This window comes from Raphanus sativus, chromosome 3 (genome assembly GCF_000801105.2).
Source record: "Raphanus sativus cultivar WK10039 chromosome 3, ASM80110v3, whole genome shotgun sequence".
NCBI classification, from domain to species: domain Eukaryota; kingdom Viridiplantae; phylum Streptophyta; class Magnoliopsida; order Brassicales; family Brassicaceae; genus Raphanus; species Raphanus sativus.
In genome coordinates, this window is record NC_079513.1 from 6,063,095 (window position 1) to 6,130,902 (window position 67,808).

Below are 67,808 nucleotides of genomic sequence, written 5' to 3' on the forward strand. Positions count from 1 at the left end.
CGCATATCTCACTAGTTCCAGTGGAATCTCTATCTATTCCCCTGAAGAGTTTGTCGTTTCGAGCCTTCCATATGTACCAGATTATCCAGGGATAAGGATCCTTGTCTTGGTCTGGTCCATCTATGTTGTTCTTGTCGCCAGAATAGATAAATCCATATTAGTATATAGATGCTTTGTGCTGAAAAATGTCTGGACTTGTTGGAACAGATGATAATGAACCAAACTTGTAGGGCAGGGGACACTCGAAAATAGCATGGGGTTACTGATTCTTCTGGTTCCCCACCTTGGACAGTAGTTATCGCATCTCATGTACGCCTAACTAGATTCCTCGTTACTGCCACGTGACCCGTTATCAATTGCCATATAAGATGGCAAATTTTCGTTGGCGCCCTTATCTTCCAAGCAAAGGCTTAAGCGTGGTAATTACTGGGTTCTGAGACGTCATTTTCTTGGTCATCCTTTAAGAGATTTTGGAGCACCCAGTAACCAGATTTATCGTATATGGCCACTCTTTGTGTAGTTCCAGCAATAGGTGTCTCTTCGATGAGTTGTACTTATGGCTTAAACTCCTTATGAGAGATATATCCTCCGGATTGACATATTGCTCCAGCAAGCCAATATCCCATTCCATTGACTCTTGATAATGAGATCGCTGACGCCTCATATTTGGATGCATCACTGGTGCTACCGATGTCGCCGGTCTAGCAGGTGTCGTTGGTATCCATGGATCCTCCCACGCCTTACTTCATATCCAGAATGAATCTTTGTGTCTTATCCCCAATATATAGAAGTTTCCTTGCAGCAGAGATACTGCTCCATACATAAGACGGACTGCTTCAGCATTTACTCGTAAAGGCGAGCTCAATCTGTAGTATCGTGTTTTTGTCATTTATTTAAAATCATTATTTATATTTATATATTATAAAGCAATGGGGAAGAGTCTTTTGTGTCTTTAATAAAAAAACAGTATTGGTGAAAATATCTCTTTAACGAAGATAAACAAGAATAGTGACACAAAAATTGAGGTAAAAGTGAAATTTCACCTACAATATTTGCAATAGCAATACAAAATTAAATGAAGATTTGATATACTATAGCTTATCATTATCTAAACAAATATATAACAAGTTACTGATAGGGTAACTTAATGGCACAAGAATTTTATGAATTACAAAATTACAAGATAGTAATATATTTAATAATATTCTAATACATAAACTCTTGTCATTTATTATTCATCCATGATATATCAATTATATCAAGATATGAAAAAATATATATTTATATTAAGAGATAAAAATATATATTTGTATTAAAATATAATTAAAATTAATTGTAGAATAAATCTAACAATTTATAATTTATTGTTTCACTAAAGGACAACAACAATATAAACTATTTTAACTTTCAAAGTAATAATTCGAATGTGAAATTGTTTTTTGGCAAATAAGAGTTATAATATAAAAAATTAAAATAAATAATAGAAATACCTTCATATAATATTAAAACTAATATCTGTTAATTACAAAATAACACATAAATTACAAAATAACACATAAAATTACAAAATAGTAATATTAAAAGGTAAAATGACAAAGATACCTATATTTATAACTGTCTGATTAATTAAATAAAAACTAGTTTTAGAATAAATGTAAATAATAGATTATATATTGAATATATATTATATCTGAGTTTAGAGTTCAGTTACTATAGTTTAGAATTTAGTATTCAATGTAATTTGATTACAATTTAAATATTTTTTCTTGTTTAAAAATATGGTATTTCAAGGAAATTTTTGTTTTAAATTTTCTTTTTTCTAGTATTAACTATGTAATGACCCAAACTGAAATGGTAGCCTAACGGGACCCGTCAAAGCCCAAAATCATTTCTAGAAGCCCAAAGTATATTGTTATAAATACCTACCTCTCCACTTTGTTTTCTTCACTATAACATTAAGAAAAGTTTTTAGAGAGAGAGAGAGTGAGCCGAGGAAGTGTGTTCATTTTGCAGAGACTGTGTCGCCGGAGCAACCGAACGCCATGATCACGTCCAGCTCGTCACGACCGATCTAGGTAATCACCGGAACTGCATGTGTTTTCAAGTTTAGTTTCGACCTTTTTGGTAAATCGACTATAACTTCCCAACCATTGAGAATCACTTGCATGCAAGGCCACCATCGTGTTCCTCTCGTCAAGACAAAGTCGTAGCCACCGACCACGCCGCAATCGGATCTCAGGCGAAGCCACACGCGCCTCCTGAGGTTTTGTGGCCACTGCAAGTGCATAACACGCGCTGCCGCCCTCCGCCACTGCCGCGCCACCATCCTCCGCCACTGCCGCGCCACCATCCTCCGTCACTGCTGTGCCACCGTCCGCCGCCGGTAAGCCGTCTTCCTCCTCTGTTGTCGCCGGTGACTCAGTCAACATGGCCGAGTCAAATCGGTGAATCAACTCAGTGACTCGGTCAACCGGATTGGTTTGACCAGTAATCAATTGGATTTCGGTTAGGGTAAACTGGTTGGTTAAAATAAATTGATTTTGGGTAGGATAAACCGGTCGGTTAGGTCAAATTGATTTCTGGTCAAAGGTTGACCAAGTTGACATTTGACCAGTGGGTTAACCTTTTCGTAGACTTCAACCAGATCCGTTTTAAACTGTTCGAATGGCGTTCTGACTCGATATTTCGTCTTGGTTTAAGTTTTGGAGCCTATTTGAGCAGCTGGGGTTCATCGATACCACTTATAATCATTGCTAAGTTGAGGGCTACTCCGTTAAATCATGATCTAGTTTAGTACTACCATTATGGAAAGTTTAGTTTCAAAACATGTTTCGTCTCTGTGGATCGAGTCTGTTTGAGAGTCTTGCTTGATTGTTATTATTAGTGACTTTTAAACCGGAAATATGATAATAGAGGATTCAAAGATTGATTGAAATGATTGATGATGAGGACTGTTATATATGTATATACATAGTTATGAGTATGGATTATGTGAGAGGGAGTGAGTTCAAAGATGTTTGGGCTTCAACGCTACGGTGTGTTATGGGTGTGAGCTCAGAGACGTTTGAGCTTCGACGTTGCTGTTTAGGGCGTGGTGCAGAGACGTTTGTATTTGATGCTATGTTGGACGGGGTACAGAAACAGACTGTATTAGCGACGCTTCGAATATATGTATATATCTTTATGAGAAAATTTGTAGTGTAGAGAATAGCTATGTGCTATTAGCGCATTGATTGTTGTTCCATATAGTGTAATAGACACTATGTATGTGTTATGCTAGAGTTAGACTATATTTTTTAATGCTATAAAGTTACTGGTTTGCGGTTTAGCATCTCATACCTCACTGAGATACCCTCATATTTTCACCCTTCCTTATTTTTCCGTTCAGAAGAGACCGACGAGTAGGAGTGATTATATCAAACTGATGCTTTTGGGCTTTTATCACTACTGACTTTTGGACATTTGGCTTTTTTATCGTTTATGTTATTTCTTATTTTAAATTTAGATTTTATGTTGTTTTCTTTATTCCAGATGTTATCGATATTTGTGGATTTGACCTTATAATATTTATATTATGACGTTATTTGTTTTATGACCGGAGTCTATTATTATTATTATTATTATTATTATTATTATTATTATTATTATTATTATTATTATATATTATTATTATTATTATTATTATTATTATTATTTCTGTTATATTATTATTTTATTTTCCGTTTTTATTTATATATTATATTTTGGAAGTGATGGTTGTCAACATGTCATAAACTATTTGTGTAATAAATGAAGATAAATATATATGAATAAATCATTGAATCAAAGATACTGTAAGTACTTTAGTCTACCGTTCGATCAAATGATTTATATAGTAATCCTAGAATGATGACATAATGAAAAGGTAAACAAAACTAGTGTTTCTTCTGGGTGACACACTCCAGAAACGAATCGCATTTTGTGAGATAGAAAGGGAGAGAGAGAGATAACCATTCACTCATCCACCTGGATTTACATCAGTTTCTTTTGGAATCGTACTTAAGACTGAAATGAAATGTACCAACCAAGAAATGTAGAGGATCGTCCAATTCGACAGAAAGTAGCGAAGAGTGTCTGATCCGATCGCTGATTCTCATGGCGGGACGGGTCTACGAAACCTGGAAGGGAAGCAATGTAAGGTTTTGATATTTATATAGTCTCCATTTTCCCTTTTCTGGAATTTGCATTATTCGAATTATCTGCCTTTCTCAAGAAATATGAATTTAGGGTTTGACACTTTTTATTGCCTTTAATTTCCTAATAATTTCCAGTTTTATAAATATGCTTTTAACTTCTTATCATCATTTGCTTTCTGTTTCACTCTCCAAACTCCAAAGCCTGGACATGCATTTTAAATGAAACCATATTATCAATTTTTTCTCAATGGTCAATCATCATCTCCTGTTAATATAGTATCATCATCATCATCTCCTCTTTCATTGCAGAAGTTTTTATTTGGCGGGAGATTGATATTTGGGCCAGATGCTTGGTCTCTTCCGTTTACCTTGTTGCTCATCATAACTCCAGTTACTTTGTTCTCTGTTTTTGTTGCAACACATCTCCGCCACGAGTTCTTCTCAAACACTGCAGGAGATGCTATCTTAGTAGTAGCGATTCTGTTTACTCTTTTTGTAAGTCGCTCATTTTATTTTCCATATATGTTTTCTGGTTTACATGTGTTTCCTGTTAGTATAAACACTAGTCATCTCTTTTGAATGTTGCTTATACAAATGCTTTATAGTATGATTCACTTGAAACAATACCACATTAATTAGTTACAAAAAATAAAAAAATAATACCACATTAATTTAAGAATCTAACAAAACAAATGTAATTACTCACACCGCAACAACATGTATCTTCTGATTTGTTATCTTTTTTTTTTTTCTAACTTAGAGGTGAAGTTAAAGGTATTATGTTTAACAAGCTAGACGGTGAAAGTTCTCACTTCCTTTTTTTGGGTGGCTTTCTAATGGGTGGGTTTAATGTTCTTCCTTCAATCGTCATTCGTCTTGATAGGTACTGATTCTCCTCTTCCTCACTTCTGCGCGAGATCCTGGAATCGTTCCAAGAAACTTGCATCCGCCAGAGGAAGAACTATGCTATGAGACAACGGCGTCAACTGATGGAAGACAAGCACCCACTGTTCAAATCCCGAGGACGAAAGAAGTCATGGTTTATGGTGTTCCCGTTAGAGTTAAATATTGTGATACATGCATGCTTTATCGACCTCCTCGTTGCTCACATTGCTCCATTTGCAACAACTGTGTTGAGCGTTTTGATCACCACTGCCCTTGGGTAGGCCAATGCATTGGAGTGGTAAGCTGATTAAAAACATATTAAACTTGTGAGATATTAAGTTCATAACTTGCTATGTGTGTTGACCAAACTGTTTCTTGACATTTTGTTTTTTTTTGTATGTCTTGTGGGCAGAGAAACTATAGGTTCTTCTTTATGTTTGTTTCATCTGCAACTCTTCTCTGCATCTACGTGTTCTCCATGTCGGCTTTATACATAAAGTTTCTGATGGATAACAATAAAGGTACTGTGTGGAGAGCAATGCGAGAATCGCCTTGGTCTGTTGTGCTGATGATATATTCCTTTATATCCCTGTGGTTTGTTGGAGGGCTTACTGGTTTCCACTTATACCTCATTAGCACAAACCAGGTTAGTTTTTATTTTATTTATTGGAGCTTTTTTGTTAATGTCTCATCTGATAGCTGACATTGTGATTCTGTTCAGACAACCTATGAGAATTTCCGTTACAGATCAGACAATAGAATCAACGTTTATGACCGCGGGTGTTCTAACAACTTCCGTGAGACATTTTGCTCGAAAGTTAAGCCCTCAAGGAACGACTTCAGAGCGTTCACCAGAGAAGAACCTCCGAGGAATACCACATTGGCTACCACGTGGGAAAGACCAGGAGAAGAAGAGGAAGGAAGTTTGGAGTTGGAGGAACGGCGTCAGAAAGTGGAAGACGATCTTGACATCGACGAAGATGTTCTGAAACTACAGCAGCGTTCTAATGCAGAAGAAGGCAGCGATCCAGCGCATCAGAGGGTTGAGATTGACCAAATGAGAGTTGGGTCTAGTGAAAGAGCACCAACGATTCGATCTGAAGTGAGGCACGGTAACTTGGGAGCAAGAACTAGCCCACAAGAAGATGTAACTAGTGGTTCTTTAGTCAGGGAGAGTAGAAGCTATGCAGCTGCAGAGGAAGGCCGGTGATGGGTTAACAATTGAAGTAAAAGAGGTTTTCTTTTTCTTAATGAATTTTATTGTTTTAGTTTATCACTATATTACGGGTTTAGACCCTCGTGGTTTGGTTTGGGAGTTGTGAACACTATAGTGGTTTGGGTTGGACATAAGATCCACATGAGTGGTATCATAGATGATAATTTTTGGCAAGTGATGAATCATGAAAAGCTCCAAGATGGGGAATTTCTACATTGTTTAGCAGTTCCCACTGGTATTATTCGCCACCATTAGCTGACCAGCGTCAGCGTGCGACACTACCTGTAAATTATGTGGGATCTTGTGAAACAGAAAACATCGGTCAACACTACACAAAAGTTTGATCGACATCCGCCTGCCCTTATGACACATTGTGTACAATTTCCAAGCATCGATCGACACCAGCAAATTTTGAAGCATCTCAATAGAAATTGGTCATCCAATCGGAAATTATTGAAGATTCGGATCAACGGATATCAACTGGCAGTAATGAAGATTATGATGTAATATGTGTGCTTTCTCTAAAGGTGCCCCATGTTTTTTCTATGCTATTTTAGGTTACATACGTGTGTGTTTTATGTTTGATGTGCCAATCAATAGATTTAATACATTGATGGACCTTAATGGATCTTTAGATCTGTTTGTGTAACGCTTATTTGCTCTATGGGTTTCCACTTGCCAGTAGTAATATGAACGATCCATCTATACGTTGATGGGTCTTAATGGGTCTTAGATTTGTGTACCACTTCTTTGCTCTATAAGTTTCAAGTAATATGAACAACCTATTATAAACAACTAGATATGAGCCCGTTGCGTTGCAACGGGTTTTGTTTGATGTTTTAATTTAATAAAAACATAATAAAAATCATTTTATTATAGTTTTATGATTTTTCTGCATATCTTGTGTGAAATTTATTTTATAATTAAAAACATTTTTTCACACATAAGTTCAAGTTAATATTTGTATTTTATAATCATTGTTCATAGATCAATGTTGTAAATTTTGCAATTAGGATTAAAGAATATACTATACCTAAACGTTTAAACTCAACACAACCCAAAATAAGAAATTGAATGAAAGGTAAAAAGAAATTAAAGTCAAATACACCAATCGAGTCAAGAACAATATTACACATGTTCTTATGTACTAACTTAATGCTTTATTAAAAAAGTTTTAAAAAGTTTATTTTTGCTAGGATTTTAAAAAAGGAAAAAAAAAATATTTTATAAATCTCCTATTTAACTACAATTAATAAATTAAATAAAAAAAAAATAATACTCTTTTACATTTTTTAGATTTTAGAAAAGGAAAATTTGTCATATAACCTATTACAATTATATTCTCTTTAGAATTTCAGAAAGAATTGCTATCAAATAATTATTTCTAGTTATTAATAAATAATCTTAAAATTGCTTTTATTAACAATTTGTATCAATACCACTTCTACACTTCTTTCGTTAATTAAAGAATTTTTAATATTATGTTCATCATCACATACTCTCTTGAAATATTATAAATTTTTTTTTTTACAATTCTCTTTGGTTAGGACTTAGAAATATGATACAAATTTCTTTTGTTTAGGATTTATTTTAGAAAAAAGGAAAAAAAACTATCAAATATTCTTTTACAGCTTTAGGATTTTAGAAAAGGAAATTAATATTACTTAATATTTTACAATTATATTTCATCTAGGATTTATAAAAACAAAATTTCTATCAAATAATTATTTCCAGTTAATATTAATTATTTTAAAAGATGGCATTTTCAAAATTCGTTTTTTCAATATCACTAGTGTTTTTTTTTTTCAATTTTTATTTTTAATTAAATAATTGTTAGTATCATGTTTATCATTAAAATTTTTAAATTAAAAATTACTATTATTATTTTACAATTCTCTCCGGTTAGGATTTAAAAGAAAAGGAAAAAAATCTTAATTGGTTAAGATTAGAAAAGAAATTTTTACTTTAGAAATTTCTTTTGTTTAAGATTTTATGAAAAAAATTATTTTCACATAATGTCAGTTTTGATTGGCACATTCAAATCATATCAGGTGAAATGTTTTAAGTTATTTTTTCTTTATATTTTTTTTAAACACAAAAGTATTAAAAATAAATTTAGTTAATTATAAGAAAAATAAGATTACTTTACCTTTACATTTTTATTTATACTTTTTAAAAAAAAAGGAAAACTAATTATTTTATTAGTTTTTCCTTATGATTTTTATGCAACTATTTTTATTTTAATAGAAAAATATCTGTTTAATATATGATGTAAACAACAACATCAAAATTGAAAGTTATGTTATAATAAAATGTAATAGTGATAATAAAATGTTGAGTTGTATCAAGAAATTAAAAGAAAATACTCAGGTAATACTTTTCATGTAAATACTATTGTGTTTTGTAAAAATAATATGTGGAAGCTTAAACCTAAATATAGATGTGAAATGTTTGTAGCTATTTTTTGGTCATAATTTTTAACATACAATTATCTATTAGAAAGGAAAGTTAGTTACTTATAACTAAAAAATAAGAGTATTTTTACAATTTTTTTTAAATTAGGCTTTTAAAAAGGAATAGTATATTATTATAAAGTTAGTTTTCTCTCATGTTTTTTATTAAATAATTGAAATTGTAGGATTTTACAATTCGTTTGTTTAACATTTTTTTAAAAAGTTGAATTTATCTTTTATAATTCTCTATTTTTATTGAGTTTAAGAATAAACATTATAATTTTTTTAAAAAAAGAATTAACTTTCTAACCCACGTTTAAAAAGATATAATTAAATAATAATTTATATGGAAATATTTGCTAAGAATAAACATTATAATTTGTTTTAAACCCACGTCTAAAAAGATACTATTAAATAATAGTTTATATGGAAATATTTGTTTCTTTACATTTTTTATTTAAGACTTTTGAAAAGAAAAAAAGAAAACTAACTTTTAAAATTCTTTTGGTTTATTTTATTTTTAAAAAATTTACTATCAAATATTTTATAATATAGAATTTTAAAAGACTATGTAATAGTAATTTTCCTTTTCTAAAATATATAATGATTCAAAATATATATACTAAAAATAATATTGAAGAAATAATTCTAAATTTTATTTAATAGTGAAAAGTAATTATAAAAATTATTTAATAGTAATTGTTTAGTAACTTTCCTTTTAAAAAGATTTTTCCTTTTTTAAATCTCTATTAAATAATAAACAAAAAAAAATATATCATATTTTGACATATGTCACCATCTTAAAAATTTATTGACACGTGTCGTGATCATGTTAATTAGTAACTTTGAAAAACCAAGTTTTATATAATAAGATCAGTTTAATGATTTAAATATTAGTAATATATAAATAAGAATAATTAATTTTAGTAGACATCCACTTGACGTAACATAAACTCATGACTGTTAGAATATGTCTCAATTTTATATATTGTTACAAAATCAATATTAAAACTAATAAATTTATTTAATAAACAATGCTATAAACTTGTTATGCTTCTCAACATATTATAACTTCATTTTAAAAAGTCTTTTATTCAAAGCTGAGTATAAATTTCATTTTACTTCCCAGTATATTATTTTCGTTACAAAATAATTTTTAGATATTTTACAAAATTGTTTTTGATTAATTCAAACTTGGAAAACAAACAATATTTTTAGTACACTGTTTGTTAATAGAGTTAATCTACCAAAATCTCTAATAAAAGCAGATTAAACTATTTATATGGTACAATATAGGGAAAATAGTTAGACACTACAAATATTTTGCGAGCTTTAAGTTAATTCCTTAGCTATTAATTTGGGCAATAATCTCAATTTCATTTGAGACAAGATCGAAAAGTAGAAAAATCTCTAATATATATATATCATCAAACGAATCAAAAAACTCTTATTTTGACTCGTAAGCCCAAGCCGGTAACTCTGAGTCTATGTGAACGACAAAAGACGGTTGCATCCTGGCACTGCGTGCTAGTCGATCCGCCTGCAAATTCTGTGTTCGTGATACATGAATAATCTCTGAGTTGATGAGGACGTTTTTTAGGGTCTTTATGTCTTCTAGATAACTTGTAAAAGCTGGCCATTTCTCTGGTTCTGAAACTATCTTTACCAATTGAGAACAATCCGTTGCAAACGTAACTCTGAACTGATGTAAATTTCTCATACATTCCATAGCCCATATTAGCGCCTCCACCTCTGAGTAAAGTGGTGATTGACTCGCTCTAACATTCCGTGCCCCCATCAGGCTATCAAATCCTTCCAAAGAACTATACCAACTTTGTCCGGAAAAATTATCTTTATCCTTCCATGAACCATCTATAAAACACCATCTTCCTTCTCGTGTTCCAGGGTTATTTCCGGCGACCTGTCGTACCTGAACCTGTGGAAGTACAATCTGTGCATCATTCCATAATACGGATTCTGTCTCAGCCAACTTCAACGTATCCCTCGGGTCAACATCAAGATTACTAAACACCTTAAGATTCCTGCCTTTCCAAATGTACCATAGTATCCAAGCAAACTGATAGATTTCCAGTTTATGCTCAATTCTCCAAAATAAATAATCCATATTTGCAAATAGAGATTGATAGGGGAAGATAGTTGAATTGGATGGAATCTGTGAAAGTGCCCATACCTGACGCGCTGGTGGACACTCAAAAAACACGTGATTTATAGTTTCCTCAGGAACGCCACATCTATCACACCAAATATCTCCTTTTAGTCCTCTTGTTTGCAGATTCTTCTTTACCGCTATGCAACCTGATACCAATTGCCACAAGAAATGCTTCATTTTTGGGGGACATTTTACTTTCCAACGGTATGCTTTCATAATATCAACTATAGGGCCAACCAGTATTAATGGTTTCTCCTTATCAAGATAAACTCTTTCTATTTGATATCCTGATTTTACCGTATATTTTTCATTGTTGGTAAAATCCCAGCCATCCCTATCTTTCAACTGAGCTTTAAATAATCTCACCAAATTTTTCATCATTAGAATACGATTGAATAAATTAACAAATTTCGGGTTAATAAATAGACCTTTCAGTTTCGTATGAACTAAAAAAGAGTTATAAAAACAAATTCCGTATGTCTAAAGCATGAATCAAATCTAGTTTATATTAAAAGTTTTTTCTAGCAATGTGCTTAAATTATATTAATTTGAAATAAATAAACTAAAGATTTTATAAAGAAAAAAGAGAGAGAATTGACTTTAAAAACTTTAGAGGGCTAATGTTAAAAAAAGCCTGATTGGAAAGAAAAAAACTGTTAAGACCGTCGAACCTTCTAAATTCTTATTAACCTAATTGTAACTCTAATATGCGTTCAAGGAAGTATATAAATCCCAACCACAATTGACAAACGACAATACCAAAATCTGAACTCTAACGAGCAGTGGATAATGGCTTCTTCGTCTTCCTTTCTTGTTGCTGTTTTCGTGGCAGTTTTTTTACAGTTTCTCTTTGTCTCTGCTTCAACAAAACCTATCGACGCCATATGCCAACAAGTCACTGACAAACGCTTCTGCATCAAAACTTTGACTGCTTATCCTCCGGCGGCTTCGGCCACCACCACGGTACTATTCTAATTTTTTGAGCCATTAGGTAGATATATATATCATTTGTTACTCAGAGACGGTTGTAGTTGACACTATTTTCTTAATTATCGATTGAAGTTTTTAAGTTATGTTTTAAATTTAAATTAAAATTAAATTAGTTTAGAAGAAAAAGAGACGTTTTAAATTTTTTTTTTTTTTTTTTTTGACAACAATAAACTACTCTATCGTGATTCCACCGGTTCAGAAAGCCAAACCGGAGGGATCGAGTCGACATATAACATAGCTGATGGTGAAATCTTTGCCCCATGAGCAAGCTTGTCCGCCATTATGTTTTGCGCCCTTGGGATATGTCGGATCTTGAAATTAGGGAAGAAAGTCTTACTTCTGCGAAATTCCTCCATATGCGTAGTAAATGCTGGCCATTCTTCGGGTGAGGACACCATCTTCACCAATTGAGAACAATCCGTCGCAAAAACCACATCTGAGAACTGCAGGGTCTTCATGCACTCCATTGCCCAAATCAGCGCTTCACATTCTGCGTGTAAAGGAGATAGGCTACGTCGGAGATTCATTGCCCCCATCATCTTGTCCTCTGAGTCTGTCGTTCGGCAATACCACCCCTGTCCCGTAAATACATCTTGTTCCTTCCAAGATCCATCGATATAACATACCCTGGTTGATCCCAAAGTTTGCCAATCGGTAGGTGACTGAACATTTCCATGAGTGTCCTGTATCAATAATTGTGCCTCTGTCCATAGTGTTTCCTCGAGATCCGCTATCCGCAGAATCTCCTGGGGGTTCCCATTCCTATTTGTGTAGATTTTACTATTCCTATTTTTCCAAATATACCACATAATCCAAGGGAAATAGTTTGAGTCCACTTCTTTCGGTAGCCGCCAAAATAAGTAATCTAAACTTGTAAAAACTGATGTTGAGGGAAAAACTCCCGGTGGAGACGGGATCCTTGATAAGGCCCATGTTTGTAGAGCTGGTGGACATTCGAAAAGAACATGATGCACCGTTTCTTCCTCAGCTCCACAAATATTACAAAAAATCCAAAAAAAAAAGTTTATTGAAAATCCAAAAAATTCAGGATGATAAATGCAGTTACGGATTTTGTGATTGGTAATTTGTTCATGTCTCATTCTGAATCATGGATATATTAATTATTACTATTATTATTTCAATATGTAGCTCCAAGCGGTGGGGGCGGCTATCAACATTGCCAAGTCCTATGCCGAGAAGTGTAGAAAATTCACCGAGAAAACTGCAAAAGAGAACCCTAAACTGAAGGACCAATTCATGGATTGTCAAGATGCCTTCCTTGATATTATATCGTCTCTCAAGAGTGCTGCCGGGGAGCTTAAAGTATCGCCGGACACTGCAAACTATGATGTCATGGTTTGTACAGACCAAACTACCATAGTGAAGAATTCGATCGGAAAAAATAGAGATGTGGCTTCAAATACTATCATGAAGATGACACTTATGATGAATAAGCTTATTGCTATTGCTGCTGGAGCCACTGATGCTCTTTCCCCATAGGGACCACACCGGTTTGTAGGCCTAACTAGCAACTACAAATTGATTGAACTGGCTAAATTTAGTCGATCGTATAAGCATAACAGTATGTGGAATAACTAAAAAAAAGTTGGTTTACGTCATATACCAATCATGTGTATACGGTATGCCGGTTTAAATCATCAATTGTCTAACCGAGTCTATACTATTATTTGCGAAGTGATTTTTCGCGACGGAGCTCGTTAAAAGTTAGAGCGATTAACTATCGATACTACCTTTAATGAATAAAATATATAATTAATTTAAAAATAAAAAACGAAAATTAATTCATTTAATTAGATAATTGATTAAAATTAACAATATATAGTAAGATTTATACAAAATCTAAAAATATTTTAAAATATAAATATAATTCATATGTGTATGTTGTGTTGTTATCTGAATTTGTTTTTAAAATATAAAGTTGAAAACATAAATTATATAACTAAATATTAATCAAATAATTTTTTAAATTTTATATAATTGAAAAGAGAATATTAAGCTAAAAATAAAAACGAAAAATTAATTTATTTAATTAGATAATTGATTAAAATTAATAATAGTAAGATTTATCCAAAATCTAAAAATATTTTAAAATATAAATATAATTTCTATATGTATGTTGTGTTGTTATCTGATTTTTTTTATAAAATATAAAGTTGAAAACAGAAGTATATAACTAAATATTAATCGAATAAATTTTTTAATTTTATATATTTGAAAAGAGAATATTAAGTGACTTTTAAGATTTATTTCTATATAATAAATATGTGTACAAAGAAATTTTCAAAAATTTATAATTGCAGTATAAGAATTTTCAAATGAAATAAAATAATAATTTATTATCATAGTTTTTAGTTAGTAATGCATATACATGTCTTTTCGCAATCGAGTTCTCACGTTAAAAGTTTTTTTTTTTGTCATCAAACGAATAGACTCATATAGATTCTGCACACCAAACTGGGAACTCTACATCCATGTGAACGACGAAAGACGATTGCTGCCTGGCACTGCGTGCTAAACGATCCGCCTTTGAATTCTCCGTCCGTGATACATGAATAAACTGTGAGCTCTGGAAACTGCCTTGTAGACTCTTGATATCTTTCAGATAACTTACGAACGCTGGCCACTCCTCTGGTTCTGAAACCATCTTCACCAACTGAGAACAATCCGTTGCAAACGTAACCTGAAACTGTCTTAAATTTTTCATACATTCCATTGCCCAAATTAAAAGCTCTACCTCCGAATGAAGAGGTGACATACTTGCCCGAACATTTCCCTTTAAAAGTTAAAAGTTAAAAGTTAGGTGGTTAATATCGATATTACCCTTAATGAATAATTATTTTTAATATATATACATGTTTTTCTCCAACAAAAGATTTATACTTAATTTTCAAATCTTTTAATATATTATTAGTTTCCTTTGTATTGGACGTGTTTAGCAATCAGATGGAAAAAAATTACCTATAGAACTTAGTTCGTGGGATATTTCTCAATGCAAGTATAATTATTCACTTAGTAAATTAGACAACAAATATAGTATGACAACCAAATAAGACCTATAGAATATCACCATGAAATTGTCGAATCTATCTATGCCTATAGAATATCATAAAATAAAGTTAAGAGTGATTAAAGTTGTTGATAATTTTAATGAATTATATATAATTTATTAAATAATTAGAAGTGAATTTATGTTAATAATATTAGATTTCTAAAATATATTTGATAATTTATTATATATTGTGTTATTATCTGAAAATAATATTTTCTATTATAAAGTTAAAAAATTAAGATATAAAAAATTTTATAATTGAAAAAAATTCCAACAATATATTTTCTAAGTTATTCCTAATATGTTAGTGTTTTTTAAATTCCAACAAAATAATTCACTAGTCTATATTTAAGAAGTGATTTGCCACATGTCTTCTCTACAATCGTTTTCACACAAAAAATTGTGACGTGGCTATTAAGATTGATGACATGTCATATGGTTAAATATGACATGAACAATTACATTTAATGCTAATATATATTTTTGAAAATCTTTTTAGAATATGGCAATAACTCATATATTACATTTAATATTGATTTATATTTTTGGTAAACTTTGTAGAATATGGTAATAACTCATAAATCATCACTAAAATAAATATATTCAAATATGATATTTTGAATTTCAAAATATTATATAGTTTTAGTTTTATAATAATAAAATTTTTATTATCTAAAATTTTCTAAATTTTCTGAATTAAAAAAATAAAATAAATTGTAATATCATTAGTTTCTTTTAGATATCTACAAATTATATAAATATTATTTAGTTTTAAATTTTGATAACTATACAATTTTATATGATTTTTAGTAATTTTGTACAAGTTGATTTAATAATTTAACCAAATGAAATAAATAATTTTTTATCTAAGATTTTAACTTTATATATATACATATATATTCTTAAATATAATTTAAAATAAAAAATATTTTCTCTCAATTTTATGCTTGATTAATGATATTTATATTAATTATTAGTCAAAATAATAAAATATATAATATTAATAAATTACATTTTAAAATAAAAATTAACTTCTAAAAAATTCATCACTACACATGGTTGAAAACACCTAGATTAATAATTGTGACATAGCTACTAAAATGATGACATGTCTATAGATTAATATGACATGGACAATTATATTTAATGTTAATTATATTTTTGATAAAAAAATTAAAATATGGTAATAACTCATATATTATATTTATTATCGATTTATATTTTGGACTTTTTAAAAATATAGCAATAACGCATAAATCATCATTAAAATAAATATATTCAATTATGGCATTTCAAATTTTGAAATATCATTTAAATTAAAAATATTTCAAAATATATACATATTTTTAGAAAATTATAAAATTAAATCATAAAATCAAATTAAATCGTAAAATCATTAGTTTATTATATATATTTACAGATTTTATAAATATTGTTTAATTTTAATTTTTGACAATTCTGAAATTTTACATATTTATTTAATATATTTAATTAAAATAAATAGATAGAAAAATCTACCTAAGATTATAATTTTAAATATATACATGAATATTCTTAAATATAATTCAAAATAAACAAAATTGGTTTTATCTTAATTTTAATGTTCAGTTAAATCAAATTTGTATTAAAATATTGATAAGAAAGTGATTTGCCATATGTCTTCTCTACAATCGTTTTCACACAAAAAATTGTGACGTGGCTATTAAGATTGATGACATGTCATATGGTTAAATATGACATGGACAATTACATTTAATGCTAATATATATTTTTGGAAATCTTTTAAAATATGGCAATAACTCATATATTACATTTAATATTGATTTATATTTTGGTAAACTTTGTAGAATATGGTAATAACTCATAAATCATCACTAAAATAAATATATTCAAATATGATATTTTGAATTTCAAAATATTATATAATTTTACTTTTATAATAATAAAATTTTTATTATCTAAAATTTTCTAAATTTTCTGAACTAAAAAAATAAAATAAATTGTAATATCATTAGTTTCTTTTAGATATCTACAAATTATATAAATATTATTTAGTTTTAAATTTTGATAACTATATAATTTTATATGATTTTTAGTAATTTTGTACAAGTTGATTTAATAATTTAACCAAATGAAATAAATATCTTTTTATTTAAGATTTTAACTTTATATATATACATATATATTCTTAAATATAATTTAAAATAAAAAAATATTTTATCTTAATTTATGCTTGATTAATGATATTTATATAATTATTAGTCAAAATAATAAAATATATAATATTAATAAATTACATTTTAAAATATAAATTTAACTTCTAAAAAATTCATCACTACACATGGTGTATGAAAACACCTAGATTAATAATTGTGACATAGCTACTAAAATTGATGACATGTCTTATAGATTAATATGACATGGACAATTATATTTAATGTTAATTTATATTTTTGATAAAAAAATTAAAATATGGTAATAACTCATATATTATACTCCCTCTGTTTTTTAAAGATGTATGTTTTAGGAATTTTTTTTGTTTCAAAAAGATGTATTTTTTATATTTTCAATGTAATTTTTGTCAACTAATTATGAATAATTGTGAATCTCAAAAACATTAATTGCATTTCTTGAAATTTTATTGGTTTAGAAATATAGGAAATATAAAATAACAAAAAAACTATGCACTAATAAGTAAATTTTAATATGTTTTATTAAAAAGTGTGAAAATCTCAAAACATGTATTATTTAAAAACAGGGGGAGTGTTTATTATCGATTTATATTTTTGGACTTTTTAAAAATATAGCAATAACGCATAAATCATCATTAAAATAAATATATTCAATTATGGCATTTCAAATTTTGAAATATCATTTAAATTAAAAATATTTCAAAAATATATACATATTTTTAGAAAATTATAAAATTAAATCATAAAATCAAATTAAATCGTAAAATCATTAGTTTATTATATATATTTACAGATTTTATAAATATTGTTTAATTTTAATTTTTGACAATTCTGAAATTTTACATATTTATTCAATATATTTAATTAAAATAAATAGATAGAAAAATCTACCTAAGAATATAATTTAAATATATACATGAACATTCTTAAATATAATTCAAAATAAACAAAATTGGTTTTATCTTAATTTTAATGTTCAGTTAAATCAAATTTGTATTAAAATATGATAAGAAAGTGATTTGCCACATGTCTTCTCTACAATCGTTTTCACACAAAAAATTGTGACGTGGCTATTAAGATTGATGATATGTCATATGGTTAAATATGACATGGATAATTACATTTAATGCTAATATATATTTTGGAAATCTTTTTAAAATATGGCAATAACTCATATATTACATTTAATATTGATTTATATCTATCTTATTAAAACAGAAACATTCTGTTGGACCTAACATTTATTTTGTAAGTTTTTAAATTAAATACACCTTTATACTTTATAGTTAAACCTACATTAAATCACTAATGTTCCTTTCTTTATATTACTATTCATGTTCCCAAACAATATACTTATTTCTTTATACTACTATCAATGTTTCCAAACAATATATTTTATATACTACTATCAATGTTTCCAAACAATACAATAATTAATCTTAGTTATTTTATATCCATCATTTTCTCTTTAAAATTTGTAGAAACGTCATAATTTCAGAAATTACAAAATAATGAACTTAAAATTAGATTATAAGATTAAAAATTATGAAATTATTACAATTTCAATCAAATTAGATTACATATCGGTCATCCATCAGTTCAATCGGTTAGTCTCGGGTTTTAGTGACTTTTTAATATGAATATTTTAAAAAACTAAATGAATTGTTAGATCTCCGGATTAACCGGTATAATCACAATCGGGTTGAATTAAAAACACTGATTAAAATACAAAAATATTTTAAATACACACTCTTTAAAAGTTAACAAAATATTTGTTAAGTTATTAGTGAAATTTTTCATCGTAAAATATTCTGCGCTTCCAAAGCGCGGGTCAAAATCTAGTTTTTGGTAAACTTTGTAGAATATGGTAATAACTCATAAATCATCACTAAAATAAATATATCAAATATGATATTTTGAATTTCAAAATATTATATAATTTTACTTTTATAATAATAAAATTTTTATTATCTAAAATTTCTAAATTTTCTGAATTAAAAAAATAAAAAAATTGTAATATCATTAGTTTCTTTTAGATATCTACAAATTATATAAATATTATTTAGTTTTAAATTTGATAAATATACAATTTTATATGATTTTTAGTAATTTGTACAAGTTGATTTAATAATTTAACCAAATGAAATAAATATCTTTTTTATCTAAGATTTTAACTTTATATATATACATATATATTCTTAAATATAATTTAAAATAAAAAATATTTCTCTTAATTTTATGCTTGATTAATGATATTTATATTAATTATTAGTCAAAATAATAAAATATATAATATTAATAAATTACATTTTAAAATATAAAATTTAACTTCTAAAAAATTCATTACTACACATGGTGCATGAAAACACCTAGATTAATAATTGTGACATAGCTACTAAAATGATGACATGTCTTATAGATTAATATGACATGGACAATTATATTTAATGTTAATTTATATTTTTAATAAAAAAATTAATATATGGTAATAGCTCATATATTATATTTATTATCGATTTATATTTTCGGACTTTTTAAAAATATAGCAATAACGCATAAATCATCATTAAAATAAATATATTCAATTATGGTATTTCAAATTTGAAATATCATTTAAATTAAAAATATTTCAGAAATATATACATATTTTAGAAAATTATAAAATTAAATCATAAAATCAAATTAAATCGTAAAATCATTAGTTTATTATATATATTTACAGATTTGATAAATATTTTTAATTTTAATTTTTGACAATTCTGAAATTTTACATATTTATTTAATATATTTAATTAAAATAAATAGATAGAAAAATCTACCTAAGATTATAATTTTAAATATATACATGAACATTCTTAAATATAATTCAAAATAAACAAAATTAGTTTTATCTTAATTTTAATGTTCAGTTAAATCAAATTTATATTAAAATATTGATAAGAAAAAAGAAAATTTATAATATTTATAAAAAATAAAAATAATTTATATTTATCTTTTAAAAAAATATTTTAAATTCTTTTACTGCACATGGTGCAGGAAAACACCTAGTAATCATATATATATTTATGCAAAACTTGTTCATTATAAAAATAATTTTATGTTTAATTTAAATTTTTGAGAACATAGATAATAATTTATAATGTTGATATTTATTTTAATAGTCATAAACTAATAAATACTTTTAAGAAGATTAAGTCCGCATTTGCGGGTAAAACATCTAGTTGTTCAATTAAAAACAAAGAAGAGAGGAAGAGACAATATCAGTTGAAAGTACACAAACACATTCACCCATGTCTCAAATCTTCCTTCTAACAAAAGGAAATCAAGTACACAAAGTTTTGGTCAATTTCTCCAACTTAAGCGGTAAGATCCTAATTGGAAATCAATGATGTAGTTGTACCATCCGTGACCTCCATAATAGATGCTGGCTCATTTTTACTCATACACCCATGTCTCAAATCTTCCTACTAACAAAAGGACCTAAGAAAAACAAAACATAAAGAAATCGATGCATAAACATGATTTCGACTTGAGCAAGTGTCGGATTCAAGATACACATCCATGGTGAAGAGGTCTTGATCCATGAAAAAAGCCAAATCCAAACTTAAAACCAAAAGAACGAAATCGCGAAAGAACTAAGAACATAAGAAGAAATTACTTGCTTGATATTTGGAAGGATCTACAAATCTTCAAGATTCAAGGTTCAAATCGATAATGATGATTAACATTTTACCTAAAAAAATCGATAATGATATCGACCCTACATTCTTAGGAATCCGTAACTGAGAACCATCCTCTGCGACTAATCGCAAGCTCATTTATAATAAGCCCACTTTAGTTGTTCGTGATTTATAGGTTCAATTTAAAAGGCCCATTTGCAAAAAGAGTTCGTTAATAAAACTCTAGGGCTCTATATCAAATCATCTTTGTACTATTTAAATCTCGAGTTGGTTCTAACAGCAGAGCTTTTCCTAGCCCGGTGAGGTATTGTTTCTTTCCTCTCGCCAAAACCCTAACGTAGTCCTTGCGTTGCCGATTCAATTCATCTTTATTTTCTTCCTTTCGGTCTCTTTTTATTGCATATTAATGTCAGGACTAATGCCTTTATTTGCTTTTATCAATTAGTGTAATAAGATTCCGAACCGATTACAAAGTCTACAAAGAAACATCATAAGAATAGTCTCAGGATATTTACCTCCTACAGTAGCAATATTCATTGTTTTCAGTTTTCAAAATTTATTCCCGCAGGGGACGTACTAGATAGTTTCTGACGTTAATATTTTCTTTCCTTCTGGTTGCAGATATGTCCGGAGCTACGCAGATACCACCTCCATATGTCAGGCTTATTATCGTGAAAACGGCTAAGTTTGTTTGCAAACACGGGTTAGAGATTGAAAACAGGATTATAGCTTCCAACGTCAAGAATGCTAGATTCAAGTTTTTGAGCAGCTCAGATCCTTATCATGCGTTTTACAAAGACACACTTTATGAATATCAAGCTCAGAACAACCATGGAGTTGAAGCTAATGACGATGCTGCTACAGGTGCACAACCCGACCCTTTGGCTCAACTTACGATTCCCCCTGAAGAGGATTATACAGTCATACTTCCTGAAGGGATCACAGACGAGGAGCTTAATAATGCTAACTTCACAGTACGTGTTGTAGCGCGGCAGGGAAGATCGTTCTTAGTGGAATTGATGAGAGGAGAGATTAATAATAATCCTCAGTCTTATTCTAAGAATCTAATCCACAGTATGTTTGATTGTTTCGATGCACTGGTTGATACATCCACAGCTTTAATAGTTAAGATAGGATGTTTTATTTTATTTTATTTTTTGTTATTGTTTTTATCAGTTACTTTAGGAGTTATCCTTCTTTTCAAAATGTAGTTCGTTTAGCAATCTTAATACATAGAAATGTTAGGGCATCTTTGTCCCTATAACCCCATATGGGTTTCTTAACGATTATTTAATTAATTGATTGTACTTAAGAAATTTTGTTAAGAAACTATTAGAATATGATCGGTGGCTTCACACAACGTGATCCGTATGATTGCACCCATCCGTTTGCTGTGAAATGCAAAACCTGACAACTGCTCTCCAAAGTACTCAACCATGTCGTTTCTCTACAATGCTGTTAAAAACAGAGTAAGAGACAGAACATGTCACAACGATTAGTTGATTAAGCATTAGACGACTCACCTCAGGCTCTCCATGGACAAGAACATCGATGTCAAGATCCTCTTGGATGTCAACAACTTTCTTGATCTCTTCCTTGATGGCCTTGACATAATCCTCGTCAGAGATTCTAGTACAAGAGAGCCAAACTACTTAAATGAACAATGCTCAACGGGTTTAGTTTAAGAGACTAACTTCTTGGCCTTGTACTCACGGCAAACCCTGCTGAGTTCCACGGTCTGTGGGAAGGAACCAATGGTTGTGGTTGGGAGGATTGGAAGGTTAAGCTTCTTCTGCTCATTATCTAGTCTTGCGGTAACTTCAGTAGCACGGCGATGGTCTGATCCCTTCAAATCAGCAGCCTGAGATTACAAGAATCACAAATCATCAATACCAATACAAACATCATCGTTCAAAAGACACTGAGTGTGACGGAACTTAGAGCCTTCTGGACAGACTGGTTGGTGACTCTAGGGGAAGACCTCCTTGAAGACAAAGCCTCTGCGTTGGCAGAGAATAAGCTCCGAAAGAGTGTGAAGTGTTAGAGAGTTGTAGAGTGTAGGGTTTCACTAGAGAAACAAGTTTATTTTGTTGCAATACCTGATTAGTCTAACCAGCCAAAGCCTTGGCCAACGCATCAACTTCAACAACCTTCTTAGCAGCGAATGCTAGCCAAGACTTGATTTCAGCATCCAGCTTAGTCTCGTTAACAAGGACAACAGCAGTGTGAAGAAGAGAGGAGAACAACAAGTTGAGACAACAAGCTTGTCTGCACCAATATACAAAGAATATAACCAACTAGTTTAAAAAAAAAACACTTCTAAGTGACTAGAGACCATACCTTTACCAACAACACCCTCAAGTGACTGTAAGGTAATGAGAGAGGCAGCAAGGTCATTGGAGAAGATGATGATGATGATGAAGTGTTTGAGTATGGTGATGAAACAGTTGTGGAGAGAGCTGTATTGAAAGATTGAGAAGCTATATGTTTCGACAAACTCAGCCTCAGATCATCCAAAACGGAACCGATTGAACAAACAATTGCATGCCCCGACGAAGAGAAGACGAAGAGAAGAAGAAGAACAAACCGGAGGCGGAGAAAACAAAGACGAAGAGAAGAGAAAGAGAAGAGAAGAGAAATTATTGAGGTTTGCCCATATGCTGACACGTGGCCTCTTTCTTTGGCTAAAAGGATCGGTGTCGAAAAGCACAGAATAAGGATCGGTTATTAAAGTTAATTTTAGGGGGTGTTATTGAATAGAATAATTTAATAGAATTGAATGTAATTTAATTCCAGACTTAAAACCAGTGTTATTGGATTGTGTATTTGGTGGATAGAATTTAAATCCATTAAAAGTCCCTGTTATTCAATATTTTTTAGATATTTCTGGAATTCAGTTATGGTGGATTTTTAATAGAATTCATTATGTATTTTTAACTAAAACAAGTCCTACTATTTTGTCAAGATTTCAAAAGAAACGGGACATGATATCTTTTTCCATCAAAGTACTTGCAGACTTAAATTCCCATACTTAATTGAAATTCCAGTTTCAATAACACCTCCTTAGTTTTGATTTAATTTAATACGGTTATTTCTTTAAAACCCCATTAAAAAACCTACGATAAGGATGGTCATCGGTGTCGAAAAGCAGAGAATAAAAATCGGTTATTAGAGTTAATTTTAGTTTTGATTTAATCTAATGCTGTTATTTCTTTAAAACCCCATTAAAAACCTGAGATAAGGATGGTCTTACGATTTCTCAGAGTGTTGTTGTCTCCAATAAAACAAAAGTAAAGCACTTCCATTTATCTTAGGGTTGACATTGATTGGTCCCCCGTACTACATAAACCCACAATTTTTTTTCCCCAGACTTCTTACCTCATCAATTGTCTCCCTAAACAAATAAATCAATCAATTTTCCACAATTTTAAACAGATTAGCTAAATCACGTTTAGTGACTCAAATTCGCGATTAGAAACACCTGATTGTCCAATAACAAACCCGATTAAAGCTTAACCCACCTCTAAAACCACGATTAAAGCTTGACCTGACTCTAATACTCAGATATATCAAAGACACGATATCTCTTTTCTTTCTGCGTCAAAAATAAAATTGAGGGTTAGGGTTTATTGGAGGATAAGGACTAACTAAGTGGATATACATGAGGAAGTTTAGGAGATAATGATGTAATTAGGAGATATACACAAAAGTCCTAAGTCGGTTTATATTGTGATGTATATATACTCATGTAAACGTAATCAATAACACAAGTTTTCCAGTCATATTTACATACAGATTTATATGGTATCAGAGCAACGATTTGCTTAAGCGAGCGTTCAAGATCACGTGTTGAAGATGGGCGACGCTGATGATTCAAAACAAGTAATACCGAAACAGGGTGAGATGATGGCAAACTCGCCATATGCTCTGTTTTCTTCAGATAATCCAGGTGCTTTGATCACTTCGGTCAAGTTGAAAGGAGATAATTACAACGAGTGGGCTATGGAGATGGTGAATGCACTTAGGGCCAAGAAGAAGTTTGGATTTGTCGATGGAACCTTGGCAAAACCAACGGAAGACAGTCCAGATTTGGAGGCTTGGTTGAGTGTGAATTCGATGATAGTGGGATGGATCAGATCTTCAATAGAATCGAGGGTCAGATCTACTGTGACCTTCATCACTGAAGCTCACAAGCTCTGGGAGAATTTGAAGAAGAGATTTGAAGTTGGTAACAAAGTCCGCATTCATCAACTGATGGAGCAACTTGCTTCATGTCGACAAAACGGACAAGCAGTAATAGATTACTATGGAAGGCTTGCGATGATGTGGGAGGAGTTGCAGACGTACAAACCGGCGCCTGCGTGTACCTGTTCAGCTGCTGCAGTTTATGAGAAAGAACGTGAGGATGAAAGAGTCCATCAGTTCATTATGGGGTTAGACGAGTCAAGGTTTGGGAACGTAGTCACTGCAATCATTGAAGCTGACGAGTTACCAGACTTGGGGAAGGCTTATGGTAAAGTGATCAGAGAAGAAGCGCGACTGAATACAGCCAAGGCTCGTGAAGTAGCTCCACAGGATGCAATCGGGTTTGTGTCTAGAAAAGAAGGGTCAACAGAGATGCATGATCAACAAGCAACTGGACATACAAACAAAACAGAGAATTCTGACTCTGGTTTCGGAAACAGAGCAAGGGACCGTGTGTGTTCAAATTGTGGGAAGACTGGACACGAGAAAAACAATTGCTGGCAGATCATAGGATATCCTGAATGGATGAATGAAAGACGAGGAGGACGAGGATCAGGAAGAGGTCATGGAGGTACTGGAAGAGGTGGAGGTCGCGGTGCTGCAAACACGGCTCATGCGACAAGTTCTTACAGTTCTGGAAGTTCTGATCTCACTCCTGATCAGTGGAGAGCCATCACAGCTATCATAAACGACAGCAAAGGTGGTGGTCAGCATGAAAAACTGTTGGGTAAGAGTCTTGGAGATGTGATAATAGACTCAGGGGCTTCACATCACATGACTGGTGATATGAGCCTACTGGTCAATGTGAGAGAAACCTCACCGTGTGTTGTAGGTTTCGCTGATGGTGGGACTTCTACATCGTATCAGACCGGTGATATGATACTTACGGACAAGATCTCACTCAGAGATGTGTTGTTTGTTCCTAAATTGGACTGCACACTGATTTCGGTTTCAAAGCTTTTGAAACACACAAATTGCTTTGCCTTATTCACCGATACTATTGTTGTTTTGCAGGACCGTTCCTCGAAGACTCTGATTGGAGCCGGTGAGGAGCGTGATGGGGTGTATTTCTTCAGAGATGTGAGAGTCGGACGTGCTAACAGAGCTGAGAGAAGTGATGATCAACTGCTGTGGCATAGAAGACTTGGGCATCCATCTTTTTCGGTTTTTTCTTCGTTATCTGAGATTTTCGGTGTTAAAAATAAAGCTTGCTCTAGTCCGTGTGACATGTGTTTTAGAGCAAAGCAAACAAGAGATGTTTTTGGTGATAGTATTAATAAAACAAGCAAGTGTTTTGAACTTATACATGTGGATGTTTGGGGACCATACCGTGTGCCTGCTTCATGTGGAGCAGTGTACTTCCTTACTATTATGGATGATTTTTCAAGAGCAGTTTGGACTTACTTGTTACTTGCGAAGTCAGAGGTTCGGAAGGTGTTGCAACGGTTTTGTGCATATGCAGAAACACAGTTTCAGAGTTCTGTTAAAACTGTGAGAAGTGACAATGGGACATAATTCATGTGCCTTGGACAGTACTTTCAGGACAAATGCATAATACATCAGACTAGCTGTGTTGATACACCGCAGCAAAACGGCAGAGTGGAGAGGAAGCACATGCATATCTTGAATGTAGCAAGAGCACTGCTGATTCAATCAAAAATGCCAGTGAAATTTTGGGGTGAAGCAATCTCAGCAGCCGCACATGTCATCAATATGACACCCACGAAGGTGCTACAAGGATGCTCACCGTTTGAGAAGCTATTTGGGTTGAAGCCATCTTATGGTACTTTGCGAGTTTTCGGCTCACTTTTCTATGTGCACCGGAGGGACAGAAGTAAAGATAAGCTAGGGGAAAGAAGTAGACGATGTGTCTTTGTTGGATATCCTTTTGGTAAGAAAGGTTGGAGAGTATATGACCTAGACAACAATGAGTTTCTTGTGTCAAGAGATGTGAGTTTTTCGGAGGAGGTGTTTCCATATAGTGATAATGACACCAACTCATTGATTCAAAATCAACCTACTGGAGGGCCAGATGATGATTGGATAGTAAACTCTCCTACGGAGGAGAGGGGGAGTGAGTCTCAGAACTCACACAATACACGAACAGAGGAAGTGTCTGGTGAGAATGTTGACACTGATGGTGGAGTTGCAGAACAGTCAAGTGAACAAATGACAACTAGTGGAGATGAACAGAATGCAGTTGCAGTCTCGGAAGGTAGTATGGAAGAGACTGTTGCAAAATCATCAGAGGAACAGACTGTTGCAGAGCCTAAAATGGGACGAGGTTGCAGGGAAAAAGTGCCTTCTGTAAAGCTGAGAGATTATGTCAGCTACAATGCTCGACATTTGAAACAGAAATCACCCCCTCACGATCAAACACTCACGGCTCCATCTCTCATTTCAGAGTCTTCGACGACAGTCCAAGGTAAAACACCATATCCCCTTCAAAATTATATCTCTGATGAACGATTCTCACCTGCACACAAAGCTTTCCTAGCTGCCATTACACAGGATAGAGAACCGAGAAGCTACAATGAGGCGGTTCAACATAAAATATGGTGTGACTCAATGCAGAAGGAGATAGTAGCTTTTGAGGAGAATGGGACTTTCAGTGTGGTGGACTTGCCTCCCGGTAAGAAAGCTATTGGGAACATGTGGATTTATAAGTATAAGTACAATGCGGATGGAACAATGGAGAGACCAAAGTCACGTCTAGTTGCATTGGGGAATAGACAAGTGAAAAACAAAGACTTTAAGGAGACTTTTGCTCCTGTGGCGAAGATGACTACGGTGCGTAGTTTGCTGAGAGTGGTGGCTGGTAAAGGTTGGGTTGTGCATCAGATGGATTGCACAACGCTTTCCTCCATGGAGATCTTAAGGAGGAAGTCTATATGAAGTTGCCTCAGGGTTTTAAGGCATCTGGTCCCAATAAGGTTTGCTTGTTACACAAAGCAGTTTATGGTCTTCGTCAGGCTCCGAGGTGTTGGTTCTCTAAGCTTACTTATGCTCTTAAGAAGTATGGTTTCAAGCATTCATATGCTGACTATTCATTGTTTACTTTCTCACGGAGGGGAGTTGAGTTGAGAGTTTTGATTTATGTGGATGATCTACTTGTGTGTGGCAACGACTTGAAGTTTGTGAACGAGTTTAAGGAGTATTTGAGCAGATGCTTTCACATGAAGGATCTAGGGAAGTTGAAATACTTTCTTGGTATTGAAGTAGGCAGAAGTGACAAAGATTTTATGTTAACACAAAGGAAGTATGCATTGGATTTGATCTCTGACGTGGGTCTACTTGGTTGCAAGCCTGTTGCCACGCCTATGGAACAGCATCACAAGCTGGCTTTAGATAAAAGTCATTTTATGAGTGATGCAGAACAGTACAAGAGACTAGTGGGGCGTCTGATTTATTTGTCTATTACACGACCCGACATATCATACTCTGTTCATATTCTGTCACAGTTTATGAAAGCTCCTAGAGAAGTGCAGTGGGAAGCAGCCTTGCGAGTTGTCAGGTACCTCAAAGGCACGGCTGGAAAAGGGATTATGCTGAGTTCGAAGTCTGATCTGAGTTTGTCGGTATACTGCGATGCAGATTGGTCAGCATGTCCAGTCACGAGAAGGTCCTTGAGTGCTTATGTCACACAGGTTGGAGGTTCACCGGTGTCGTGAAAGACTAAGAAGCAAGGGGTTGTGTCTCATTCGTCGGCTGAAGCAGAATATAGGTCTATGGCTCAAGCAACGCGAGAAGTGAAGTGGCTCAGGCGTTTGTTATGTGACTTGGGAGCCAAACAACTCAGTCCTTCCAAGATGTATTGTGATAGTAAGTCTGCAATATACATTGCGGCTAATCCGGTGTTCCATGAAAGAACTAAACATATAGAGTCAGACTGCCATCAAGTTCGTGACGCGATACAAGACAAGACGTTGGAAACAGTTCATGTACGGACTACAGAGCAGATTGCAGACGTCTTGGCTAAGGCGCTTGGAAGAGTTCAGTTTGAAACATTGTTGTTCAAGTTGGGAGTTAGAAATTTTCACATTCCCAACTTGAGTGGGAATATTGGAGGATAAGGACTAACTAAGTGGATATACATGAGGAAGTTTAGGAGATAATGATGTAATTAGGAGATATACACAAAAGTCCTAAGTCGGTTTATATTGGGATGTATATATACTCATGTAAACGTAATCAATAACACAAGTTTTCCAGTCATATTTACATACAGATTTATAGGGTTCATCGAGAAAACTGAAACAGCAACCATGGAAGAGAGAGAGAATGAATTTGAGCAAGTGATTTCTGGGTAAGTCGTGTTGGATTGTGATTCACGTAAAGAAGCTGAGAATCAGATGAAGGAAAGAAGAAAGAGTTTGGTCATGTGTCAAACACTCTATTCCAGCAAGAAGGTTTCAAGAGGAGAAGCTTTAGTGAATATCACGTGATATACACGTGAGGTATTATTTACTTATCTCTTTCAGAGTACGACTCTGATTATCAAGCTTCATAGCTTCTTCTTCTGCGTGAGACGAGAGAGAGATTGCGTGAGACGAGAGAGAAAACAGATTGTATCAAAGAGGTTGATACTTCCAGATTAGGGTTTGGGTTTTCTCGGGGTTCCTCTGTTACTCTTTCATCTTCTTCTTCCTCCTTGGTGTTCATGACGAGTTAGCTTTTGTTGCAGAGAATTGGGGAAAATCATCTCTTCAAGTGGGTTGATGAAACTTGGAATGAGGAGATTCTTATGGTGGAAGCAAGACAGAGAACATTTGAAGAAGAGTTTGAAGGTCTAAAGATGAATGTTACTGATAATCTTGAGGAAGATGAAGCTTTGATAGATGAAGTTTCGAAAGACAATAGTTGTCTTGGAGTTATTACACTGCTTTGTAGTAAATTTTGGTAATTGTGTTTGCTGGTAAAACAGAATGTATTGTCCTTTTATGTGTTGTCTAGGAACAATGACGAGATTCATATATATGTAAAATTAGTACCTAATGTATTGTCTCATTTGAGAATGTATTGTCCTATTGTTTTAGTACCTAATGTGTTTGCTGGTAAAAGAGAATGTATTGTCCTCTTGTTTTAGTACAAATATAAGACACAGAAACGAGACAAGATGATGCATAAAAAAACAGAGACGAGACGAGATGATACATAAAACAGAGACGAGACGAGATGATGCATAAAAAACAGAGACAAGAAAAACACAACAAATATAACGACACATCAAAGACAATATTCATAACATAGCACATAAACGACACAGTAAAGACAAGTAGGCAAAAGATAAGTTAAAGTTCTAAAACATGAAAACAGAACACATAACATAGCACTTAACAACACAAGTAGGAGATTGCTGTCAAACGGCTGCAGAAGAGCTTCCAGCTTCTGGTCCAGAAGAGCTTCCAGCTACGGGTTCAGTCTTGATCTTCTTCTTTGGGTGGATTTTGCATGTAGCTGCATTGTGGTCAGCTTCCCCGCATTTGGAGCAGTGCATTGTGCGGCCTTGCCTTCCAAGCCTTTCTTCTTGCTTCTTCCTCTTCTTCTTCGGTGATTCATATTTTCCTTTGATTCTCGGATAGCTCTTTTTCTTACTCTTTTTTTTCCTGCCAGGAAGTGAAGGCTCTGGTGGTTCCACCACTAACTTGTATTTTCCCTTCTTCATCCAAAATCTTGGTCCTCTAACCGTGTTGATAGAATCACTGTAAGTCATTTGCCACAAATCAGTGGAGAAGAAATCAGAAACATAATCTTCAACATCTAAGCCAGCATCTATCATCGCTCCATAGGCATGTTCACATGGTATTCCTGTTGCCACTTCCCGCAGCTACACATCCTCCTAGTTGTGTTAACATCATAGGTGTTACTTCCCAAACGTACATCAAATACCCCATGAGTGCAAGGAGTTGTTATACACTTGTCAGCATCTTCCTTCTCGGACTCAAGCATATCGACAACATATTTGGTAAACTTCTTATGTCGCCTCTGTGATTTCTTGTTTCTCTTCGCTATTCGGAGCATGGCTTGCCTTCTAATAGTCTCCAACATAGGCACAAATGACTTAGCTCGAGCTCCAGTAATAGTTGCGTTAAACGATTCAGTAGCATTATTGTCGACATCCTCACAGAAGCTACCGAGCCTATAGTATGCTAGAGACCACTTCTTTGGTTCCTTTTTCATCACATCTTCGTACAAAGACATACTGTAGTCCTTCAACTTACGGAGTTCTTCCTTGAACTGTGTCGGATTATAGCTCCAAGCGAGATTCCACACCCTTGTTTTCAAAAAATCTTTATTCTTGTGCTTCTTCTTCAGATTCTCAACTATATGCTTCACACATCTTCTATGCTCCGCCTGTGGTAACTCTTCTTCAATAGCACTTATAAGTCCCTGAAATTTTTTTAAAAAAAATTAAACAAGAAATCAGTCAATTTTTTACAAGAAATCACTCAATTTTTAACAAGCAATCACTCAAACTTTAACAAGTAATCACTCGAAAAAATCAGTAAGCCTAAAACAATAAGCTTTAAACAAGAAATCAGTAAGCTTAAAAATTTTTTTTTTACCTTTGAACTATCTGATAGAAGAACAAATTTCCTACCATCTCCAAGATTGAGATAATGCTTCAGTCGCTTGATAAACCAAAGCCATGTATCTGAATTCTCCCCTTGTACCACCGCCCAAGCAATCGGATAAATCTGATTATTACCGTCATGTCCTACAGCAGTGAGTATTATCCCTTTTGTAGCAACCTTTAAAAACGTTCCATCAAGCCCTATGATTGGCCTACAAGTACCACTCCACGAGCTTCTAAGCTTCTCGAAGCAGACGTAGAACCGATCAAACACATCTTCTTTAGCAGCATTAGGAATGGTTTCAAGTACTACAGTTGTACCTTGGTTGGTCTTTTCAATCTCTCTCACATAAACTCGGAGATGAGCAAATTGGTCGGCATACTCCTTGTCAAGCCACTGCAAAGCCACTGTTCTTCCTCGTTGGCATTGATTTCTTGAAGCTATAAGTTTCCACTTCTCCTTTATCTGCTCCTGAATCTTTGCCGGCATTAATTTATTATCCTCTCGCAGTTTATCAAGAAACAGCCTAGCTATCACCGGACTCCTTAGAAGCTTACACGTCCCATTAGGCGTACAACTATGATATCTGTACCTAGTCTTTACCAACCACTTCTGCTTCGGCTGATCATAACCACAATAGACCTTTCATTTGCACTTGCCTCCATTTGCACACTTGAAGCTAAGCTTTGTTTTGTCCCACCTGCTTTGCTCAATGTTTCGACCTTTGCTCAATGCGTAGTGCAAGACTGCTTCTTTGAACTCATAACCAGACAAGAAAGCTGTTCCAACTTCTAGTTTATCGTTCGATTTTTTGCTTTGTCGATACCTAACATCTAACTCATCTTCTTCTTCATCCGAGCTTTCTGGAATTGTTTTCCTGCCAATGAACTCCTCATCCTGAAAATCAGCCACTGAAGCCTCAATTTCAAACTCATAACGATCTTCAAGATCTTCTTCTTCTTCTTCACTGTTTCTGATTTCAGGAAGCCCATCTTCTTCGTTTTCTTTCTCACGCTTTCTTGGCTTCTGGCCAATTTCATACTCCCAATTCTCCTCATCGTCGTCGCTTGCTTCTTCCATCCTTGAAGCTTCAGTAACAGGAGTTACAGGAGTAACATGAATGCTCCACTCTCTATTTGCCTCATCTGTAGTTTCCGAAGTTACTAGGACAGGAAACCAAGTTTCTTCTTCGACCTCCATTGTTGCAGTTTCAACGCGAGCCGAACCTTCTCCATGTTCTTCATCGTCCTCCATAAGTCCTTCGAGAACCCTAGATTTTCGATTACAATTGCTTAAATCGATTTCAATGAACCTGAGATATTGGATTCAACTCTGCCGATGTCGATAAACTCTAACCCCAATTTTTTTTACGCAGAAAAAGAAAAGAGATCGGATCTCGGGTTCATAAGTCAATCGTGGTTTTAGAGGTGGGTCAAGCTTTAATCGGGTTTGTTATTGGGCAATCAGGTGTTTTTAATCGCAAATTTGAGTCACTAAACGTGATTTAGCTAATCTGTTTAAAATTGTGGAAAATTGATTGATTTATTTGTTTAGGGAGACAATTGATGAGGTAAGAAGTCTTGGGGGGGGGGGAATTGTGGGTTTATGTAGTATAGGGGGCCAATCGATGTCAACCCTTTATCTTATTTTTTTTGATAACAATTAAAACCAAAATGATAAGATTTTGGGGTCCTTTTTTTTTCTTTTTAGACTAGGGTTTGCAAGCGTTTATTATCCATCTTTAATTTAGCGTTTAATAATTCTTTCAATATTCGAATTCATATGATTTATTTTTATTTTATGTCGGAAAATTGTTCTCAAATTGTCTTGTTTCAATTATTATAATTTGTTAATACTGTATTTAGTTGATTAGCGTCTTGTGTAGTTTACCAATTTTGACAACATGAAGTTGACATAGGCCTTCGCTCTTGTAGCTAGATTGGTCTGCGATGGCACTTATATCATGCAACGTGTGACGTTTTCGATGCTCGAGCAAGGCACAGGAAGAAAGCAGCACTTCCACGCAACAATAGAAGGATCGAGAAAGCAGCCCGTAATACAGACACAACCAAGGAAAGGGAAGCGGACAAAGGACGCATTCCCACAACTATTAATCAAGATTTCACATGTAGGAGATCGAGACACAGCCCAAGGGCTATGGAGAAAGATGTAGATCGATCGCCTTTAGATAGACAACTACATAGAGGGTCTACTACCTGATGATAGGGAGTGCTCTGTCGCCTTCCATTCGTTTTGATTTCATTTCAATATAGGGCAAGTCTTTTTTCCGACATAAGGAGTGGTCGTTTTGGGTGATAGAATAAGATTCCCCGGATCTTCCATAGACTAGCCAATTCTTTATTATACGAAAAGTTTTTGATTGATGAGTTCTCACCTTCTCTCATGGAGTAGGTAGATGAGATAGAAGGGGCGTAGGGGTCACTCCGCTACGCCCCTTTAGTTGAACTGGTTGCCTAGCGCCCCCGCCATGCTCCCACGGCCCACTTACCGAGGAATAGAAAGGGAGGACCGGGGGGGGGGGGGGGGTCCAGAGCAAGTAGGGTTGGGGTATAGAGCCGTAAGCGCGGTGGGGTGTGAGAGAGGACGTGCTCGTACGGTTCATAGAAGGGTATGATCAACGTAATGACGCGAAGAAAGCACATTCTTTCTAGCATGCGATGTCTTTGGTATTGGCATTTTTCCCCGAATTTGGATTCATCGAATTCAGAAAAATATGCTGAAGAAAAGCGGTTAAATCTTTTCCTCTAAGGTAAGTAATGGCTCCCTCTAGATCAAGGATTGTGCTCTTTCAGCATAGATGCGATGCCCTAGTAGCTCTTCCAAAGGCGGGTTCCTTCCGAGAAGGGTATGGCGCTCTGGCTCTCTTCTTTCTTCTGGTTGACCTCTTCGATCGTGTTCATTTTTTCTGGCAGCCCCCCTTGATCCATCGTACTGGAGCGATCTGATAAGAACGATTAGGGTCATATTCTATACACGGCCGGAGCTAAACTCCGCTTAGCCCGGACAGGGACAACCAAAGCAGGAACTTACTTGGTAAAAGGACTCCGACTTATTTTCAGAATTAGAGTTCGACCACGGAAAAATGTATTGCGGAAAATTCTCCACTGACTTGATTTCCTTTCATTTTCTTCCAAGTGGTTTCGTTTAGTACGAGACGCAGAGTTTTAGCCATTGGATTACATCGCACTATCCTACCTAAACCCTTTTCTTGTTTGTTCGGATTCTTTTCTTTTTCGAATGAGCCTGGGCGAAGATGGGGATAAGGAATAAGGATTGAAGCCCTTTAGCTCTGCCAGGCGGCACATTGAGGAGAAAGAAAGGAAAGGAAGTTGACATACGAGTAATGTATAATGTGTTTAAATATTTTCTTTGCATGTGGTTTATAATGTGTTTGTTTTAATATATTTTAGTACTACATGAATTTTTTTAATTATGTCGTATCTCTCTATTTTTTTAATACAAAAAGTTAGATATGTTTGCATATTTCATTAGATACAATAATTCTAGATTTGCTATTTATATCATTCACTTCGACTGCAGGTTTTAGAGGTTTCTTGTTATTCACAAAATCTTATTTTATTTATTTATTACGTTTTAACTATTTTTAAAAATATTAGTTTTATGTGTGCATCAATTCTTGGTCATGGTTTTCTAATAATTTCTTGTTAGTTTCCCTTACCTTGAGTTTCTACCAAAAAGAGAAAATCCATAAGATACATTACTTTAAAAAATGATCACTTTGGTTTTGATGTAACATAATAAGCAATATATATCTGGTTATTTAACTATTTAATTAAAATTCTTTTGATTATGTATTTAGCATTGGTTGTGGTTTTATAGTTTTTGTTAGTTTCTCAAAATTTGAGTTTGGGACTAATAATATTGTAATGGATTTTTTTCTCTTTTTTTGTTCTTTTGAAATATCTCTATATATATATATATATATATATATATATATTCTTGGAATATCTTTTGGATTGTATAATGTATTTTCACGAATATGTTAATTGTTGACCATTTTTTTACCAGATTCAAGTTATATATTGTATTTTATAATTTCACTGTTTCATTTTTTTTAATCTTGTTTTTCGTTACTTTTGTTATTTTTGTATGATTGTGTATTAATCATTAATAAGAATTTTTCACTATTTTCTTAATAAAGCGGGTAAGTAACAATCAAGAACGTGAATCCTGGTCCTTTGTTGTAAAAACTAAAATGCCTGTAATCAGGGCCGGACCCAGAAAATAATTTGATATGGGGCATAATATATAAATTTATGTTATATAAATATAATTAAATTAATTGATTTAAACTATATCTATACGTTAGTCATTAATTTTTTTTTTTAAAATGAATAAAATATAAAGAGATGATTTTTGTAATTTTAAATATTCATTTTCAATAATACCGTTAAATTATATATGCATATATATAGTAATTTTATTATAAAAAATTATTCCTAATGTTTTTATTTTTCCTAACTGTTGAAAAGTAATCTTAATAAAAATAATTGTCGAAGTTAAATATTAACAAATTATGAATTTTTATTTTGAAAAAAAATAATACTAAAAAGTGACTGGAATACTATAAGTTGGATACCGTTTTTTTTTTGTAGACTTTTACAAACTCATATAGACTCTGTAAACCATGTTGGTGGCTCGTCATCCATGTGCACAACAAAAGACGCTTGAGTTCTAGCCCCTCGTGCTAGTCCATCGGCCTTCTTGTTTTGTGTACGTGGTACATAAATGATCTCTGAGCTGTGGAAGTTCTCCCGCAAGGTCTTGATATCTGCCAGATAAATATCGAAAGCAGGCCATTCTTCTGGTTCGGACACCATCTTTACCAATTGAGAACAGTCTGTTGCAAACGTGACCCTAAATTGATGCAAATTCCTCATGCACTCCATTGCCCAAATTAATGCTTCGATCTCAGAATGAAGAGGAGATAGAGAGGCCCGTACACTCCTTGCCCCGTTAATCCCGCAAAACCTTCTAGGGTGCTATACCACCCTTGACCAGAAAATACATCCTTGTCTTTCCAAGAGCCATCCGTGAAACACCAGCGTCCTGGGATGATCGGTAAGCTCGGAATTGGTCGATCTACTACCGGGACGAATACCACCTGGGCGTCTTCCCAAATCTTTGCTTCAGTTACTACCGGGACGGATACCGTTTTTTCTTTAAAATCAGTAAATGTTAATATATAGATCTATGGATTATTGTTTAAGATATAATATTTAAGGATAACTTTAGATTTAAAAATTCATAGAAATAATTTAAAAGATTTGGTTTAGTCATATTCATCACAAATGTAAAATATTTATGACAACAGTCATATTTTAAATATAAATTTAAAAAATGACACTAAATTTATGGTAAATTAGATTTTTTCCTATTAAAACAGTTGTTAAAAAATAGTTATGGTAACAAAGTCAAAAGAAAATATCTGATGAAATAATATTTAAAAGTTATCGAAAATTTTAAAATACAGAAACTCAACCCTTGGGCTTTTTGAATCTGTTCGAACCTGATACTGGGTGGGGTACGATATAGCCCTCCTTGCCAAATAAGCTACTTTGTCCTCTATATACATTGTTAGTTACATAAAAATAATTATCAAGTAGTGTGTGGCACGTGCCACAGGTAATACCAACGTGGGTCCGCCCCTGCCTGTAATTGTTTTGCCTAAGAACGATTTGGTTAGAGAAATGTCTCCATAGAGGATGTGAAGCTATACATATAACATGAATCGTTTTTGGTGAGAGTTGATCATTTAAAATTAGCATAGATGTAAAAGCAGCCGCTATTTTAGCTCATAATTTGTCGAAGTTAAGAAGTTTGAACTATAAGATTTTGATCCATCATATCTATTCTATTAATTCAACATGGCCAGTTGGTGTAAGTGTTGTCCAATTATTTACAATCCATTTTTTTAAATATCTAATGCCCAGTATTTAACATATATATCTATAACGTTGACTTGATAGTTTATAACTTTTCCTTCCCTTTACTTCCTATAATTTCGGATGCACTATTTTGAGTATAAAAAGAACTTACGTATACATTAACTATATATCTAAGTAAAGAAATACTATTAGACTACAAGCAATTCATCTATTATATAATAGATGCTTTGAATTCCACATGCCTGATACATTCTTTATATATATTATTATCAATAACAATTAATAGCATTTATATTCATAGTATCAATAACTATGCTTAAAAATAAATAAATAGCTATACCAACTTTAAATATCGGACTGTTTGAATAAATATATAGAATAATTCGGATAATTTTAAATTTATGGATAAAAATATTTGGGTTATTTGGTTAATAAATAGTATTTTAGTATATTTAGTTATTTAGAAATTAAATATAATTAATATTTGTGGGTATATAATTTTATTTTAAAAATTTGGATACATATTTGGTTCGCGGTTTGATTCTGATTCAAATTCATTTTTCATTCATGAAATATAGGATTCACTTGGTTATTTATGAATTAGGTTTAGATTTGGCTTTGGTTCTTTGGTTCAGTACATATATGTTCAAATCTATACAATATCTTATATAGAAATTAGGGGTGGGCATTTAAGTATTCAACGAGTTCGGTTAAGATCTATTCCGGTTACGGGTTTTCGGTTAAGATCTATTTAATTAGTGATTAAGGTTTAAGGCTTAGTATTTGGAAGGTGGGGGTTGAGGTTTGAGTTTAGTGATAGCAGTTTAGGGTTTAGTATTCAAAAGTTAGATCTGGGTTTAACACTAACGAGTTGTGTGTTGGGTTGGAGCTCTATAATATTTCGGTGATATGAAATATATTCTTTATGATTATATAAGGGGTTTAGTAATTAGAATTTAGGATTTAGTTTATAGATGGAAACGTGATGTTTAAAATTTAGAGTTTAGTCACTACAAGAAAAATGGATTTTACTAGCGGACAAAAAACGCTATCTATCGATACGATAGCGGTTTAAGAAACGATGTATCATCGCCCGTGATAATAGGTCAAGCACTTTAGATAACGGTTTTTAGCACTGCTATCTTTTCTCCCGCTACGATAGCGCTTTTCTATTTGCAATTAAATACTCTTTAATAGCGTATAATTTTCGTTATTATTTCTTTCATAAAAAATAAAAAAAAAATAAAAAAATTAAAAAAATTAAAAACATAATTAAAATTTAAAATCGTTTAGATATTTAATTTTTTATTATATAAAATAATTTATAATTAAATTGGTTTACAAAAATATAAAAACTCTAATTAAATGAAAAAAGACTAAACCAAATAAACCAATAACTTAAACCATGCTTAAACCTAAACCAAGTTTAAACCTAATTGATGACTAACTAAACCTATGCAGCCGCCTCTCCACCACCATCTTCATCGTCTTCTTCATCTTGCAATCCTCACTGGCGGACCACCATCTCGCCGCCCTGTACATCCCGTCGTCTTCCTCCTCCTCCATTCGTCTTCGCCTCCTCCTCGCGTCTCTGTCTCTCTTCTTCTTTCCCGGATCCACCTCCACCTCCACCACGAGCTTCTTCGCCTTGCCTCCTCCATTTCTAAACCAAATCGGGAATACCAGTTCAAAAACAGAGAGAGAGATAGAGAGGAGGCAGAGATACATATATATATATATAGAGAGAGAGTTCGAACCATGGAGGTGTGGTGGTGGTGGTGATGCTGGGACGGCGAACGAACGGAGGTCAGGTGTGGTGGTGGTGGTGGTGTTGGGACAGAGAACGAATGAGGCCATGTGGTGGTGGTTGTGATGCTGGGACGGTGGGGAGCTCGTGTGTTTGTGGTGATGATTGAAGAAGATAGAGATTCAAAGGATTAAAGAAGAATTAGAAGAGATTAGTTTTAGATCCAAAACCAAGAAAAGAGAGAGAGAGAGAGAGAGAGAGAGAGAGAGAGAGAGAGAGAGAGATCGTGAAAGAAGAAGAGAAGGAAGAGATAGAGATGTGAGATCTGTGATTTCTAGCCATAGGATCAAAAATAATCAATGGTTAAGATAGCTATCCTTGTGTTTGAGAGATTGACCAATGAGAAAAAGATACAAAGATTAACAAAACATTAGTTTCTGGCATTTGGATTGAAATCCATCAAGGGCCAGAATTAATCCATTAAAAACTGTTATTCATTAATATAATAATTAAGTTAAATATTTATATATAATTTCGACAAAAACATTTATATATAACTAATTTAATTATAGTTTGGGGTTAATGTTTCTAAATATAGATTTAAAATTTTATAATTTTTATAAGTTATGATTCAATTTTATAAGATATTATTTAAGGGTTTGGATTATGATTAGGGTATGATTAGGGTTTGAAGTAAAATGAAGTTAGTTAAGATGTTTAAAATAAAAGAATATAGTAAATGAAATTAGTTTAAAAGTTTAAAAGTTTAAAATTTGAATTAAAATTTATCAGTGTATTATTTTATCAGAGTTTAAAATATATTAAAGTGGGTTTGAGGGTTGAAGGTTTAGGGTATTGGAATTTAAGATTAATTATTGAAAAAATAAATAGTTTGAGTTTATATTTAATGTTTGAGGTTAAATTAAAGATTTGATATTAAAATAATTTGATTTTGAAGTTATGTTTAGAGTTTAAGGTTTAAAACTTTGTTTAGGGTTTAGAGATTTAAAAAATTAAAGATAGGGTTTCTAATAATATGCTATTATAAATACGCTATCATAGCGTTTTAAATATACTATTCTATCATAGCGTTTCCAAAAATACAAACGCTATCTAAAACTAACGGATATGTCAACTATAGCAGAAAGCGAAAAAATGCTATCGTGGTCTGCTATTAAAACGCATCTTTCTTGTAGTGACTATTTATGGATTGAAGTTTGAAGCAAATTTTAGTATTTACAAGATGTGAGTGGATTTGGAATCTTATTCTATTTCAGAGATATGGTATAGAAAAATCGGATACATATTTATGTTGTAAACAAACGTGTGGTGTTAGTGGCATTATATTATGTGATAATAAATTGTGGTGTCAAATTGTTGATGTCATTAGTTTTCTCTCTCTATTACTGGCAACTTGGATGATAAAAGGGCACTACCGGATAAAACTTGACATAATTGTTATGGAATGAATTATGTCAAAATCAGTGTTCTGCCCTTAATCTCCTTCTCAAACTTTGTTATTTGGCAAATTCTCCCCAAAAAGAATTATGATTAAGATTATATTTACTTTCTGTTTCTCGTTCCAAAACTTCAATTCACGTGAACTGACTACTTATTTTCCTTACTTTTTTGAAGAGAAAAAAAATTCATCATGTCTCTTGCGCTATCCAAGTCTCTTCTTTCTTCTTGCAATTCTGGTTTTACAAACCTTTTGGCTCTTGTTTCTGCTCTGTTTTCTAAATCTATCTACTCTTTTCTTCTTACCATGTCTACTTCAACTAAGCAAGTTGATCCAACAAAAAAATATGCAACTGCTGATCCTAAGAAATTAGGTTGTTGGACATGTAACTTTTGTGATAAAATCATGAATAGTGGATTTTTACGTGTTAAACAACATCTGATGGAGGCTTTTCTACTGTAATTCTATGTCCTAAAGTCCCTGATCATGAAGAATTCAAGGCCTTCCTCGTGAACAAGGCTAACGCTAAAAGCTGCTCTCCAAATGCAACAACCAGCCTTTGATTACGATGAAGAAGTAGAAGAACAACGCCCATCTCAGCCATCTGAAGAAAAGTAAGGGTACTATGGACAGGTTTGTTGCTCCTACTTCTCCTGATTTCTTGAAAGGAAGAAAAGGCAGAAAATATATTGTTGGAGTATTTGATTAAAGAACTTAGAAACAACGCTTGTAGTGCTATTGCAAAGTGGTTCTATGATGCAGCAATTTCTTTCAATGCCACCAACTATGACAGGTTCAAGGAGGCACTTGAACTAGTAGCTGTTTTAAGCCACCAAATATGCATGAGCTGCGAGTTCCTCTCTTGATTAAAGAAGTTAAGGAAGTTGAGAATCAGCTGGTGGAACACAAAGCAGAATGGGCTGGAAAAGGTTGCTCAATCATGTCTGATGGATGGCGTGATTCAGTTGTTCAAAAGGACATAACTTCCTTGTTAACTCTCCAAAGGGATCAGTTTTTATCAAATAAGTTGATGTTTCGGAGGCTGTAAAATGCGCTTATTTGCTGTTTAGCATGCTTGATCGCATGGTTGATGAAGTTGGAGAGGCTAATGTTGTCCAAGTGGTAACTGACAATGCATCAAACTATATTAAACCTGTTAAGTTTATTTTGGTCTAATCTTTATGTGTTTTTGATTATGTAGTTATTGTGAAGAAAACTTAATCTTTTATTCTTCTAATTCGTAGGAAAGCTGCTAATGGCCAAAAGACCTCATATATATTGACTTCCTTGTGCAGCACATTGCATTGGTCTCATGTTGGAGGATATTAGAAAAATTTCTTCAGTTAAGGCTACAATAAGAAGCTGCATCTTCATGAATGACTATATCCATGGTCATACATCTATGGTGAATATGATAAGAAGGTTCAGAAAACAAGAAAATATGCACAGACCAGCAATTACTCAGTTTGCTACGTCATTCATCACACTTAGCCAGTACTACCACCACAAGGATAACTTGAGAAAGTTTGTAACTTCTGAAGTTTGGAATGATTCAAAGTGGTCAAAAGAAGCAGGATCAAAGAGGGTGAAACAAATCATTATGCAAGAGAGCTTCTGGAGAAATTTTCTTTATGCAATCAGGTTGAATGGGCCTTTAGTTAAAGTTCTTCGATTAATAGATGGGAAGAAAAAAACAGCTATGGGGTATATTTATGAAGCAATGAATAAAGCTAAGGAGAAGATTTCTGAAAACTTACTATGGAGAAGATCAGTACAAGCGTACTTTTGAAATAATTGATGAAAGATGGAACTGCCAACTCCATCACCCTTTGCATGCTGCTGGTCACATTTTTGAATCATTAGTTTCAGTACAAAGGACCTGAAGTGTATTGTAAAGAGGTTTATACGACACCATTGGAAAGTTGGTTCCTGAAGTTGTAACTCAAGATCAAATACTTAAAGAGATGGATTATTTTAAGAGTGCTTATGGACTCTTTGGGACATCCATGGCGATAATACAAAGGGAAACAAAGGCATCAGCTGAGTGGTGGCTTTCTTATGGAGCATCTACTCCAACATTTAGAGACTTTTGAGTAAAAGTTTTAAGTCTCATGTGTAGTACAACAGGTTGTGAGATAAAGTGGAGTGTATTTCACCATCCCATACCAACAAAAGGAATCACTTGACCCAAAACCAATTTAGTGACATGTTTTTGTTAAGTACAACCGTGCTCTTAAACACCGTTACAATCTGAAAGATAAAATTGATCCCATTGACCTATAAGAAATTTATGAGATTAATGAGTGGCTGGTATTATTGGGACATATTTATTTTAAATTTTAATTTTTAAATAATTACAAAGAATAGAAGAATCTGAATGATTTAATATGTTCTAACAACTAATCTTACCGTACATGTTCAGAGTACGCTTTAAGTTGGTGAGGCGTTCTGAAGCGATGCTATAGCTTTGAATTCCAAATTTCTAAGACTGTCATTACATGAAAAAATAAGTCCTAGAGAAAAGAAAAACTCTGCAGTTTCATGGTTTGAAATACGCTAATGCTAAATTGTGGTTCCTGTTCACGGTTGGTGGTTAAAAGCTGTAAGTATCAAAGTATGTACTTAGACATATTTTGTTGATGTTGATCATGTGGTTTCTCACAACTAAGCTTGAAGAGTTAATGAAGATTTTAAGAAGAATACCAGCAATGATAATGGAGAAAGGTGTCCGAAATCAGGTCCTAAGGCAGGTAGCCACAACTCTTTTCTTATTGCATGTTATTGAAATACAAAGACATGGAATCAGTAAAAATGAAACACTAAAATAGAAATCATTTCATGTTTAAGGGAAAATAATGATCTGAGACAATGTCGGGAGATAACACATGGCACAATATTCGTAATGGTTAGCAAGAAATTTGAAAATACTAATAAAATAGCTCACATAGAGAGAATCAGCATACTGAAAGCAATTTTTTGAAGAGCAAGAGTAAAGACATAGTCAATGTTGAAGTCTTCCTTGTAGCTCAACATATGCATTTCCAACCTATGTCAAAATGCATCTCATGTCTTTAAGAAAAAGGTTATTAAAAGGTTAGATAAGCATTTCCTTGCTATTTTAGAGTCTCCATTTTTCAATCATCAAGGAGTACACAGTTTGACTCATAAGGTTAAAGATGTAACCTATGCCATTTTTTGTCTATATGAATGAATCATATGGTTTCCTTGGTGGAAGTTACCTTCAAGATACAACCATCTCTGGATACAGAAAGAGACACTATTTTCATCTATCTCGCTCATATTCTCATGCACCCAGTACAAACCGTCGATGAAAAACCATCCGGTTAACCAATCATTTACGTACGTTTTTTTCCATGAGCTAAAGAAACCCTTTCCCACAGAGAATACTATATATTTTGAGATGTCTGATTAAATTTCCATCCAGTGTGAACTCAAACTTCAACAACAACTGGCTTTTCTTAAAGCCTGTATTGCTATACAAAATCAGGGCATGAAACATAGTAAGAAACTATCCCGCTAGGTTAAGCACTGAGGCAGATGGAGATCATTGTTACCTGAACTCCATGATGGGTTTGTGAACAACATTTGTAACTAAAGAGCTCGTACTTCTGACAATTTTCCCAAAGAGAACCTAACCTAAATCAGTATCATACGTTGTTGATAAACATAGCCATGATGTTCTTCAGCGGAGGTTTTTGATTGTGGTTGGAGGCAGATTCACAAAGTGATCTAGAATGGGTCCACATTATTACACCGTAACAATGAGTTGCATAGATTGACGATTTCCGATGGAAATGACGAGGGTGATGGAGGAGTGAACCTATAACAATTACAAACATTATAAATGTAATATCATATTTTCATAGGCCCTTAGTCAAAATTTTATCATATTTTCATACCAACTAAATTTACAAATATTATTAAAAGTAAAGTTAAACGACTTACAAGAAAAACAAACTCTTAACTGTGACGACCAAGCTAGGACTGGAAAGGTTATGCGGAGTTGCTAAAATGGGTATTTCAAAGTTTCTAAAGCCCAGTAGAATTGATCCAATAAATTTAACAAATTGTATGATGTGGCGATTTATAGCTCATGATTGGACGAAGCACAAATCGTCGAAAGAACAGTTTTGGTAATTAAAAGAAAATTACACGTGTTATTTTTTCCCATGTTATGAATGATGTGGAGAGCTGTGGAAAGAGTCATAATTGTTAATTTTGTGCCATAATTTTTAAAATTTAATTATTTATATTGTAAATTAACATTTGCATGTATGAATTATGATATACCAAATTCTGTTTCAAATATTTCAAATCTTTGAGCTGCATAAGCAATTTACTCTTTTGAAATTTAGTTATGATTATTTACTGTTATGTAAATAATTTTATTCTTTTCTTGTTTCGTGGTAGTTTCCCAGTAATAAATCAATACTTTTCTTGTTTTGTTTTTTTGAAACTAATACTTTTCTTGTTTTGTAAACAAATAATATTATTTTTAGTGTTTTCTGCATCGTAACAATGTTCTTTTTATGTTTGAAAATAGGTTTACTTTTAATGAAACCAGAAAATACTCAAGTAACAATAAATAGTTAGAGTTTGTTTTTCTTGTAAGTAGTTTAAATTTACTTTTAATAATATTTGTAAATTTAGTTGGTATGAAAATATGATATAATTTTTGACTAAGGGCCTATGAAATATGATATTACATTTATAATGTTTGTAATTGTTATAGGTTCACTGATATGTTAGTTTTTTTTACTTTAAGGATAAGAAATTTTGAAATCTAGAAAATATTTATTTATAAGTTCCAGACAAAAGTTATTTATTGTAATATATATTTCAAAAAGATAATTTATAAAATACTGATCAACACTTCAAAAAAATTCGTAATATGTTTTCCAGATTTAATTGTAGCTTATGTTTGATTCATTTTTTGAAGCATCAGTTTATTTTGGGTAAATGGAGTTAAAGACTTTCATATATTACATTTGAATAGTTTTCTTTAGTTTTGTTTTAATCTAATTAATTTTAAGATAATTTCATAGAAGAATGATATCCTTTGAATTTTGATGGTAAAGGTCAGTATTCCAAACAGAAATTTTAAAACGTTTTTTTTTAATTCTCCTTGTTAATGTTGATAATTTCTCTATTATGTTAACTTGTATTAAACAACTAATGTTCAAAAGGCTCATGTTTCTATCAATTCATTCACTTTAATCATTATGTCTATATATATATGAAAATATAAGAATTATAACATTGCCGGGAAAATGAACATTTAAGTATAATGTGATTAAAATTTAAAAAAAAACAGATTGAAGTGAAGAAGTGAAAAAAAATTATTTGCAAATATGACTCAAAACACGAAGTCAACCATAAAACTAACATATGTTTTTTTGGATATGTTTTGCCTTATTTACTTTACAAGTTCACACTATTTACGAAAATGCCATTAACTTTTTTCAAAATTGACATTTTTACTCTCTAAACCTCATCATCTTCAAGTATTTACAAGATTATCATTGTCATTAATACATCAACCACCATGAACAACCAATTTGAAGCTCTTAATGCACCTAAATCGTTGTCTCATTCCTTCTTTCTCCATTGTTATCAACTACAAACAACATTTCTTTCAATTTTTCTTCATATTCATCTAAAAAGCCCAAGATTTTGATTCTAAATTTTTTATGGTTTAATGAGGCGTTGAAGCTTACGATTCTTGGTAGGTCTCTTTCGTTTGAGCTTCTGGGTGCTTGGAGAAGACTTTTGTGTGCTAAGGAAGTTATCTCACTAATTTAAGGTATGAAATCGAAATTTTTCCCAGATCTGTTCGTTAGACGACTTAAAATTAAGTCATCTAGCTGTAAACGACTTACCTGGAAGTCGTCTGGTCAATGCAGATGTTAGTTTTGCAATTGACTTTTAAATATGTTTACTCTAGACGACTAACCTGTAAGTTGTCCACCTTTGTTTGATAAAAAAAAATCGAGACGACTTACGTGTAGGCGATGACTTACAAGTTAGTCGTCCAGTAAAAATTAAAAAATTAATATATTTTTTTTTCTAGAGGACTAAATTGTAACTTTTCTCAGATTAGTTTTGCAATTGGAATATTAAACAAAACAAAATTTCTAGACGACTTACACAGAAGTCGTCCGTAGACGACTTAAATGTAAGTCGTCCAGAATTTTATTCCGAGATTCTGGTCAAACCTTCCTTATCTTGGACGACTTACATGTTAGTTATATAAGATAAAAACTTGGCACGACTAACTTGTAAGTCGTCTAGAAAAAAAATTGTTTAATATTACAATTGCAAAACTAACCTGAGACGATTTACAAGTTAGGCGTCTAAAAACAAAAAAAAGTTTTAATTTTCTATTGGACAACTTACTTGACTTACAAATAAGTCGTCCAGGAAAAGTCAAATTTCTAACACATTCTGGTCATATGCAAAACTAACTCGTTTTCCCTAGATGACTAATTTGTAAGTCGTCTCGATTTTTTTTTATCAAGCAAAGGTGGACGACTTATAGGTTAGTCGTCTAGGTTAAAAAATCAATTGCAAAACTAACCTAAATGGACGACTTACAAGTTAGTCGTCTCGTCTGCGTCAATCTTTAATAATCTTTCATTTTCTCTAAACCTATAAAGACTTTTTAATATTTTATTGTTAATTCATGTATATTAATCAATATTATAGCTACTGAATGAAATTTATAACTTAATTGGTGATATTTATGAGGTTACCAATATTCATGTTAATTAAAGTTTCGAGCTAATGTGCTTTTAACTCATACATGTTCTATGTTTGCTAATGTGTTTTTTACCTTTTGCGGATGATGCGTCTTTTACATGCATTGTATGGAGAATGATTGCTGAAAGATGGATGTTGGAATTTTGTGGTTGATCAGTTCAAATGAGCGAGAATGTTCCTTTTGAAGGAAGGTTCGACACATGCTGAACTTGTTGAAATGGCTCAAGAAGATTATAACCTGGACATGAACACATATTCTGTGGAGTTAACCTACTCATTACCAAAAGCAATAATGCATATCATGGCTCCAGACACCCCTCCTATTCATGTTACAAGTGATAGATAACTTCAGAACTTACTCGAAATAACTAAAACGCATGAAGTACGTCTTTGTGTATCAAGCAAGATGAGAACATTTTCAGAGGCTAGGGAAGAAGATGATGAAGGGTTTGAAGGGGATGAAACTGATGAAGGGGATGAAGATGATGAAGGGGATGAAGATGATGAAGATTTGGCTGAAGATGAAAATCATGATGGGGAGGAGGATGAAGGGGAGGAGGATGCTGATATCCCTTATTTTGCTGAAGCGGTTGATGATGTTATGGATTACAGTGAGTATGGAAAGGTTCAAGATGAGAATGAGGAAGAAAATGAAGTGTTTTTTGAAGATTTCAAAAGGACATATGGTAATGAAGGAGAAATATCGATTGCTAACAATATCTATGTCAACCAGAGTTTTGTCAGTAAGCATGCACTGGTTTTAGAGTTGAGGTTGACAACAGTGAGGTTTAGGTTCTCTTTCAGAATATACAAGTCAACGAGAACTATCTTTGTGGCAACATGTCGTGTTAATGGTTGTGGGTGGAAGCTCAGAGCGAGTTTGAAACATGGGACAAACACGTTTTGGGTTACCAAGTATGTGAAAGCTCATACGTGTTATGTGGCAGACATATCACTCAGTGGAAACATTGTACTATAAAGTATACTGGTAGGCTTTTCATAGATCGTGTTGGAATCATTGATGGGTTGAATCCCCAGCATATCAAAGATGTAATAAGGATCATGTTTGGCATGAATCTTGATTACAACATTTCATACAGAGCATTGTTATATACGCAAGAATTGGTGAGAGGATCAGCGGAAGATGGATACGAGCGACTGCCTTCATATTTAGAGCAAATCGCCAAAGCAAATACGGTTTCTATCACCGGTATAGAGCTTGATTCTGAGAGTAGATTTAAGTATCCATGTCTCTCTTTTGGAGCTTCTATAAGAGGTTTTCAGTATCAGAGAAGGATCATTGTGGTGGATGGGAATCACCTAAGTGGGAAGTATGAAGGTGTTATGTTAGTTGCAGCCGCACAAGATGGTAATTTTCAGATATTTCTATTGGGTTTTGGGATCGTAGATGCTGAAAATGAAGAATCTTGGGAATGGTTTTTCACAAAATTGGCGAGTTGTGTATCTAATCAGTTTCCTCTGGTGATTGTCTCCGACCGGCATGCGTCCCTTAAAAGTGCATGTGATAAGGTGTTTCCTTGGGAAACCCGAAGAATATGTTATTATCACCTTCAGTGTAACATTGTCCAAAAGTATAAAGGGAAGCATATCTTGTACTTGGTGAAAGGTGCTGCTTATGCTCATACACTTTAAGATTTTGACCGGTACATGGATGAGATACATAGTGCAAACCCGGAGACAAAAAAAATCAATATGGCAATCTTGGTTGGAGCTATCTAGGATGAGAGGAGGTACACCCCAGAAGCAACACATGGTTTATATGTGTTCAGTCTGCAAAGAAACTGGCCATACGCGTTCACAATGTAAGATATGAAGTGGACAAACATCTGGTTAGTCGTCTAGACGACCTTCTGGTTAGTAGTCCATACTTAACTAAAAGTTTCATGTGTCTTCGATCTATCTGCTTATTTGTTATCTGTGTTATGAACTTCTCTGTATTAAGACCTTCTACTTATCTGTTATGAACTTCTCTGTATTAAGACAACTTAACTACATATGTGTTATGAATTTATGTTATGATCTTATTTGTACTATATTTTAATTGTGAATTTGCAATATAAAATGGTTAGTTGTCTAGACGACCTTCTGGTTAGTCGTCAGACTACTCAAACAATTTCTAGGAAGTCTTCCAAAGTGTAAGACTACTCAGACGACTTCCACGAAGTCTTCCAGAATGTAAGACTACTCAAACGACCTTCTGGTTAGTCGTCTAGACGACTTTCTGGTTAGTCGTCCAAACTTAACTAAAAGTCTCCCATGTCTTCAATCTATCTATCTGCTTATGTGTTATGGGTTTGTGTTATGATCTTATATGTGCTATATTTTGATTGTGAATTTGCAATATAAGAAGGCAGCATCCAAGTACAACATTACATTACATTATCCGATAAGGTTACTGCACTACCAAACTAATTTCCTACGAAATGCTAGTTTGGTAAGAGGATAGGTTACAAAAAAATTTCAACCTATCCTGACCATGTTAACGTAGCCTACTATATCATACAAAAGCATCAAGTTCAAGTGCAAACAACACATCGTCCTATCATCCACGTGCCTCATATGTTGCCAGGTTCTCATCATTGTCAGTGTTCTCAAACTCATGGCAAGAAGGAATCTCTTTCCATATAGCCAACACCATGTGCTCCGTCAGAAACTTCGAGTTCTTAAACTATGTAGGAAGAAATTACATCCCAAGGGCATGACACTCAATGTACTTCAGAGTGAACACGCCACAATAACCAGCTCGGCACTGAGGTACTCCAGCGGTCTGTATGTGATATGTGTATGGCTCCAGTGTGTGAACACATTGTTTGTCAGAAGAAGCAAGCTCAACAAGCATAAAAGGGATCATTGTGATAAAAGGCTCCATTTGTTCTTCATTAATAGCTGAAACAATGTTGTCCTAGACGACAATGTGCTTCTTAGGGATCAATATCCATATAGCAATCGCGTTGTTGTAGTTCACTGGCGCATATATATCATCCACATGCAACCCAAAACTTTCATAGATTGGAAAAATGAAGTTACAATGCATGCATGATAATTCCACGCCCACCAGTGAGTCTTCTTCCTAAACTGTTTTTATTAGGCTAAGAACTCTTAAAATCTTCATAGTTCGCCCTCCACTGCCGAGAAAATACATGATCAAGAAAGCACATTCTCTCGCTCCTGAAATGAAATGGAGTCTCCTGGTACCGTCGCCTCAGTACATAATCCAAGCATCCATATGCGGCATATAAAAAAATACAAGCTAGGAGACTTAGCAGACGACTTAACTTTAAGTCGTCTGGTATGCTGTTTATAGAAGACTTAGTAGACGACTTAACTTTAAGTCGTCTGGTATGTCGTTCCGGTAAGTCGTCCCGGTAAGTCGTTTGATAAGTCGTCTATAGACGATATACCAGACGACTTAAAGTTAAGTCGTCTGCTAAGTCTCCTAGTATGTCTCATGTAGATGTCGTTACAGATGGCATACTAGTAAGTAGATAGCAGGAGACTTACACAGTCGAGCAGCCATGCTAAAGGGGTTCGGAGGACCTGATAAAACCATTGGACATCTACATGGTTTCTTGTCCAGAGGTACTCTATAAGAACTGCAAACCAAAAATATAGATAGACAATCATTTTTTGAAGACTAAAGCAATGGGACATTCTCTCAATTACGGATCAAGTTTCAGCCAATCATTGAAAGCCGTCGACAGCTTCTTGTCAGGGGAAGTAAAAGGATTATAGCCTTGGCCAAGCTTTTTCTTTTGAATGATCTGTTGGTTAGTGTTGTTTCCCAAAAAAGGAAATTGCTGTGAGGGAGTAAGTTTCCTTGTTCGCTCACTCTTTCCACGGACAACCTCCATAACAACAGCCTTCTTTGTCTGCCATCTTGTTTTTCCTACTGTACATCTGAAGCAGTGGGTTTTTTTGTCCAATAGAAGAAGGCTAGGTTCACCACTTGGTTCTGGAAGGCTAGGTTCACCGGTTCTGGATCTTTCTCATTTGCTAACACAAGCTCTTTCGAGGGACTCAGTTCTGTCCTGCTTTTGTCACTCGGTTGTTGGGCGTCATTTTGTCTTGTTTTTGCCTTTTCCCCATTCACACTTTCACTCTGCAATTTCAATGTAAAAGAATATAACAAATGTGTACCAAAGATCCAATTCACACATGAAACTAAATCCATAAATAAGCCAAGATCCAAGCACAGTAGAAACAAAGCACACATGTTCTGATATACAATGGTTCATCCAAACACACACAAGAAACAAAGCACATTAAATTTTCATCACTCAGTTCTGATTCCTAACACTTTGTCTAGTGCATCTCTTCTCTTTGATTTTGGGAGAGGTTTTGGTAATAACCCCGGGTTCGTTTGCAGGATTTGGCGGACCCGAAGATGTTATTTGAAGATCATTAGATGAAGTCTTTTTTTTGGTGATTCCTACCTTCTTCTCTAGAGCTTCCATCCTCTCTCCCCAGGAACTTGATTACTTGATCTCCCTAAGGCACATCACAAACCCGTCCCTCATGGCATCAGTTAGCTCCTTTAAGCTTTCTAAAAACTGCTTTTTAGTGATCCCACCAGCCTCTGAACGAGCCTTTTTAGGAGTCTATTCCCTAGCTTCAGCAGGCTCTTACCTAGCATCTTTACGAGCTTTCTTCCGAGGTCTTCAATTATCTTCCTTCACAACATTCTCTGCCCTCACTTTCTTCTTCACAACCGGGCTACTACCTTGTACTTACCAGCAATCCATGGTCCACTTCCAATTAAGTTCCGCATCATACATGACTTTAATCATGTTCTCCACAGTCTTGTCCTCTACATGACAGTCCCATCGTGAAAACATTTCACCAAAGTCCTTCAGAACAAAGTTGATCACAATAGTCTGCAGTAAATAAAAAGATATCAACTTAGATACGGATTAACAGAGACAAAAGTCTTCGACGACTTAAATTTAAGTTTTCTGCAAAATCTTTTTTGGAAGACTTTCTAAACGACTTAACTTTAAATCTTCTGCGTAGTCTTTCCTGGAAGACTTTCTAGACGACTTGTATTCTGTGAAGTCTTCAGAAGTGAAGATTAAATACATGTCTACAGTAGCCTCTCTAAAACAGCTGCGTCTTTTACCACTCTTCTAAGCCAACAACAGTGGAGATGGTGGGTTTGGAATGAGCTCCCCCATACTAGTACCTAATTCTGGTAGAGCATAGTACACCCACACCTGGAGAACTTGAATAAACCCATCAACAATGTATGAATTTGATGATAAATTCTTTCCTTCAGAGAATCCATCAGCATCTTAAACGCCACTCTCCCCCAAGGATAATTCTCAAATCTATCTAAATCCATCACGAGCCTTGCAAGACTAACCCGTATAGAGGTCAAGTACTTTCGCCCTTCAATGAATCCAGTGAAGATAGCAAGATATCCAAGCCGCATGCGATATTCCCGACACCACCCTTCACTTCTACCTAATTCTACTATTATATGTTCAGTACTTGGCTCAGCATCGACACCAACACCCATCATCTCCCAGAAAGATGCCATCTCTTTCGTAACCTCACAACTTGGATTCTCCAGGTCCTCGATGTAATCGTAGTTCAGACCAGTGAGGCATTCAAACTCTATTAGTGAAAACCTCAAAGGTTGTGGACCAACGAGACTCCAAAGCTCATACTTTTTCTTGATGTAAAGCTGGAAACTGAGAATATAATGAACCAGCCGTGAAGCCCAACCAAAATTCAGCTCCTTGAACTTGATGAACACTCCCAAATTTGATTCCTTCAGCTCCTCATTCATCATCATGTAGAGCTAGCCTTAGAGCACCATATAACTTTGTGTCATCAGTCTGATATGAAATGCTCTTGCTTGGAGGGGGCTCTTGCCCTAATATATGTATCCTCAGCGGGAGTTCTGGTAAATTCATTTTCCGGTCTGCAAACAATTAAAAACAATCATCTCAAAACACAAAACAAGCACACTATTCTAAATACAAATACTGGAAGACTTGCATGTAAAGTGTTGTAGTGTAATACTGAAAAGAGTATTCAGACCACTTCCTGGAAGTCGTCTGAGTAGTCTTACACTCTGGAAGACTTCCAGGAAGTCGTCCAAGTACTCTTTTCAGTATTACACTACAAACTTTACATGCAAGACTTCCATGAAGTTTTCCAGAGTGTAAAACTACTCAGACGACTTCCACTATAAGTCGCCTGAGTAGTCTTACACTCTGGAAGACTTCCTGGAAGTCGTCTGAGTAGTCTTACACTCTGGAAGACTTCCTGGAAGTCGTCTGAGTACTCTTTTCAGTATTACACTATAACACTTTACATGCAAGACTTCCTAGAAGTCGTTTGAGTAGTCTTACACTCTGGAAGACTTTCATGAAGTCTTCCAGTAGAACATTACTAAAACCGAACTCTTATAGATCTCAAAATCTAGTTAAGCATGCAGATATTTAAAAGATGGATGGATGACTTACGGTTGGATAAGAGATGGTCTCCAACGACACCAGCAGTTAATGATGGTTGACGGGAAAAGAAGAATCAAGACTACAATTTTTAGGATTTTACCGCGGCTAAGCGCCTTAAGACAAGAGAAATAACTTACCGGCGGCGGAGTTCAACGAGACGTGGTTTCAGATCTGAAAACAAAGAAGCGGTTGTCGGTTTCAGATCTTCGTAAGAGGAGAGATTACCAGCGGTGAGAACGAAGGAATACGAGAACACAGAAGAAATCTGAAGAAAGATAGCAATCGCTTTCGTTATCGCCCTTGGAAAGAAACGGCGCTAGGATTTCTAAAGTTGTGAAACAGTGAAAAAAGTATTTATATGTCCGGTAAATGATCCGGTTAGGTTTAAAAGTACATTGGTAAATTAGAGGTTCGGTCCGGTCTAGACGACTTACAAGTTAGTCGTCTATACCCCAAACATAACCCCTAAACTTGATTAACTAACTAAACACTTCATAAAATTAAATTAAATTTTAAAAATGTTTACTATACAGAGAAATAAACACATATAGGAAAAATATTTAATTTTTCAAAAAACATTCAAGTTTTCCAAAATCTAACCCTAAGATTACCTACAATACTACAACATATGTTGCACACCATGAACAACCAAAGAATATCATGATTAGCTACTTTCACTCATCTATGTTGAAAAGTATTCAATTTTATTATATCTTAATTTACATCACTTATAACTGTTTATAATCACATAATTTAATTTTTCACTTATCAAAATATTTTTTTAAAAATTTACAAATTATTTCTAAGATCAACTCGTCCAGACGACTAATTTGAAAGTCGTCTGGACGACTAACTTGCAGCTTGACGACTTCCAGCATCTCAGACGATTTACTGGGACTATATTCGTAAAAATGACATCTGTTTTTTTGTTTGGTCACAAAATGATGATTGTAATTTCACAAGGTTTTTAAGTTAGTTTTGCATTTGATTCAAGTTTGGATATATGTTTGCATTTAAAATCATGTTTTGAGTCATTTTTGGCGATTTTCCCAAAATACTATAGGGAGTAAGGGTTTTTAAATATTTTCACTAGTTCTAAGAGTTATTCTAGTAATTAAAAAAGTTTATGAGTTATTCTAGTATTATCGTGTATAATGTGAGTCATTATATGTAATTTCTCTTTTACTAATTATACGCCTTTTGAAAATGCGATTTACACATATTAGTAGAAATAGAAGTCAGATCTTATAATTTCTCTACTAGCATCTGCGGAACTGTTGATCCAAGGAATCTTTCTTTTTCTAGTAAGACACAATGAATCTCACGGGAAGGTCCGGAAACTTTTATCTTCTTTTTTAAACCAACCCGAATAGGGCGTACTGTGACGAGACCTCCGATTAGTCGGTGGAGAAACAGTGAGACCCAAAAGTAGATTAGGTTTATCGCTAATTTATAAGTAAGTTTGGGCACAGATCGGATATCCAGATTTCTGAAGATATTTGTGATTTGCTTCGTATATTAAAAATATCTAATTTTTCGATTTGCTTTTTAAACTTAATTAACAGTTATAATAATACAGAACTTAAGAAAAAAATTATAATTGATATAAATTTTTTTCTCTTCCTTTTATGTAATACTTTTATATAAGTAATAATGTGAATATAATTTTTCAAATCAAATGCTAGAATAATAACTATATAATTTTATATATTTAAAATTTTAAATATAATTAAGATATACATGTAGGTATATATTATCGGATCAGATCGGATATCCGCTTTCCAATATTTTAATATTTGTGATTTGTTTCGATTTTAACGAATACTAATTTTTGTATTTGTTTTGCTTCCAAAGTTTACAGATGTCTGGAATTTTTGGATTGAATCGAATCGATTCAAAATTAACGAATAAAATGCTCAGCCTTATCTATAAGAATGTTTGTGTGATCTTCATGTTATTACATGTCGTGTCTTGTGTTTGTCAAGAAAATTGGTCCCTCACAAGTGGTATAAAAATCAAATAAAATATATTCCTTTACATAGTAATGGTCACATCGTATTAGTTGTGTTTTTGTCTAAACCAACAAATTCGTAAGAAATTAGTTCTTAGTTCGATCTCTTACAATTGGCTTGATTATCCGAATTTCTTCGAACTCCTGATTGATGATTTGTTTTTAGGGAAAGGCAACCTTTTTCAGAGTAAAAGGTGACTTTTATCAAACCTCACCCCCCCTCCCCCCCCCCAAAAAAAGAATCTTCTGAAGCACGAGGGCAAATATTATTTCATCGGACTCACATAATCAATGTATACATGTCAATCTAGTGGAATGGAGTTAAAGAGTAAGGAGACGATACGATCAGTGATTTTGGCTTTCTCTGGAGAGCCATGGCCATCTCCATATTGATACATGCATTGCGACATACGTGCCAAATTCATTACCGCTTCCACAAATTCTTGAGGGATTACGGAAGAGCGACTTTGCATTTTTTCGTAATTCATTTCGTCCCACATTTCGTTGATCATCTGCCGCACGTGCACACGTGCTTTAACTTCTGAAGCTCCGGTATCGGTCATGTAACACTGGATCGATTTAGGGACATCTCCTCTTGCCAATTCATCCTATACATAGATACACATATATATTCATAAAATATAAGAAGGCCATATATCAGTTATTTCACATGTATTACATGCATATCTATTGTTTCAGTCATGTTTCTGATAAAACGTGGGAAGACTATTTTTATAATATTGATGGTGGGACATTGTAAGCATAGTTTTAAGGTATTTTTTACAAACCGTTAAATTTTTATTGGTGGCTAGAAATAAAGCTGCTGATGCTCTAATGAAAAGTTTGGTGTAAGAACGGCGGTTCAATGAGAGTTTCAACTGGTGACAACCGCGCTCCTCCAGCTAAAATTAAATAAACGTGGAAGAAATTGGTTTACCGGCGAGGTTACAAGGTCGTTCGCTAGACGGAACACAGACGCAGAGCATCGAACGATTTTTTGTTGGTGTTCGGACAAAGTCTCCAGAACTTGAATAGAGAGTTGGTCGGAGAATACGCAGTAGAAGTGAACAAATATCGTTGGGGCTGCTATTGATTTCCAAGCATTTTGCATATACTCTTCCATATTTGGTTTGTGTCCTCTTTTGTACCATATTGCTTCTACTAAGTATGCATTGCATACATCTGCCCACTAAAATGTAAGATAATTAAAAAGGAGATTATCTTACAATATTTGCAAGAGTTTCCATGATTTTGAGACATGAATAATTTGTGAGAATGGTTTCTTTTTTCTAGGACATTTAGACAAATATGTGATAAAATAATATAACCTAATACTTAGAAGAAAGTACAAGTATGTAGAAGTATATATGTGTACAATAATAATAAAGCATTAAGCATCGAATAGATATATAATTCTACCATTTAAAACTAGCTAAACTTTAAAATTTTAGAAAATATCTCACAAAAATGTTTTCTTAAAAAGAAATTGTTTTAACAATATATATCAAGATATATATATATATAGTATATACTTACAGACTTTTTGAGGAAAGGAATCACATTGATATTTTTTTTCCTGAGGATATCACATCCAATGCTATTGACTTCATTGTAAACAACGAGAAAACACAACCTCATGTACTCGGGGAGTTCATCAAGACGATTTACATCCCAACTGCAACATATTTATATAGAGAAAATTAAATCAGTATCATGTTTACACATAATTTATAAAAGCAACCAAAAACATTTATGTATAACTGCAAGTGTGAGAGTCTTTACTTTTCAAACGCGGTAGTGAAGAGTTGAAGTTCTTCAAGAGTGCCATAGATATCGTAGATGTCATCGATAGTTGTAAGAAGTGCATTTATTTTTGCCATTATTCGTCGAACGTAACCAAATTGAGGCTCTTGGATTTGTCCAATAGTCCAAAAGTAGTTCTCCACTATTCTATCCCTTGCAAAGTGAAGTTGACTAGCTAAACCTGTCTCCCTCCACCAGCTTCACACACATACATATCAAGAGGAACATATAAATAATATGAAATTATTCTACTTTATTATATTATTCTACTTTTATCCCAGTATAGTTTGTGATGGTGTCGACCCAACACTTTTATTCAGATTCAAATGTATACGATAGAGTTTTACATACTCAATTGTGTTTAAAAAGGCTGGAATACCTTGTTAAATTAAGTTTATGAATTTTTCATCTTAAAAATAATTAAGCTTGTATATAAATCTATGTATTATGTATTTATAATGTATTTTATTTATCTAGTGTGCTAAACAGGTGTAACACATGTAAAATTGTTATATGACTAGTCATTACCTGGAGACGTATTTGAGTTCTTCTTGGTGAACAGCTTGCACGATATTGAAATCGAGCTTGACGAGTTCAATTAAGACAGGGTTCTTGTTAGGTCTCTTCCCATATATATCTATGTACCATCTAGTGGCTAGCCTTCTCATTCGCCAATAGTAGGGCATATCTAACGCTTGGACCACCATCTGTACGATGTGACATGATGCTAAATCTTTATTACCGTTAGTGTCAACAAAGTCTCTAAGTTGTTGCGCTGCAAAAAATCTGATGAATTTTTGCAGCTTAATATCCGATTTTGTTGAAAGATATGACGCCTCGTACAGAGATATCAGACCATTTATATCATCGCTCTCAAACCTCCCACAGTTCTCCATGAAAACATTAAATACATCTGTAATAAACAATTTCATTAGATATACTAACTCTACTGATTTAATTGAGAATTTTAGGTGATTTTTATTAGAATAATAAATTCACTGTTATTTAATATGAATTTTAAGAATTCATTTAAAATCCACCGTTATTCAATTTGACATTTCATAAAGTACTCTAAAATCTATTGTTATTGAAAATATTTTAAGTTCTAGAGTTTTAAGTTTTCAAGTGATCTTTGAGTGTTTAGATAGAGCTTTTTAGTTAAAAAAAATAAACTCAAATCCTATAATTTTAAGTGATATTCTAAATTGGTTTAACAAAAATTACCGTAAACTCTCCAATTCATTGAAATCATCTAAAACTTCAACAGAAATCAATTACCTCAAATTTTAGATCGAATAATACTTTGGTTAAAGAAACAAAGATATATTACACATTGTATATATTTCTTTTGTTCCTGATCTTACCGGAAAATATAGATTAACGCGAGCGCGCACACACATATATGTATGGACGTGCAACTGGATTAAAATATTTTGCAATGGAATGATGTAAAATGCTTGATTCCATTAATCTCACAGATTTGTTTTACCATTTGCTATGAATGAAATGAAATGTTCAGTTCCCTAACTCCAAAAATAGTTAGATAAAATACAAATAAAACTATTCCATAATAAATTTGTTCATGAGTGAATGAAATGAATTTCATTCTATTTTTATTGTATTTCATTCCTATTATTCTATTTATTTTTGTTCCATAGTTTCATATTAATTTACCAGTTACGGCCTATATATATATATATATAAAAGACCATATATTATTGAATTTTAAACTTTACATCAAAACTTTTTTTTAAATTGATAAAAGAAACCTTGAAACCTCTATAAAAACGAAAGGAATGGAAACGAAATATTTACCTTCTGAAACATTGAAACCATGTTGTCTGAGTAGTCGGAATTCCAGAGCTGTGGCATATAGATCTTTTTCCATTGTATACTCAGTGAAGTTTCTTCTATCTTTTTGATAAGAAATTGTTAATATATTGTCAATTTCCCGTTCAAAATGGTAAGAAACCCCTAGTTTTTGTAAATCGTCAATTAGCTTCAATTGCTCGGTGTGAGTTGTACTCTCATCATTGAGCATCTTTCTCACATTTTCTTTCAACAAATCTCTCTCGCGCACACTTTTATTATTCTGAAACCAGTGGACATTGTACATGAACATAGTTATGAACATTTTAATTAAAAAAAAACATAGTTATGAACATATTCGACAGCTTTCTAGAACTTTATTATATATAGGGAATACTTATGTACCGTATATTTATTCTCGACAGAGAGGAGATTGTGATGGTTCCAAAGAGAAGGCTGGTACTTTGCGGAACGACGAGGAACAACTGGAGACTCACCACCCGGTGTCGTTTTAGCTAGTATGGTGCATGTGAATGACTGAGGACGTTGGATAGTCTTCACAAGAAAATTACTATAGATAAGAGGTGAACCCATCTGCAGTAGACTGGCCATAGAAGAAAGTATTACTTTAGGTATCTGATAGTAGATGCCTCTATACATAGTGCCTTATTGTGATTTGAAAACATGAATTGCGTCCACTCATTAGGATCACGTGTCTTTGAGTACTTTTTTTTTTTTTTCAGGAACTAGATATGATATGTCGACACCAATACCACCAAAAGTTTCAAATCCCAAACTGAAAAAGTACAGAAAATAAATTATTATCAGTAACATAAATAAAATATCTTATGGCATTTATGAAGGAAACAGTATGAACTGGGAGCTTCCAAGCCTGAATCTCTGCATATTTCACAACAGCATAGCAAGGGGTTAAGATGTGAGTCCCAAACTTCCAACAAGAAAGATGTAAGAAAACATGAAAACATGAATTGCGTCTATATAATAAATTTTGTGAAGGGCGTGTCAGGAGGGACCACAAATAGGAAAATATAAGAGAAATTAGCTAAAAATCTGTTTCTCTTCTTCTTCTTCTTCTTTTTTTTTTTGCGGCTGATCTGGTCTGAGAAACCAAACCGAAATAGAATAACCAATGTAGTACAGATCACTATGAAAGGATCGAGCTATCTTAGCTAAATGATAAGACGATACATTTTCAAAACGCGGGATAAAAACAATTGGGAAATCTTGTAGCCAATTCTTTAATTTTTGCAGCTCCTCTAACTCAGTGGAGAAGATAGGCCATGTTCCGAGGTTTTGAATCATCGAGACTAAGTCTTTACAATCAGTGCCAACATTCTGACATGACAATAGCTTAATCATGCATTCCATTGCCCATAGTAAGGTCTCAAGCTCAGAATGGAGAGGTGAGATTCTTCGTTGCTGGTTTCTTACTCCAGTAGCTGAGTTATTCCTCCTGAGGTTTTCCATTTCCATCCATATCCACTATAAAGTACATCCTGCGTCCATGAACCATCTATGTAGCATCTCTCGGCATTTGGTATCAGTTCAGGGGCTACACTATGTGTAGGATCTTCTTGTTTCTTGTTTGCTTCGAACCAAGCATGACATTCTGACTCAGCATGTCAGACAGTTTCCAAAGGGTCCCTGTCTATTCCCTTGAATAGTTTATCATTCTGCGCTTTCTAGATATACCACATAATCCATGGATATGGGTCTGAGTCCATCTTAAGGTCATCTAGCTCGTTTTTCCTCCAAAAAGATAGTCAATGTTTGTGTAATGACTCGCGCTAGGGAAAACTGATGGTGGAGTTGGAGTTGCTGCATGTGCCCATGTCTGTAGAGCTGGTGATGTAGTCTACATCACTTTTCTTATTAGTTTTGGTTTTTGTTTGTATTTTCTTTTTACGATAGGACTTTAGTTTCCTTTTATTGTGTTAACGATAAGGATGGTTTTATCCTTTATCAATAAGGCTCTGTGTTTGCTTTTGTTATATATAGTCGATAGCCAAGTCATTATAAGGCACGACTTATTTGATTTAGTAAACATAGCTTTTTGTAAACTCTAAACCTTTTTCTCGGATAGAGCTTCGACTCTCAACGATCTAAAGAAGGCAATTATTCTAGGTGTTCTCTAATCAATAGAATACTTGCATTATCCGTAAGTTGCGCTACACCAGTTGGTATCAGAGACTTTTGGTTTTTTATTTCTTAATCAAGACCGGTGATCTTTGTTACTTCCGCTTTATCTTCTCCGATTCATCATGCCTCCACGAAGACAAGTCCCCGACGACCAACAAGAAGAACTTCGCACGACCCTGGAAACTTTTACCGCCAACGTCCAGGAGACTCTTGTGGAAGCCGTAGAAGTAGCCCTTACAACGGTCCTGCAACGTCAGCAAAATGCACATCAACAACAACCACAAGGTCACGCACACAACCATCAGCAACACGAGGACAGTTCTGATGAAGACCTGGCCAAAAATTTATTTGCAAACCCTCGACACCTCCGTAACCAGTTCAACGTCGCTGCTCATGCTGAGCATCAACTCAATAGACGAGAAAATCAGCCTGATGATAGACGATCGGATTCTGGGTTCTGATTTGAGATTCCTGAGTTCTCTGGAAACCTTAGTACCGAGGAATTCTTGGATTGGTTGAGTTTCGTCGAAGAGATTTTAGAATATAAGAGAATTCCAGAGGATTAATGTCTTCTGTTGATCGCATCACGCTTTAAGAACAGAGCCATGGCGTGGTGGCAGCAAATTAAAGAGTCTCGACGACGAACGGGTAAACAACGTATCAATACATGGGAACGTTTGAAGAAGCATATGCGTCGAGCTTTTCTCCCGTACAACTATGAGCACACACTTTAAAACAAACTACAATCCTTGCTCAAAGGTGCCAGAACCGTAGATGAAGACGCGACTGATTTATTCAATATGGTGGCGCGCATAACACTTATTGAGACAGAGGATCAACTTATCGCCCGTTTCATAGGGGGTCTTCGCTATCAGATTCAAATAGCAATGCAACAATTCAACCCACTTACCATTTCTGAAGCTCACTAACTGATATCTTGCATATTTGCATTGTTTTACCCATTCATTCATGTGCATTTTTATCATTTATACTAGAATTTAGCATGTTTAGGTTGTATTTTGCATACATGAGTCCTTATTAGGTGTTGGAGTGTGCCATGGAGTGATTTGAGATGTTTGGGAGCATTGTGATCCAAAAGGAGGTGAAAGATGAGCATGGATGGAGCCCTTAGAGGAATCTTATGTTGCTAATATTTTGTGGAGACATAGAAAATTGAGTTAGCTTTCTAATGGAAGTGGTTTCAAGTCATTTGGAGATGTAATGAAGGAGTTATGACCAATTTACTAGAGACATATCCATCCGGAGCGACCCCAGTTGGTCGCTGTGACTTCATTCTCCTGGAGCGACCTCGGCGCAGCGACTCACCCAGCCCGCTCGTCTTCTTCGACCAACCCGCAGCGACGTCTTGGAGCGACCCTGCCTGGTCACTCCACGTCCGTTTCAGCTCGAAGTTAAACACTAATCATGGACTTTCTAAACCTAAGTTTAAGTACCTTTTGTAAGCCATTGGGGGCTTGATTATCTTGAGGATCTTTTATCTTTGAAAACACAAAAACCTCTTGAAAAGTTCATCTTTTTTTATCATTTCATTGTTATGTTCTTGTGTTCTTGTTGATTTCTTATCTATTATCTCTCTACATGATTAATCTGAAATCCAATATGGGTTTAAGAGGAATCATAGGGATTAGTGAGTAATCACCTTTTGGATTCATGGGTTAGGGTTATTAAGGGTGATTAGGCTAGTTCTAGGATGTTTTAGGTGTAGATCATATTTGTTCCTTGCTAGTAGAGTGATCTTAATGCATCTTTTTGAGTAGGTGTTGGGGTCAAAATCGGTCAAGACGAAATCGATGTCCGAAAATCTCGGAAAAACATGAAAAATATTAGAGCAACCTCGAGAGACTATTTGTTAATCGAGAAACCTCGGGAAAATATTAAGTTAAAGATTAAATCATCTCGAGATCAACTGCTAGAAACATTTTCTACACAAGGAAAGACCTACGGAAAACTAAAAACGCAAAAAACACGCACACGCCGAAGGAACCGAGCAGACAACTCCGGACGTGGCCGTGGCCGCCGGGCGGCTAGCCCCGTGCTGGCCGTGGCCGCCGGCGGCTAGCGCCCGTAACGGTCGTGGCCGCCGGGCGGCTAGCCCCGTGCTGGCCGTGGCCGCCGGCGGCTAGCGCCCGTAACGGTCATGGCCGCCGGGCGGCTAGCCCCGTGCTGGCCGTGGCCGCCGGCGGCTAGCGCCCGTGCTGGCCGTGGCCGCCGGGCGGCTAGCCCCGTGCTGGCCGTGGCCGCGGCGGGCTAGCGCCCGTGCTGGCCTTGGTCGCCGGGCGGCTAGCCCCGTGCTGGCTCGGGACATCGGACGGCTAGTCTTCGTGCATAAGTTCTAGGCCTCCGGGTCGCCAGAAATCCGTGTTTTGCGACTTTCCGAGATCCCGCAAACAAAACTCCTTTTCCTGCTCCAAGATTCCAAAGAACCCGTAAGACGTCAACGGACAGGAAGACTTCGTATAAAACGGTGATGGTTATCTTAGAACACCATGTGCCTCAGCAATGGACCGAAGATCTTCCGAAAGACTCGACATCCAAGTAGGAGCATTCTTTCAAAGAAAACCGTAGAAAACAGCGGAAGATCGGAAGACGGCCCGGAAGGGACCAAACCCGATCGAACAACCCGTTTACGATTTTCTAAAAAGATAGATACGACGGTTTACAATTATCTTCGCATGACAGGATAAATGTTAAACTTCTGAAAAGATAGATGTCACTTTCCGAAAAGATAAATGTCAACTTTCCCGATAAAACGCGAAAGCCGACGAAAATGGAAAAAGTCCAGCCCGCGGCGGACTCAGTCCATCAGGAATAGACCGTCATATGGGAGTATATAAGCAAAGCTAGGAGCAGAGGAAGGGGGACCGAAATCAGAAGAAAAACCACTCAGAGCAACTTAGAACTTAGGCGCTTATTCCTTTTTAGCGAGCTGCGACTCGACTAGGTTAGATCTTGGTTTCGAGACTAGCGACGATCGACAGCTTTTGTGGCTGAGATCTCGACCTGTTGTCCAACGCTCTCCGCAGATTCGGAAATAAGATTCTTTCTTTTTGCTCTCTTTATTTTACGCATTTATTCCCAAACTAGACTTGCATTAACTTTGTTGTGCGTGGCCCAGCAGATAGCCGGGATCCTCGGGGGAAACTAGGTCAACTTAGTTTTCCTACGTTTTACTTCATGGAAAGAAGAGATGAAAATCCTGGCGCAAAAGCATGGACCGCCGAAGGCATCCGGCAAGAAGAAAACCTCTCGTAACGACAGGAACGTCCATCACGAAGGGGAAGACGTCCAAGGCGAGCATAACTACGCCGTCAATTCCGACAAGGAAGGACCGCCGGAACACTTGGACGCGGGAACTCGTACAAGGACAATTCCAGCTGCGAGTTCCATCAAACGAGAGGTCACTCCACGCCAACTGCAAAGTCCTCGGCGCTAGACTCATTATGAAGCTACTTGACGGCAAACTAGCAACGGTCAAGAGCATGAAAGACCTGGTCCTAGATTCTGACCGTCCACCAAAGACTGACGGAGCCAATCCCGAGAATAACGCCCCTGGAACTCAATCGGGCGAAAAAACGGAACGGAGACAGGACGGCGAAAGAAACAACAACAATCGCCAAAGGATCAACATGGTCATCGGAGGATCGCACTTTTACCAGGACTCCGTTTCGTCAATCAAAGCCTACGGACGGAAGGCCGAGACAAGCCCCGGATGGTGTCCAGAGGACGACATTCCCAATCACGCAATCACCTCGAGGAACAGGATACGACCGGACTTGATAAACCCCACTACGATCCTCTGGTCATCGACTTGGTGATTCAGGATCTCGAAGTCGGCCGCATCCTCATCGACACAGGAAGCACGGTCAATATCATGTTCCGCGACACTCTGCAGAGGATGAAGATACCCCTCGGAGAAGTCATCCCAGAACCAAGACCATTGACTGGATTCTCGGGCGTCACATCCATGACCCTCGGAAAAATCAGACTCCCGGTCATGGCTAAAGAAGTCACAAAGATCGTCGAATTCGCGGTAGTGGATAACCGGCTATCTATAACGCCATAATGGGAACTCCTTGGATAAACGCCATGAAGGCAGTCCCTCAACTTACCACCCGGCGCCAAGTTTCCAACACCAACTGGAACGGCAGTAATCTGGGGAAGCCAAAAACAGTCGCGACTCTGCTTCCTAGCCGAACATAAACTTCGCAGCAATCGGAACGCCCCAGTAGCTGACCCGAAGCGAACCAAGAAGAACCTGAGTGTCTCTGAGAACTCAGCAAAAAACAATCGGATTTGTCCGAACAGGCCACGACTCAGGACAGCGGGAAAATCCTCGAGTCAATCGCCGAGAAAAACGGATGACCTAAACTCCCAACGCGACCGCCGACTTAGCCGAAACAGTCAAGGCGCCGGAAATCGTGGAGTAGTAGCACCGCGACAGGAACAGAACTACGAGATGGCTTGATCCTCGCAAGAGGTACGTAGGCAGCTCGTCGCAACCCGACGAGTTCAGCTATCCCCTCACCAAAAAGGGGGGAGATGGGAACAAACATCCTCGTACTCCCGCAAAATATTTTTCGCATGTACTCTACCTTATAAAGTTTTTTAATGCTTACTCAACGCATAAACATTACGGAAGACGAAAATCATATCTTCGAGGAACGCGAGACGTCGCTAGTTCTCGAAAAGTCTTGATTCTCCTTCAAACAGTCCATCGCGACTCTAAAAATCTACCAAACAGTCCGCGCGACTTTAAAAAACTCTATCAAACAGTCTTCCGCGACTATAAAACTCATTTCCGTCGATTGGCCCCGACGGAAAAACATAGAAACGTTTCACTCAATCAAATTCGTAGTCTGGCTTCTAACGAAGTCCTCTTACATCCGACAAGGATATCATAGCGCGCTATACAAAAAATCCAAATTTTGGTTTAGCTCTTCGTAAAGGAAGTAGCTCGACTCGTATCCAAACGAATCGTATAAGCCGATAAGCACTTCACAGATTCTAGAACGGTACGAGTCAGGTCGAAATCGCAAACAAGCAAAACGAAAGCCGATTTGTCATCGCCACAGCTTCAGTCCGAAAGTAGACCTAGGTCTTGCCCTAAACCCGACCTTGCTGGTATCTAAGACATCTCATAGGCATAAGTATCCAGAATACGAGATCCCAAATTTGCCTCTTATCGCTTACAAACCTAACGTTCGCTGCAAAGTGACCTACGGACCAGGCGACAAAAAAAAGAGATTGAATGCGAAGTGACTACACGTATTCAACCCTCTACACTTGACGAAAGTATAAATCAAAACGCACAGTTCACAAAAAGCATTATAACAGGGATTCGAAAGCCACCAACGGCCGATCCCGAAAAACACAAAGTCACGCGACCTCCTAAGGGTCGCAACACATACATACAAACGGCCACACTTGGCCTATCACAAATTATAATCAAATGCATAACAGTCGGTTAGAGAAATCCGAACGAAGAGTCGGGCTGGTCGACCTCTTCACCCCCGTCGCCTGCATTCGAGCCCTCGCCTACATCCGCTGTATCCTCCGAGACTTGGATAGGATTCCACAGTTCTCGAATTCTCCATTCAATCGGAGGAACAAAGGATTCGGCGTTGGCACATATTCTCATCGAGCCATCCATCGTGGCAAGTTCGCTGGAGAGAGAGAAGTCCTCACGCTGCATCTTGTTGAGGGTACCGACCGAACCGCGGCACTCGCGAAAATCACCTACAAAGTCCTGAGCCTCTTTGTACGCTTCGAACTCGGTAGAAAAAATTTCGGTCCTTCGGTTCAGCTCGGCGGCAGCTCTTCTCCGTCCGCTCCTTTCCGCACGAACGAGGGCTCGAGCCTGGATCTTGGCTTGCCGGCGATTTTGCTCCTCCACATCAACCGATACTTAGCAAATTCCCTTTCCGTTTCCTCCGCTTTGAACGGGCCAGCCGGGCG

General features: G+C 34.8%; 5 protein-coding genes, 1 long non-coding RNA gene and 1 pseudogene across 8 annotated transcripts; 4 read left to right on the forward strand and 3 right to left on the reverse strand.

Annotated features, from left to right (window-relative positions):
* The first annotated feature begins 3,909 nt into the window (after positions 1-3,909).
* LOC108844643 (probable protein S-acyltransferase 9) lies at positions 3,910-6,491 on the forward strand. The gene is made up of 5 exons (XM_018617928.2): positions 3,910-4,173; positions 4,485-4,670; positions 5,059-5,358; positions 5,473-5,706; positions 5,782-6,491. Exons 1-5 carry the CDS (start codon positions 4,135-4,137, stop codon positions 6,268-6,270), a joined length of 1,248 nt encoding a protein of 415 aa, XP_018473430.2. The 5' UTR covers positions 3,910-4,134; the 3' UTR covers positions 6,271-6,491.
* A 5,029-nt stretch (positions 6,492-11,520) lies between these two features.
* LOC108836036 (uncharacterized) lies at positions 11,521-13,586 on the forward strand. Its single transcript, XM_018609248.2, has 2 exons — positions 11,521-11,862; positions 13,039-13,586. Exons 1-2 carry the CDS (start codon positions 11,689-11,691, stop codon positions 13,387-13,389), a joined length of 525 nt encoding a protein of 174 aa, XP_018464750.1. The 5' UTR covers positions 11,521-11,688; the 3' UTR covers positions 13,390-13,586.
* Positions 13,587-22,007: 8,421 nt separating this feature from the next.
* On the reverse strand, positions 22,008-22,924 carry LOC108844722 (uncharacterized). 2 transcript variants are annotated; one of them, XM_018618014.2, is made up of 4 exons: positions 22,769-22,924; positions 22,526-22,692; positions 22,355-22,460; positions 22,008-22,278 (listed from the first exon to the last, which is right to left on the reverse strand). In XM_018618014.2, exons 2-4 carry the CDS (start codon positions 22,629-22,631, stop codon positions 22,164-22,166), a joined length of 327 nt encoding a protein of 108 aa, XP_018473516.1. In that variant the 5' UTR covers positions 22,632-22,692; positions 22,769-22,924; the 3' UTR covers positions 22,008-22,163. The 2 variants fall into 2 exon arrangements, with proteins under 2 accessions (XP_018473516.1, XP_056861586.1); XM_057005606.1 differs by lacking the exon at positions 22,769-22,924 and having other exon boundaries at positions 22,526-22,761.
* Positions 22,925-38,866: 15,942 nt separating this feature from the next.
* Positions 38,867-39,746, reverse strand: LOC130510177 (uncharacterized). The gene is made up of 2 exons (XR_008943856.1): positions 39,339-39,746; positions 38,867-39,244 (listed from the first exon to the last, which is right to left on the reverse strand). It is a non-coding gene; the product is annotated as an uncharacterized LOC130510177 (long non-coding RNA).
* A 1,446-nt stretch (positions 39,747-41,192) lies between these two features.
* On the forward strand, positions 41,193-42,867 carry LOC130509922 (uncharacterized; annotated as a pseudogene).
* A 5,301-nt stretch (positions 42,868-48,168) lies between these two features.
* On the forward strand, positions 48,169-49,220 carry LOC108832553 (uncharacterized). The gene is made up of 3 exons (XM_057006234.1): positions 48,169-48,482; positions 48,560-48,906; positions 48,976-49,220. The coding sequence occupies exons 1-3, from the start codon at positions 48,169-48,171 to the stop codon at positions 49,218-49,220; spliced, it is 906 nt and encodes a 301-aa protein (XP_056862214.1).
* A 7,084-nt stretch (positions 49,221-56,304) lies between these two features.
* LOC108837661 (tricyclene synthase, chloroplastic) lies at positions 56,305-60,656 on the reverse strand. Of its 2 annotated transcripts, none has more exons than XM_057005700.1 (7): positions 60,078-60,656; positions 59,679-59,955; positions 58,392-58,776; positions 57,843-58,061; positions 57,597-57,735; positions 56,998-57,249; positions 56,305-56,668 (listed from the first exon to the last, which is right to left on the reverse strand). In XM_057005700.1, the coding sequence occupies exons 1-7, from the start codon at positions 60,330-60,332 to the stop codon at positions 56,363-56,365; spliced, it is 1,833 nt and encodes a 610-aa protein (XP_056861680.1). In that variant the 5' UTR covers positions 60,333-60,656; the 3' UTR covers positions 56,305-56,362. The 2 variants fall into 2 exon arrangements, 1 of the variants encoding a protein (XP_056861680.1); XR_008943583.1 differs by having other exon boundaries at positions 56,531-56,668; positions 56,849-57,249.
* Between the last annotated feature and the right edge of the window lie 7,152 nt (positions 60,657-67,808).

Coding starts and splice junctions, on each gene's coding strand:
- LOC108844643 (XM_018617928.2), top strand. CDS start 4,135: ATGGCGGGACGGGTCTACGAAACCTGGAAGGGAAGCAAT. Junction 4,671..5,058: donor CGATTCTGTTTACTCTTTTT/GTAAGTCGCTCA, acceptor TCGTCTTGATAG/GTACTGATTCTCCTCTTCCT. Junction 5,707..5,781: donor ACCTCATTAGCACAAACCAG/GTTAGTTTTTAT, acceptor GATTCTGTTCAG/ACAACCTATGAGAATTTCCG.
- LOC108832553 (XM_057006234.1), top strand. CDS start 48,169: ATGGATTACAGTGAGTATGGAAAGGTTCAAGATGAGAATGAGGAAGAA. Junction 48,483..48,559: donor AACACGTTTTGGGTTACCAA/GTATGTGAAAGC, acceptor GTATACTGGTAG/GCTTTTCATAGATCGTGTTG. Junction 48,907..48,975: donor CCTAAGTGGGAAGTATGAAG/GTGTTATGTTAG, acceptor TTGGGATCGTAG/ATGCTGAAAATGAAGAATCT.
- LOC108837661 (XM_057005700.1), bottom strand. CDS start 60,332: ATGTATAGAGGCATCTACTATCAGATACCTAAAGTAATACTTTCTTCT. Junction 58,062..58,391: donor GAACTCAAATACGTCTCCAG/GTAATGACTAGT, acceptor ATGTGTGTGAAG/CTGGTGGAGGGAGACAGGTT. Junction 57,736..57,842: donor TTCACTACCGCGTTTGAAAA/GTAAAGACTCTC, acceptor AATATGTTGCAG/TTGGGATGTAAATCGTCTTG.
- LOC108836036 (XM_018609248.2), top strand. CDS start 11,689: ATGGCTTCTTCGTCTTCCTTTCTTGTTGCTGTTTTCGTGGCAGTTTTT. Junction 11,863..13,038: donor CGGCTTCGGCCACCACCACG/GTACTATTCTAA, acceptor TTCAATATGTAG/CTCCAAGCGGTGGGGGCGGC.
- LOC108844722 (XM_018618014.2), bottom strand. CDS start 22,631: ATGAGCAGAAGAAGCTTAACCTTCCAATCCTCCCAACCACAACCATTG. Junction 22,461..22,525: donor CGTGAGTACAAGGCCAAGAA/GTTAGTCTCTTA, acceptor CTCTTGTACTAG/AATCTCTGACGAGGATTATG. Junction 22,279..22,354: donor TTGTCCATGGAGAGCCTGAG/GTGAGTCGTCTA, acceptor ACAGCATTGTAG/AGAAACGACATGGTTGAGTA.